This window comes from Arvicanthis niloticus, chromosome 29 (genome assembly GCF_011762505.2).
Source record: "Arvicanthis niloticus isolate mArvNil1 chromosome 29, mArvNil1.pat.X, whole genome shotgun sequence".
Classification (NCBI taxonomy): domain Eukaryota; kingdom Metazoa; phylum Chordata; class Mammalia; order Rodentia; family Muridae; genus Arvicanthis; species Arvicanthis niloticus.
The window spans coordinates 19,703,506-19,767,166 of record NC_133437.1 but is presented as its reverse complement, the minus strand read 5'-3'; the positions used below and the strand labels follow the sequence as shown (position 1 = coordinate 19,767,166).

At 45.2% G+C, this 63,661-nt stretch overlaps 1 protein-coding gene across 1 annotated transcript; it reads left to right on the top strand.

The window, feature by feature from the left end:
* The first annotated feature begins 22,798 nt into the window (after nt 1–22,798).
* Nucleotides 22,799–35,819, top strand: F2rl1 (F2R like trypsin receptor 1). The gene is made up of 2 exons (XM_076927200.1): nt 22,799–23,040; nt 33,335–35,819. The coding sequence occupies exons 1-2, from the start codon at nt 22,950–22,952 to the stop codon at nt 34,438–34,440; spliced, it is 1,197 nt and encodes a 398-aa protein (XP_076783315.1). The 5' UTR covers nt 22,799–22,949; the 3' UTR covers nt 34,441–35,819.
* Nucleotides 35,820–63,661: the final 27,842 nt, after the last annotated feature.

Here is a 63,661-nt window from a genome sequence, read left to right as displayed (position 1 = left end):
CCTGTGATGAATGATGGAGTGGGAAACACGTCCTCATGCCGTTCTCTCAAATACACATGTGGCAAACACAAACATGCCCGAGAAAGATCAGTGATTTTTTTTTGTTTGTTTGTTTTTGTTTTTTTGAGACAGTTTCTCTGTGTAGCCCTGGCTGTCCTGGAACTCACTCTGTAGACCAGGCTGGCCTTGAACTCAGAAATCTGCCTGCCTCTGCCTCCCAAGTGCTGGGATTAAAGGTGTGCGCCACCACTGCCCAGTTTAAGATCAGTAATCTTAACACCCTGAGATGATCACAACTACTGGGTTTTTGCTGTCTGATAACCAAATTGTCCAGTTCTTAGCAATAAATACTACGGTCTCCTTTCAGAGGCCCTTGAAACTGCTGTAGCTCTGAGGCTGGGCTCTGCTGGGCTCTGGGTTGTGGGTTAGGTTAGATTGTGCATGTTTTTTTCCCTTTCCTCAGACTGGAAGCTCCTGAGAGATAGTTTTCCTCACGGAAGATCACAGGAATGTAAAAGGGTGAGCAGAAAACCGGATGTCTCTTCATGGCTTCCCCCGGAATACGTGTACTGTGAATTCCAGCACATTCCATGGGCCTAAGCGAGTCATCCAACCCCACCCAGTGCCCGCTGAGAAGCACATTCCCCGGCCCACGCTATTGAACCGTCAGTTCCCACAGCAGCAAAGAATAGAGTGCAGTCATCTAACCTACCACAGGTGCAGCCACCGTGGTCCAGTCCGTCAGTCCAGTCTTTGTTATGTGGATTGTACATTGCTGCATCATGATCTAAGAGTGAGCTTATGCAAGGTGTGACTCACACCTGTGATCCCATCCCTGAAGAGGAGGAGGTGAGGGTACCAGAAGTTCAAAACCAGCCTCAGCTACAGTGAGTGTAAGATCCTGTCTCAACACGACAGCAACAAGGGTTTGTGTTTTTAAAAATAGAATCATATCCATTGTATTTTTCTATTTTTAACCTTTAGTGTGTGTGTGTGTGTGTGTGTATGCATGTGTGTAGTACAGTATACATGTGGAGATCAGAAGACACTTTGGGGGTGTTTGTCCTCTCTTCTACCACGTGAGCTCTGGGGTTTGAACTCATGTCCTGGAGCTTGACAGTAAGTGCTGTCTCTGCCGCCATCTTTGTGGTCTGACCTTTTCCCACTCTTTCTCTCCTGTTCTCCTTCCTCATTCAGATTCTTTTCCTTCATTCCCACCTTCCTTCTTCCTCTATCCCCTCTGTTCCTTCCTTTCTTTTCCTGAGGTTCTTTTCTCTGCTCACCTGAGTTTTCTCTCCACCCTTTCCCTACTGTGCCCTATAAAGAACAGGAAAAACAAGCAGAAATGCAAATCATTTCTAACATTCATTCTCCACCTTTCAGAAACCCAGAAGAATAAAACGATATGATGCAGAATTAAAAACTTCCCAGTTCCTGGTATATAAAAAGAGCCGGAAGCATCACTTTCTGGAGGTACGCCATATTGGCCTTAAGGATGTAATGACTTGACTAGCAATAGAGTTCTTGATGCTGTCTGAGTCCATACATGGGTTAACAGTGTTTAAGTTCATACATAATTAACACTGTTCAAGACAACAGAGCCTAGACTGAGCAAATCAGAGTGACTCAAAGTTAGATAAAATATTGAGAGGCAATGCTGACTCCACAGATGACATATTTAGCTTCTTGTGGTAGCTATTCTAAGAGACAAGACTACCAAAAAAAAAAAAAAAAAAAAAGGAATATAAAATGGGAGTCTGTGAATAAAATCACCCTCACAAACACCCATTTTGCAAGTGGACTAGTTCTATGTTAGTTTTACAAAATGAAAGCAGACAGTCTACCACTAACCCAGATCTCTCTTCTGGAAGCTGTCATATATGGGTGATGTTTAAAGATATCGTCAGGGAAGACCCAAGAGACTTATACATGGAAGCTGATATTATGTATATATTGGTGTCTGCTAAGTTAGTAATTTGATGATCGATGTCTTCATCTATTAAGTAAAGAACTCATTGATTTATTGAACATATAAAAACAGTATGTCTACCTACACAGAAAATTAACAGGGCATAGTCATGAATCTGGTTCATGTACTCAGTCACTATGTGATACTCCATGGCAGGTTGAGCATACAGCAATAGACATGACAAATATCACCTCTGAGCTGGAGAGCCTTATTGTGATGAGGGACACAAGACAGCCCGGCAGTTATGAAGCTTAGATCCACATGGAGGGAGAAAGAAGCTGAGTGTAGTAGAGAAAGAAGATACCTAATAACACTGGCGTCTATGAATCTGAAATTCTCCTCTACACAGACATGTTTGAAAAGCTTATAACCAAGCTGACTGTCAAATATTTACGAGGTGGGGCCTGGCTGGCAGAAGTCAGTCAACAGGAGTGGGTTTTGAAGGTTATACCTGGTCCCCGTTCTAGTCTCACTGTTTCCTGGTCGGTAATGACGTGAACAGCCACAGCCATGCACCTCTAGCATCATGAGTGGCAGTGCCTTCCCTGCCATAATGGACCACTGCAAGCCTCTGACACCATAACCCAAATAGATCTTTCCTCACAAGAGTAGCTTCCAGCAGGCATTCTCTTAAGTGACACAAAAGTAACCATACCCCCGTTTCACCCCCTAACACTAGAGAGAAGAGAAACATGACACAAAAGTAACCATACCCCTGTTTCACCTCCTAACACTAGAGAGAAGAGAAACAAGAACAAAGGGCAAAGAGATCCCTGGATCTAGTTTCTTTCCTTTTCTTTCTTCTTTGACCATGGCAAACTTCAACCAACCTCCCTAAACAACCAACAACCGCCTCGTCTTCCAGGACCATCACGTTTATGTACTCTGAAAAATTCCCTGCCAGGCAGTGGTGGCGCACACCTTTAATCCCAGCACTTGGGAGGCAGAGGCAGGTGGATTTCTGAGTTCCAGGCCAGTCTGATCTACAGAGTGAGTTCCAGGACAGCTAAGGCTATACAGAGAAACCCTGTCTCAAAAAAACAAAACAAAACAAAACAAAAAATTCCCAGATATCCAAACATCACACAATCATAGAAACTATGTACAGCTGCCAAACCCACGCTTCTGCTAGAGCACGAGACAAATCACCGTCAGCTGATGGACATTCTAAAACAGCTCCACATCCCTACACCTGGGATTAAAAGAGAAGCACATTCTTATTTCTGTGGGGTTTGTGTGTTTTTGTTTGTTTGTTTTTTTTTGTTGTTTTTATTGTTGGTTTTTGGTTTTTTTTTTTTTTTTTTTCCGAAACATGGTTTCTCTGTATAGCCGGAATTGTCCTGGAACTTACTCTGTAGATCAGGCTGGCCTCAAACTCAGAAATCCACCTGCCTCTGCCTCCCATTTCTGTGTTTTCTAAAGAAACCAAAACTTCAGAATTCTCGAAAGTGTCACTCCATAGACCCTCTACTGGGTGTGATGCTAAGGTTATCCTTTCCTGTTTTATTTCACTCTGTAGACTAGAAGGTTGCCGGTAGCTTTTCAAAGCATGTGACTCACTCATAGATTGTTATTCCCATCTGATTTTTTAGGTGTGGGGAAGGCTGTAGAATATGCCTATCTCACAAACCCCCACATGGAACAAGGTTCTAGGGTGTGATAGAGAGTTCTGGTCATTTCCACATTGGTAACAGTACCAGGTTTCCCACCAACCTTCAGTCTGACTCAAATGTCTCCATCAGATATTTTATCATCGATTAGTGATCCAGACCCAGGATCTCTTACAACTCTAAAATTCTGGTGGGGAGTAATTTGAGAATTGTAAATAAAATGGCTATACTACAAAATAATAGGAAGAAAGTCTAGTGCTGGGAGCTTCTGCTTCATCTGGAAAGCGCAGTCTGCTTTCTACTGCTGTGATAAGACCAAAAGCATCACGGGGAGAAAAAAGTTTGTTTCACTTACACTTCCACATCACAGCACAGTCCATCAAAGAAGTCAGGGCAGGAACTGAAGGCAGGAATGGGAGCAGATACCGTTGAGGGCTGCTGCTTACGGCGGCTCGCTCTTTATGGCTTGATCAATCCCTAGAATCACCTGCCCAGGACTGGCCCCACCCACTGAGTACTGGATCCTCCAGCATCAATCACTAATCAAGGAAATGGCCCACAGACTTGATTACAGGCAATCAGATGGTGGCATTTTCTCAACCGAGGCGGCCTCTTCCTAGCTGTCCCTAGATTGTGCTAACTTGGCAAACAAACCAACAACAACAAAAAACAACACAAATATAGACAGCCCTCTGGAAACTCTCTTAAGACTATAATTATAAAAGTTCCACATGACACTCATGAGTCTCCAGCATGGCCTGGGAATGTTAAACCCACGGCAGTCCCTCTTCCAAGACCTGCTCTGAAGTGAGGACAAATAACAAGGACTTCCCTCTAAAATAACAGTCATCAGGCATAAGGAGCCCCTGTCAGTTCTAAGTGCTCATTTAATGTTCACAACAGCCCTCAGTGGAGTAGCTATTACCATCCTTCACACTCTGCCACTAATTACCCAAGGAAATCCAGAAAGAGAATCAGCACTAATGGCAGCCGTCAAGGCTCTGTGTAGAGCCTGCTCTAGAGAACTCCACTTCCAAGTCACGCCTTCAGTGCCTAGGAGGGAGATTGGGAGATCTGCACTAAAGGGTTCTGATCCTGTCTACACAACACACTTTCCCACACCTGCCAGCCCTGCTGCCTACAGACATGGGATCCTGTATCAAATATCTGTCGCTCCCTCCTAATCTTCCTCTGATAAAAGGCTCAAAATATCTGCCAAATAGCAAAATAGTAAACAAACAAACAATAGAGCCAGTGTTACCCAGGAATTAATACTTACATGTCTGGAAATCTCCATCCCTCCCTCCACATTCTAGCCTGCAGTGACCCACACCTTTTAGTTGACCTGTACCATAATTTAGGGGATAATGTACAGATCTAACAGATTTAGGCGATACAACACACTCCATAAGGTGGGGTACACCATCAGAGGCATGGCCTGAGATGGCGACTCCAATGGTAACTGTGATTTATGGACATGCTCTGTGCCAGAGATGTGCTGTCTCCATTAATCTTCCTGAAAACCATCAGAGAGAAATTATCTTCAGTCTCACTGCCTATGTAAGAAGGAAAATGTTCAACCCAAGAAGGTCACTTGGCCAGGTCACTGGTAAGTGAGAAAACCTGCATTTGAGCCCAGCAGTCAGCCTACCACTCACATAACCATGTTTAGTACTTTTCTGCCTCTCTCAGAACAACCCTCCAGGCTGTGCCTCCAAACACAAAGAAAGATGTACAGCTCGTGAAGTTATAAAGTTATAAAGAGAGGTCTAGTGAAGAAGATGGTGTTTGGTGGACTTTGAATTGTGAACCAACTCCGACTCATCTCTGTCAACCTCTGGGTGTCACAGTATCAGGACACTGTAAGTTGACAATCAATGTTTATTGAGCTGGAATATTTTGCTTATCTCTGTGTGCGTCTATACTGTAGTGTGTATATGTGTGTATGCTATGTGTATGATTGTATGTGTGTAATATGTGTATGATATGTGTGTGAGTGAGTGTGTGTGTGTGTGTGTGTGTGTGTGCAAATTAAGGGTAATAGTTTAGCCGGGTTTCTTTGGGTGGATCATAAAGTTGGAAGGCGTGGCATGAGCAAAGATTTGCCAAAAACAACCTTCGGTGAGCCTCGGGGAATTATGAGAAACTCAGCCTGTCAGCAATAGAGCATCCAGTCAGTCAAACACCAAATGTGTTTTGAGCATCTGAAGTATATGAGGCATTGGAGGCCGAGGACAGACAGATGAGCAAGTCACTGCTTTCAAGTGCTTCCCAGTCCTAATGCGAGCCTCCGTGAGGTAGCAGCAGGGACACAGGTGTATGCCACACCAGTTCATTGATGACCTAAGAAGAGTGCAGAGCTGGCAATTCTGGCAAATGCCCACTCAGGAGCATTAGGCAGGAGGACTGAGAGCTCAAGGCCAGCTTAAACTGCGCAGCAAAACCTGAGGAGAGGTGGCTGCCGGGTTAAAGAGTGCTAGTGCCCTTGCAGAGAACCCGGATTTAGTTCCCAGCACATGCATATCAGGTGCCTCACTGCCATATGCAATTTCAGTTCAGGGGATCTGATATCTCCATGGGAACCTGCATACATGGGGTGCACATGTACCCATCCAGGTGCACACACATGCACCTAAGTAAAACTAATAAATAAAAAAGATGAAGAAAGGGGGCTGGAGGGATGGCTCAGTGGTTAAGAACACTGACTGCTCTTCCAGAGGTCCTGAGTTCAATTCCCAGCAACCACATAGTGGCTCACAACCATCCGTAATGGAATCTGATGCCCTCTTCTGGTGTGTCTGAAGACAGCTACAGTGTACTCACATACATAAAATAAATAAATCTTAGAAGAAGGAGGAGGAGGAGGAGGAGGAGGAGGAGGAGGAGGAGGAGGAGGAGGAGGAAGAGGAAGAGGAAGAGGAAGAGGAGGAAAAAGAAGAAGAGGAGGAGGAAGAAGCCAATCTTGAAGGTAGAAAAAGATTGGTCTCCGCTTTAAAAAGAAGGAAGAAAGGAAGGAAGAAGAAGCCAGTTAGGAGGCTACTGTACTAGTCTGGGTAAGAGTGAACAGTGCTTTGGACGAAGGTAGGAGCAAGAAGAAATTGTTAGAAGATATTTCTTTCTGGGCCATGGGTGAAAGTCAACGGTGAAAGGCAATTTGAGTTCCCTGGGTTTTTTTTAGCCAACTCTACCTGGAAAAACAGAGAGAACTTCTTACTTTTCCTTTGGGGGAGATCAGAGCTGAGGACAATAGTTGCTGAAGTTAGGAAAAGTAACTCACTTTATGAATTGGGAGATGGCCTCTTTGGCAAGCGGAGATGCGGACTGGTCCTTGAGGCATCTCTGTGTACTGTAAAGAGCCAGTGAAAGCTGCTGAGAAGGAATCCAGCTACTGACCAGAAGCTGATGGAGACCTGGATGGAGCCTGTTTAGGCAGAGTAGTGGGCATAAAGGACTGGCAGGCAGTGAAATGAGAAAAGGAAGAGATGGCAAGAGCAGACAGCCCAGTGTGAAGTAAAGAAATGGAACTGGCAGCTGAGTGTGCTGGCTTGCAGCTAGAACACCGGTACTTTGAAAGCTGAGGCAGCATCCGGTCCAGCTTGTTTCCAGGCAGCCGCCATTTTCCCGCTGCTTCAGCTCTGGACCTCAGCTCTGGCTATCTAGAAATAGTGGCCCTGGCACCCAAGAGACACCAATGTGGTGCCTGGCTCTGCCAATCCACCACGCTGCCCCCACAATGCTTGGCTGAGCCCAGACTATTCCCGCTATGCCTGCAGTACCTGGTAGAATGAAGACTCTTAATGCTTAAAGATTATCCAATGGATTTATATATTTGGAAATGTACAATTAACAAGATGCACACACAATTAGAGTTGCTATCTAATTATCTAACCTAGGTATTGTAACTACCTTAGACTGCTAGAGACACTCAGACATCCGCAGCCATCATCTCTCCTCCTCCCCTCTCTCCTCCTCTTCCTTCTCCCTCCCACTCTTCACTCCTCCCACATTAGCTCCTCCCCCAATTACTGAGCTTTATTGCAAATATCATGTAGCAGTAGCAGGAAATTATCCTGCTACAGCAGGAGGATTCTGGAATAGAAAGGGATGCAGAGGAAGGACAATCTTAACATCATGTCATAGGAGCAGGCAACAGAAATGAGCCTGCAGAAGATAACCATGGACCAGAGAGGAGGGAAGCTTACAGAATGATGCCCTTGAGAGGTCATGGCTAGGCTAGGTGAGATACAGAGAGAGGATGAGGATGAACATTGCTAGGACAAGTGGACCTTCCCTTCCGGATGCTGTTTGTGTTGCTCCAATTGAATGTGGTCCTAGTGGCTTTCTTCTACATACAAATGCACATTGCTGTTGTTCCTTTTTATTTTTCTTTAACATCTGTGGATTAGGAGGAAATCTTAAAAATCAGTAGAGTGTCAGTTGTTAGTATTCTCCCCCGGGGCTAAGTACTGTGGAGAAAACTTCCTGTCTCAGACTACCCCAGTCAGTGAGTAACAGGACATCACCAGTGTAAAACATGGGGCCTGGACACTCTGCTCACCTTGTTAGAGGGACAGGGGCAGGGATGTCAGCACGTCCAGTAAAAAAAGCCCTGGGCCAGAGAAGGCACTGTGGAGAATAGACATCCAGCCCGGCCTGTGCTGCACCAGGTTCGGGAAAGGATAGAAGGGAGGCAGATGGAGCAACGTGAACTGTTGCAGAGTTCTTCCTTTCAATGGCTGCTCTTCCTCCCAGGCACATCAGATCGAAGCCACACTTGACTCACATCTGAGGCAGGGCCACAGACTGGCCTCAGAGACTAGCACTTCCTCCCAGCAATCAGGCGTGGGCTCCATATCCTATTTGGTTTAAAAAATAAAAACAAAACAGACAAACAGACAAAACCTCCAGAAGTCCAAGGGCCTGTGGGCAGGCCTGTGTCACGGCACAGCACCCGTTAGGGCATGGTTTTGTACACAGTCTATTCAGTGTCTATTCAGTGATTTCTGTGCCCAGAGATCTGGTTGTAGTCCAGATGTTGGCATTGGCGAGCATCTCCTGACTCTATGCTGTGTAAAAATTATTCTCCTCCACCTCTGATTGGTTAATAAACAGCTGATCAGCCTATAGCTGGGCCAAGAGTTAAGGCAGGACTTAACTCCCAGTGAGAGGGTCCTCATGGGAGAGTCTGGAGGAGAGTTGTCATGAGGGAGTTGCCAGGAGGACACGGACGGAGCAGCAGTAGCCAGCGGGGAGACTAAGACGGTGGGTAAGGGGGCACTTGGCGAGGAAGGAGCCAGCATAGTCGGGTTAGAAGAGATGAGCAATGCCCAGATAGTGCTTGAAGCTTATTAATAAACATAAAGGTCTCTGTGTCATTTCTTGGGAACAAGGGAGGCATAGAAAAGTCCCAAATAATACTTTCACAAGCTCCTTTGATCCTTATGCAGTCTGGCTTCCCCTTCTTCTCAGTGGATAGAGGTAGGGCCCCTTCCTGTTTCTGCAGCCCAAGTGTAGGGTCGACTTGGGAGGTTCCTTCTGTCTGTCTATTCCTATGAAAATAGTTGAGGGTTGGAGATGTATCCCATTGGTAGAGTGTTTCCTGCCACATAGGAAACCCCACGCTCAGTCCCCATGCCTGTGTAAACCAGATGTGCTGAAATCCCAGCACCCAGTATATAGAGGCAGAAAGATAAGAAGTCTAAGGCCAACCTCAGCTACATACCAAGTCAGAGGCCAGCCTGGGCTAAATGAGACCAGTCTCAAAAGCAAAACAAAAGTAGTACTGACCCACAGTTAGGGATAAATGCAGACAGAGCCCCTTTTCTGGGGTTTATACCGATTCACAAACATCCGTTAATAAAGTAATACATGTGCTTAAATTTTTGCTTGGTTTCAGAACCAAGGACAAGGGAGTGAGGTGCATATTTTACATGCCAAAGCAAACCTGGCCTCCGGGTTTTCCCAGCATCCCCCAGTCCCTACCTGGCATATCCTGTCCCCAACCCTGAACTTTCCAGCCCAGGGGCCAGGCTGCCCTTTCCTTTCCCCCAGGCTCTTCCCCTAGGCTCCTATATAATCCAGACATTCTGCTCTTTCTCTCTCTCCCTCTCCCTCTCCCTCTTCTTCTCCCTTTCCCCCTCTCCCTCTCTTCCTCCACTCTCCTTCTTTCTCTGCTAATGTGCCTTTTCTCTCTTTCTCCTCCACCCCTGACCACACCCCCCCCCCAACCTTCCCTGGCCTTAGTCCTTGGGGCCAGTGAATCCAACAAGCAGCTTCCCAATCAGCCTGCATTTACTATAACCTAATCTGGTTTGAACTGGCTCATTTCACTGGCAGAGAAATAACCTATCAATTTTCACTCCAATGAAGATTTTGTGCCAAACTCTATCCTAACCACTCTACAGGTATCGGCTCTCGTCATCTGCGCAGTGATCTCAGAACTAAGTACCACTGAGAGACTAGGGGTTAGGGTCCTTTGTAGGCAGACAGGCAGGGAGAGGCCATGGGTAGGTAATAAAGGTGTTGAACTTCCAAGATGGCTGTCTTCTTCCTCAGCCCCTGAGTTGAGACAAAAGCCTGGTAGTTTATAACAAAGGCCTTGTAGGTTTTTATCTCCCACTAGCAGGCTAACCAAGTTCAAGGCCAGATCCCTACACGACACCAACCTTCGTGGGCCAGGTCTTCAAACTGACCAGCTTTGAGTTAGGGAAGGAAAACTCTTCAGAGAGCTTCCCCCCTCCCCCTCCCCCTTCCCCTCTCCAGCCCTCGAGAAGAAACTGGATTTCTTGGCTTTCCAAGTCCTAGTCTCCTATTCGGTGTGCCCACTGGTGGTGTGTGTTTCCTTATCCGACAAGCACCTTTCTTTAGCTGCTGATTCTTTCTGAGGTGTTTGAGATATCTGGGGCGCTTTTGTTGTGGTTGGTTTTTTTTTTTTTTTTTTTTTTTTTTCCAGCCTTTTAGATCCCTAATTGGGAGAGAAAAAACGAACGCTATCAAGGTCCTTAGATTCTGTTGCTATGGTGACGATCTTTCCGAATCGGTTAAATGCAAACAATTTTCCTCAGTAATTCCAGTTTTAACTAGTGTAGCTCCACTGCCTGTGTTATTCTGCCCCATCACAGCTGCCCTAAAATAAAGCTGGTTTTGGAGGCCTGTGACTCATCGAGGAGGGAGGAGGGACTTTAGCACCTGCCAGGCCAGCAGCAGCTTTAAAGATTATTTGGAGAGCCCGCTGGGCATTGAGTAAGCACTTCAATCCTGTAGAGTCCTGACCTCATCCCAAGCTCCCCACATGGCTCCCCAGGCTTCTCCTGACCTCATTCACGGTTTCTGGTGCGGTTCCTTCTGGCTTCCCGTGCTGACCCCTTGGAGTATATATGCTAATTTTCTTAGGCTCTGCAACTGTGGGCGCACACCCCTCCCTCAGCTAAACTCAAACTAGCAGGAGATTGCTCCCAGGAAAGACGCCAGAAATATGTCCAGGTGAAGGAGAGATGGTGAGAGAGTTTGAAAATGATGGCGGCCCCATGTGCTCGTGCATCTCTGGCACACTCTGATCTTTTCCATGGGCTTCTCTAAGGGCCCTGAGCTACTCAGGACTGGACACCGTCACTATAACAGCAGATGTCGCCAGCTCCCTTCCACTTGGTGTAACCCATTTATGGTTCAGACCTTGGCTCCAACAGCAAAGTAGGAGGTATCCTGGGAGGACAAAGGCTTCCTAAATGATCTTCAAAGCTACCTGTCCTAGTGTTAGATACTAACATTCCTCACACCGGGGCCAGTGGAGGGGAGTCATATGCACTTCGCTAAGGAGACACTTAGGAGACAATGGGCTGGAACGTAAGAAACTGGACACTAGTGCTGAGAATTCCAGACACTTTCCAGCTCTCAGAGGAGCTGGGTAAGTCAGGTAGACAGGTTCTTAGCCAGTGCTTGGCTATTTTTTTCCAGAACTCAAACCTGAACATGGAACATAGCTATTTGCTCTTAGGGGGCCCATAGGGGGAAAAATAACTGTATTGTCCACCCAGTGAAATAAAAATCAATCACTTTTCTTTCTTTCTTTTTTTTTTTTTTGTTTTTTTGTTTTGTTTTTTTTTTTTTGTTTTTGTTTTGTTTTGTTTTGTTTTGTTTTTCGAGACAGGGTTTCTCTGTGTAGCCCTGGCTGTCCTGGAACTCACTCTGTAGACCAGGCTGGCCTCGAACTCAGAAATCCACCTGCCTCTGCCTCCCAAGTGCTGGGATTAAAGGCGTGCACCACTACTGCCCAGCTTCAATCACTTTTCTTAATGTGCAGAAAGAAGGAAAGAAGGAAAGAAAGAAGGAAAGAAAGAAAGAAAGAAAGAAGTAAAAGAAAAAAGAAAGAAAAAGAAAAGAAAGCATGGTATCTTCTGTTAACACAAACATTTTGTGTTGCATACAGGAAATGCCTATTAAGATATGGCATCTATTTTTTCAGCCACTTCTGAATCCTGTTATTTCTAACAAGGAGCCAATACACCCTTCATTTCCTAAAATGTACGGAGATTAACGTAACACCTAGTTGCCTTTGTTTATTGTATTCATTCTTTTTATTCCAAAATTGTTACATTTTCTGAGTTGGACAAGCCCGGGGCCCTTGGGCTTTCCTTTGGGTTCAGCCAAAGAAGAACAGTCCTCGATTGGTAGTTGATCTAGACTCTAAAAAAAAAAAAAACAGGCTGACGTCAAAGCGATTTCACTTCCTGCCTTCCGCAGCCCCTCCCTTTCCCCTTGAATGCACAGCAGGGCTCCAAAGTCTCAAAACTCCCCTTCAGACTCTTCTTTCAAATGCTAATGAGCAGCGCACAAAAGCAAAACAGGACCAAACTGGTTTGTGCTACTTGGAGCAGCTGGGAACTAACCCCTCTCCACTTCTTCCCAGAGTTTCCCAGACTCCCCTTCCAGTGTGTCTTCGACAGTTGTCTTCACCCGAGCCCCCGCTGTCTCCCCGAAGTCACTCTGCCACTTGGTGTGTGGTGCCTTTCACATCAAATCCAGACACTCCTTGGGACATTGTCATGTCTTTCTCTGTAGTCACAGCAGGGATTCCAGGCAAACCCCAGTTGCTCCCACCTCCTAGTCCCAGTGGGAATGCCTGTGGGTCCTCAGAATACTCACAACAGGTAGATGGTACTGCCTCATCTTAGAGGTGTCAAACGGGTACTCAGGATGACAAAATTACTCTACATAACCAGAAAAGTAGTGACAGAGAAAGATTCAATCCAGAACTGTGGAATCCCATGTCTAGGTCCTGACTCCTTACTACGTGGTCCTCTCTGGAGGGAGGCGGCATTTCTGATTGCAAGAGGCAGGGGAACTGGTCTGAAAAGAGAATATCTCAGATCTCACCCTGAGGACTAGTGTGTGCATGTTTATGTGTGAGTGTGTGTTGTGCTATGTGTGTATGTGTCTATGTGAGAGTGTATGTGTGTATATGATGTGTGTCTGTGCATGTGTGTATGTTGTGCCTGCATGTGGTGTGTGTGTGTGTTGATTAACCTGCACAAAGCAATTGCGTTTACATCCCCAGCACCGTGTAATCCAGGTGTGATGGGGTCTGTTTGTAATCCTAACACTTGGGAAGTGAAGTCATGAGGATCAGGAATCAAGGTTGTCCTTAGCTACATTACAAGTTAGAGGCCAGCCTGGGCTACATAAGACCCTGTCAAAAGAAAGAAAAAAAAAGAAAGAGAGCGAGGGGGGAGGGAGAGAGAAAGATAGAGATAGATAGAGAGAGAGAGGGAGGGAGGGAGGGAGGGGGGAGAACAAACACAGAGTAGGCAGTGCTTTTAGTCACTAAGCCCTTTATCAGATCTTAAAGATGAAGGTGCAACCCGAGGGCTGCAGAGGTTGACTAGGAATTACAGTGGAGTTTATTTAAAACCAGTATAATATTTAAGATCTCTCTCTCTCTCTTTCTCTCTTTCTCTTTCTTTCTTTCTTTCTTTCTTTCTTTCTTTCTTTCTTTCTTTCTTTCTTTCTGACAGGGTCTCACATAGCCCAGGGTAGCCTTTAGCTTGCCATGGAGCTAAGGATGACCTCACAGTTCTAATTCTCCTGCCTCTATCTCCCAAGTGTTAGAATTACTGTACTGGGTGGGTGTGCTACCCTCACCCAATGTATGTGATACTGAGGATTAAACTCAGGGCTTAGTGTATACTAGGTAAGCACAGACCCAACTGAGCTACAGCCCCAGTCCCTTTATTTGTTTCTTTGAAACTGGGTCACATGATGGAGGTCAGGTTGGCCTGGAACTTACAGCGATCCTGCCTCTGCCTCCCAGGTACAGCGATTACAGCCATGTCCCATCATGCCTAAGTTTTTACCGTTAGCTTTAGAATGACCTTTTGCAATGGCTAGTAAGAGTGACAATGCCAGTACCTTGCATTTTGGTAGTGTTCTCTCATGGTTTCCAAAGAAGTTCGTGCTGTTATCACTACCCCAGAACATGTTAGAATGCATGGTGCTAATGTTGTGTTAGAAAGGCGGCTCATATCCGGACAGATCACACCAGGCCAGTACAGCTCCACAAGAAGAGGGTTTATTGGGGGAAGAGAGGAAGAGAAGAGGAAGAAGAGAGTGAAGAAGGAGAAGAAGAGGAGGAGGAGGAAGAGGAAGAAAAAGAAGGATCGAGGAGTCAGGAGTCTCTGCCTTTTATTTGGTCTGTGACATAATCACATGCACTACTGCACACAGGGTAAATGCAAGTGAGGAGAATGCTGGGAATGTATGGTGGTTGCCATGGCAACAGACACACAGATCTTTGCCTAGGGATGATGCCATCACTGGATTCAGAGGCAACCAGCGACTGTAAAGGTGGTCTCTGATGCCAACAGTTAATGTCACAGCATCAGTGAAAGAGAAGGACAGAGACAAGGGGTGACACAGGGTGGGTTGTTGAGGTGACAGCTTTCAGGATCTGCTCCCTGTGGTATGACTGATAAGCTGTAGGACTGAGGGATGCCTGTCTCCACTCTAGCTTCAGAGGTACCATGCACCATAGGAAGTTAATCACGGATTCATATGCCACTACTGCAAATACTAACACATTATGATCTTAGTTCATCTCTTTAGAAAAGATTTCTAGCCAGTGTGCTTCATGTCTGTAATCCCAGCACTCCAAAGGATTTAGGAAAATCACTTAGCTACACATGAAGCTCTAGGCCACTCTGGCTAAGAAACAAAACAAAATGCTGTTGTCCACATGAGAGGAACACTCCTAACCATTGTTCATAGTCTTATATATGAATCCACTGTTTCTTAAGGACCACACACAAGAAAAGGCAACATTTCTCCTATCTATGAGAATTGGAGAAAGGGGCTAGCCAGGAACTACTGTAGTAGGGGTTACTGCCAGGACTGTAAACAGGGAAATTGCATGCTAAGTAAATATTCTGATATTAAAAAAAAAAAAAAACCCTTTTCCTCCCCCCCTTATCCAAAGAGACTATTATGAATGATTTTACAAAAAACAACAATAGGGTTTTTCTGAAATGAAGCGGGTGCTGTCTCCCCTGAGTGTTAAGCCACGTGAACCTGATTTAGCACTTCTAGAACCTAGTACAGGAGCAAAGTTCATCCTTGGTCTCACCCTGCCTTCCCACAGTGAGCCAGGCTCTGCCCTCATGCCTGCTAAAATGCTCACAGAAGGGTTTGTGTAGAAGAGGGGCAGGCTCTGAAAGGAGGCTGAACAACCCAACAGTGTCCATCTGCATGCTGGAGGCAGAGAACCCGGTAGTGGCCTCAACAGTTCCAGTCTGACAGTGGAGGTTGGGAAGGTCACTGGCACCGAGTTCCTGTTAAAAGACTGAAGAAGATGGGGTCAGAGGTCAGTGGAAGATGGCAGCAGGCCTGCACTCTGTTCCTGCTCTACCCTGAGCGTTGATCTAGGCAGCTGGGCGGAAGTTTCTGCCTACATCTCTCCCAGTCACCGTACTCTGTAGAAACAAACCACCTCACAACACATAGGAGCACATCACCAATCCTAGACACCTCTCAATATGGTCAAGTGAGTAACGAAGACTAACTATCAACACATGCGCGCGCGCGCGCGCGCGCGCGCACACACACACACACACACACACACACACACACACACACACACACACACACGGGCTGCCTAAATGAACAGCTGAGCCCAGCAGTTTCTCCACTCCCCACTTTACGGTCATCAGGTGGTATAATGACTACCCTTTGCTCAACACACCATGCACTTATTTCAATAAATAATCATTGGTCCAGATGTTGCCAGCTGGCTACCTGAGGTCAGTGCCAGTTCTGTTCTGCATGGCATGCTCATTTTCCAGGAGGGTGAGCCCATTGCAGCTGCATCTCCCAAGATGTCATGCCTGACTCTGTTACCACACGTCTCCTGTCAAAAGTCCCAGCCCAAGCTTGAAACTCTCCCTAAACTGTTTCCTTTAAAACAGCCGGTTTTAAAGGAAAGACGGTTGGTGAGATAGCTCGGCAGGTAAAGGCTTGCTTCCAAGGTTGGCCACCTGAGTTCTATATCTGGGACCCACACAAGAGGAAGAAAGAAACAACTTCCCCGAGTTTTATTTTGACCTCTAAATGCCTGTTACGGCTCATTCAGTACCACACATGCACACACAAAAACATATATGTGTACATATTCAATAAGTATAAGAAAAATTAAAATATACATTCCTCTTGGTTTGTGTGGCAGAAAAAAAAATCTAACTAAAAACCAAGAAAGTTAGGGCTGGAGAGAGATGGCTCAGCAGTTAAGCACACTTGTCGCTCTTGAAGAAAACCTGGTATTGGTTCTCTGTCCTCTCCTGACCTCCGTGGGTACCCGGCAAGCATGTGGTCCATACACATACATGCAAGAAAAACATGTGCACACGTTAAATGAATAAATAAATAAATAAATATAATTTAAAAAAACTCCATAGATAATATACTTGACCACTAATGCCTAAAATCTACCCTGGGAGATTTATAGTTACTAGTTCCTGGCTAGTGGCCCCTGTCTCAAATTCTCAATAGGAATAGGTTTTAAGCATTAGTGGCTAACTAGTGAGATTATTCCTTTGGGTCTTGATGTCGTATCAGTTTGGTCTTTGGCTGTCGACCAGACCTCTCAGCCCCACCCAGTACAAGCTGAGAGATGTTGGTGAGGAAGGAGCCTTCAGCTTCAAAGTACCTCTCTAGCTCAGATGATCTGTAAGTCTAAGAAAGCCAGCACCCAGGGAGATGCCTGGTACTCTGTGCAGGATATAGCAAGTGCAGAGGAATGGCGGGAGGCATACTTGACCTGGAAACGGGTGAGCAAAGAAATAATAGAAGGCAAAGCCTTTGTAAGGAGCAGGCCCTGAACAGGACCAACTTCATATTTGTAATAGGAAAGAAGACAAGTTTGAAGTGAAGTTGTTTTGAAGTGCTGTGATAACCAGAAGTTGTTTTGAAACCTTATGAATCAAAATATTTGTGCACAAAAACAAGTTGTTTTGAATAAGTGTGATAACCAGCTGTAATAAAGTCATAGCCCCACAGGTAACCAGGTAATCTGGTTATCTGCTGTGTACGTCAAAAGTAACCCTAATTCAAGCATAAAAGGAGCCCTTGGCCAGAGCACTTCATCACACTGGTAGCCATGGTTACCTAGCATGATCCTCCATCCAGGCCTCCTCTGCAGCCGAGAGACCAAGCATTCTGCAGCATGGATCATCAAAGCAACAGCCGAGAGACCAAGCACTCTGTACCCGATCATGACGGAGACAGCCGAGAGACTGAAGCCTCTAACTTCGTGGTCAAGCACTCTCCAGACCTGAGCTGCTGGAAACTGCAGTCATAAGGACTCAGGTCGTATAACTCATGAATAGTAATGTACTTACTGCTATGTTTATTTCTTTGGTAATTAGCAACTTACTATTTGTGTTTATTGTATTGATATTGATAGAGGCAATGTATAGGAAATATGGCAATACCTTGTTGTTATAATAACTTTAGCATTGGTGATAATATATTGTTTGCTGTGCATTATTAAAGAGCAATTAAATACCAAACCTCTGTCTTTGGCGTACTCTTTCCCCTCTAGGGGAACTGACCATCTCACAGTCAATCCTATATATGATTCCTGAGTGGAGAGGACCTGTCGCTCCTCTTCCCACGGGGACCCTAAAACTTTATTACAACCTGCTCACGACAGATAACATACTGGGCTCACGACAGCCTTCTATTATTTTATTTATTTATATTATTATGTATTTATGTATTATTATTTATTTATATTATATTTATATTATTATATTTGTTTATATTATTATATTATTTATTTATTTATATTAGTGTGTGTGTGTGTGTGTGTGTGTGTGTGTGTGTGTGTGTGTGCAAATCAGTGATGGGATAGCAGGAGTCTACCTGTGGAAATGTTGTGTTTTACAAAGAGGGAAGTGGTACACTTTAATTCTACCAGGAAGTGAACTGTTTCGGTGGCCATTTTGACAGATTTACTCTTACTGCTATGCAGAGGAAAGACTGGGGCCAGGGCTGGGGGTGGAGGTGCGGTGGGGTGGGGGTCGGACAGTTAGAAGGTGATAGATGAAAGGACGGAGTCCGGTCACAGGCTATTATAATAACATATGCAGAAGGTAGCCAGCACTTGAGCCAGGGTGGGATTTGGGATACAATTTCAAGTGGAATTGCTGATAGGTCAGATATAGAACATAAGTAGTCAGGAGTAAATAAAAAAAAATTTTTTTTTTAATCTGAAGAACTGGAGGGAAAGAGGTGTAATCTGAAGTGATGGGAGGATGGTACAAAGGAGGGTGAGGTGCTGGTTGAGTCCCTCAGTCATCTAGTGTGAGACTTATACGTCACAGGCCTGTAGGCATACCAAAAGGAAAATGCTAGGTGAATATTTTATTCTATTTTTTAAAATGTATGTGTGCTTTGTCTGCATGTACACTTGCTTGCCAGAAGAGGGCATCAGCTCCCTCTATAAATGATCCTGAGCCACCATGTGGTTGCTGGGAATTGAACTCAGGTCCTCTGGAAGAGCAGTCAGTGAGTGCTCTTAACGGCTGAGCCATCTCCCCAGCCTCTAGATGATTATGTTATGTCTGTTGTGGAGAAATCTAAGGTAGGAAAAAAAAACGTGGAGTTGTTAATATATAGACAGTACTTCAAACCACAGGAGTGGATCAACCAACCAGTGAACAAATACACATTTTGGAAAGAAATTCAAAGATTAACCCAGGGTCACTCCACTGTAGAGAGGCCAGCAGTGTGGTCCCACCAGCAGAGGACCAACTGCCCGTGAGGAGACTCAAAGGCAGAGGGGTCCTGGGGAGGTCAACTCTATCATTTCTACAGTTAGGATGGGTATTAGGAGCCGGTAAAGTGACTGTAGGGTTATCACAAGAAGAAGTTCATTGCTAGCCTTGTCCAGAGTGTCTGCTCAATGGGTGGGTGAATCAAACAAGCAGCATGTCCCCAGCTATAGCTGACCAGGTCCCACAAGTTCAGTGACTTCATCGTCCCAGGAAGAGTCACATGGTTTCGAAAAAAAAAAAGAAAAAGAAAAGAAAAGAAAAAAAAAATGCAGAACTCTGTTTCTTTTCCTGCCTTTTCTCTCACAGTCTAAATGTCCTCTTCAAATTATAGTGAGTGGGAAAAACACAGGAAGTCCCCTGTCTCTGGCACCCAAGCAGTCAGTGGTTAGCTATTCCTGAATGTTTCACAGATTCATACAATAAATACCTCAAGGCCATTCAGGCAAATGAATCATCAGATCAAAAAAAAAAAAAAAAAAAAAAACCGAAAGATTTGAGAAAAACACCTGCAAACTGACTTCTATGGGCATACTTCATTTGTTCATTTTGACTGCTCAGGAGACAGTGGCAGGCAGATCTCTGTGAGTTCGAGGCCAGCCTGACCTATAGAGTTCCAGGACAGCTAACAACATTACACCGAGAAACCCTGTCTCAAAATTCTCCTCCCCCATCACATTAATTAATTAATTAATGTGGTGGTGCTGGGGATGAAATCCAGGGTGTCGAGTATGCCAGACAAGCTCTTTACCCCGAACTACATCTCCTGACCAATAAATCACGATCTTGAGATTATTAACTAACAGCAGTGTTCACTAAAACCATTTCTCAGAAATTTTGGCAACTCAGACTCAGTTCCTATATATGGTGTCAGTGGAGCTTGGAAGTGTCAGGAGGCCTACGTGTGGTTCTCTGAAGAGAGGGACTTTTCACCGAAGGCAATCACCAAACATCGGTCCTCTCTTCTGTGCCAGGCATGGCGCTCACAAACACTGCATGGGCATTTAACGGACTGAATCCTTGGAGACACTCCGTGAGACAGGAGCCATTATCATGGCCAGATAACAGATTCGATCATGGTAATTACACGAGGTAGGAAAGACTGGAGGGACATCAGAGATGAATTGGTATCTCTCTTCAGGAGTGGCCTAGCCCTTTTCAGAAGGGGACTTGGTTAAGTATGCTCAACTTTGTCCACACTGAGGTGTTTTAGGGCAGGGAAGGGGTGTTGTAAATGCACAGAGACAACAGCATACGTTAGGACAGTTAACAGACAACCCAGGACATGGCTTTCTTTGAGCAAAGAGGTTAGTTTCCGTGTTCCATCCCAGGATCAGTGACTCAACCCTCCAGAGAAGGGACTTGGACCCTACCCTAGAAAAAGAACCCCAGAGGACCTTACTGCTGCACAGTGGTCCCTGGAGTCACAGTTAGCTACTTTAGAATTGTGCAGAGTCATGTATGTATGCATGTAGGTACACACACACACACACACACACACACACACACTACATAAATACATAAACATATGTAGAAAGAACACATTAAAATACTAACTTGTGGCTTCGCTCTCTCGGGTCCTCCCCCCTCCCCTCCCCGCTACCAGCATTTCTTTGAGTAGATCTGCCTCCTAGAACTCACTCTCTAGACCAGGCTGGTCTCAACGGCCTGTGCCTCCCAAATTCGGGGACTAAAGTGGTATGCCACACCCGCCTGGCCACTTTCACCTATTGATTGATATAAGAAATGTTTAGGTTAGATTACACTCTGCTGCTTTCAGAAGTCAATTTTCTGAAGGGTGAGTCCTGGAGCCACACCCTGAAAGCTGTGGTACAGGGGGTGAGGCAGATACTCCTGAGAGAAAAAAGAAAGACATTTTTGAGAGAAAGACACTTTTGTTCTACTTCACATCAGACCCACTGTTTTATTCCTAGGTGTCTTTAAACAGACAAAATGCTAATCCCATTTTTGAAAGCGAGGGATCAAAACATAGAGTGAATAGTTTATCCAAGGTCCTAGAGGTGCAGAGAGGGAGAGAAGCCAGACCCCACCCAAGGTCTACATGAATGAAGCTAAGGTCCACTCACATTCCCAAAAAAGCTTAAGAGACTCAGTCGAGAGACCCTCTCAGAGATGCTCCATTAAAGAGAATTGTCTCACCTTGGACTGCTTTCTCTGACCAGTCCGTGTGTGTGTGTGTGTGTGTGTGTGTGTGTGTGTGTGTGTGTGTGTTGGGAAATGTTTTACCTGTCCATTTCTGTCATCCAGAAAGGAAGCATCCTATTTTCATGGTCTATTCAGGGACATTTGCTTCTCTTCCTTTGATTTCTAGGTGTGTGTGAGCCCCTGTGGGGGTGAATGAAGAGGCAGAAGACTGCCATCTGTCAGGTATGTTGAGGTGTGACCCAGACCTTTCATCAGATGGAGACTGCATTCTGCACACTTACAGGACTAGTTCACACTTGAGCCACTGGACTATGGCGGTGCCACTTGGCTCAAGGCTGTGCAGATATTAATAACTGTCATTAGTGACTGCCTCGCTGAAGGCTCCTGAGAGCATGAGTCAGTCTGATCCTTCCTTCTGGAGTGGAACCCCTCTGCAACATGCCAGGTGGATGTCCTCAAACTCGGGAGAAATGGCCAACTCTGGTCTTTCTGCTAACCCTGTGGTCATCTCAGAGAGCTGTCCAGGACTGCAGCCAGCTCTTTCTACATTGAAGTCCTCCTCCCAGTGGAGACACCTGCCCTTCTGTGCTCTATCTGAGCCTCTTCTGCTCATGAATCCTTCCAATATCTTTTCTGTAATTTAAACCACAGTTTTATTGAACAACAGTAAACGCGGATTTCTTATTCTCTTAGTTTTAATTTCAAGATAGGGTTTCATTATGTCGTCCAATTGGCCTCCAACTCTTTCCGCTCCTGCCTCTATCTCTGTTAAGCCCTGGTCCTTGGACATGCTAAGCACACGCTCTATGACTGAGCTCACACCCCAACCCATGCTTATATATTTCTTTATATATATTTATATATAGTACATACCCGAGTGGAATCAGGTATAGAGCAACAAATTGTGAACAAATTTCAGTCACAGACCTGAGCTTGGATATGAGGGACATTTACACATTCTAAATTCCATCTCCTATTCTGTAAAATGAGAAGACAGATGGATCGGGCACATACAGCCCTGGGGGCATTAGACAAGCCAAGAGTGCTGAACCATTGGCGGTTAGTACTTTCCACACATCCAGGTTTGTTTAACGACGCTGGCAAACAGATGAGTTTAAAACCTAATCCCAAAACGCCGAGTCCTTCCTACCCTCTTTGATGGTGTTCACAGAAGTCTGCCTTGCCTCTACTTGACCAAAAACCCCACCAGCTGTGCCGATGGCACAATCCTAGCACCCCAGCATTTAGAGGGGGTCGAGGCTGGAGAATTGCCACAAGTTTGAAGTCAGGTATGGATAGGGGAGTTAGGAAGCTTTCGCCAAAAGGCGAACAATCAACAAAACAACAACCAACAAAAATCCCTTTCATGTCGGTCCACTACACCACAAAGCCTTCCACACCAATTACTGAAGACAAAGGCTTAGACTTTCTAATATTCACAAGAGGATGACCTCACTGGTTCTCCGAAGTAATTAAGGGTTAAAGATAGTTCTGAACGTCGCCCAGGCTCTAAGAACCCTAGGTCCCAACCTTCCTGTCATTTGCATTCCAATGTAGCCACCTCACCGGTCCAGCCCCACCCGCAGGCGACTCTAGCAGCCAAGTGGACGCTAGCCAGCTCACCGGAGCTACGGGCAGGCTATGCAGAGCCAGGTGGCCCGGGGTGGAGCCTGCGTAAAACGTTCGGAGGGGGCGTGGCTGAGGCGTGGCCTCCTGGGGGCGTGGCCTCCCGCAGGTGCGTCCCGGGGCTCCGGTTTCACTGAAACGGGTCCCGCCCTAGGAAGGCTCAGTGAGGCTCGTGTTAAGGGAAGGGGACCGGGAGCTCCGAGTGGGGCTCCGAGTTTCGAACCACCGGTGGCGGATTCCCCGCCCGCCCCACGTCCGGGGATGCGAAGTCTCAGCCTGGCGTGGCTGCTGGGAGGTATCGCCCTTCTGGCGGCCTCGGTCTCCTGCAACCGGACCGAGAACTTTGCACGGGGTGAGCTCGAGAGGCGGAGGAAGGCGCTGGGCTGGTGGGGTAATTGGGGGCAGGCGCGCACTTCCTCGCGCATCTCGGGGCTTTCTCGGTACTTTTAATGGGTGTCCCTAACCAGGGCCAGTCAGCCGGGACACCCGAGAAGTGTCCCCAAAGACATGCTAGAGACCATCCTGTCTGGGCATTTGAAATCTCTACTGGTCGACGTGGTTCGGGGAGATAAGGAAGGAGCGCAGGCAGGACTCAGCCTCCCCTGCCTTTTAAAGGCCCTTCCTTTACAAACACTGAGTCGTTAATTGCTTTTCGCGGACCCTGTGAACTACGTCCGACCGGGTCCTACTAGACCCCTGGATTGTAGCAATTTGATGGCTCACGGCTGGGTGGAGTGAGTGGGAGCCCGAGTCCTGGGTAGTGCCCACCTCGCGTTTTGCAGTCGCACTTACCCACTGAACCCTTTCTTTGGAGGGTTGAACTACAGTGTACTAGACCCACTCGGGGCTACCGCAGTGGGTACGCTGGGCATGGAACTCAGGCGATTTGGATGTCACGTGGTGGTAGAAGGGGACCTTTCCGACACTTACATTTGGACCAGGTGACGTTCTAGCTTAGAGATTTCGAGACCTTCCCGCCGCCCGGAGCGCACCCTGGCAGCCACCCAGCTCTGACTCTGAGGCTGCCAAGCCCAAAGAACAGAACTGCAAGAAAGCGGTTCGGGGCGGTGCTTCAGTGGCTGGTTGCCGGTTTGAGCTGGTGAGCTCGAACTGGCGCTTCTAGAAGACCTCTGCAGGCTGTAGGGTGGAGTAGGGGTATTTACTGCCAGCGATTGCGCTACTGTGATGAAAAAACCCGGCTGGCGTTTTCCATTTCCCGACTAAACTTGCCGGAGTCTTGAAAGCCTTTTTTCACCTTTACTTTGTCCTTAAGTTGTAGAAGAGCGTCTAACCCCTTTCCGTTTGCCTGTCATTTAAAGTTAGAAATTTAGAAGTTCAGAAGCAAAGGTTAGTGTGTGCAAACTTAAAAAAAAAAGTGATTGGAAGTGATTACTTTCATGATTCACCTAGTATAGGAAGCGTACCCTGATTATTCAGCTTCCTTTGTTTACAGAGTGAGGAGGGAGGGAGGGGTTCCTAGCTTACACGGAGAGCTTGGTTTTAACAATAAAAAAGAACCAGGTTACTTGTTAACCCGAGCTACTTAATATCCCGCCTTGCTTCGTCTCTCTGCATAATTATGCGCCATTGCGGGTAACTTTCCTAAAGAGTTAGTCTAGTAACAGAGAGTTTAGATACAGGGGGGTCAATTGAAATTAAATTAATTTTGGTTAGGACACGGGGCACCTTGACGTCTTTGCTCACGCCGCCCAGGTCTGGTCTTTCTGTGTGCTCCTTAACTTGTTAAACAGCAGATTGGGCTTGGTTTTCTCCACCCCCAAAAGATTGCTTCTCAGAAAGGGTCCCGACCTAAGATAAACCTCATTTTTGCAGGTGTGTGTGGGGGGTTTGCACTGAATTGCGAATGTGGCATTTAAGCCGGCTTCTCTCCTACACAATCACTACTACTCTCTCCCTCTCTTGCTCACCCCCCTCCATCTCCATATTTATTTGTTTCTTGATTTCTTGCCATGATGGGCATCTAACCCAGGGCTTTGCACAGGCTGGGCAAGTGCTGGACCATTGGTATTTCCCTAGTCACACAGTCAGTCCATTTCAGTTTTAAGACTGCATCTTCTCTAGTCTTTGTTGTACTCTTTCTTTTTCTTCCTTTGAAACAGTATCCCTGTGTATCCGTGGTTGGCCTGGAATTTTCTATGTTGACCACTGGCCTTGAACTTGGAACAATTCTGTCTCCTGAATGATGGGACTACAGGAATGCACCACCATGCCTAGACAACATTTTAAAATTTAATTTAAAAAATTATGCGCACTGGTGTTTTTGCCTACACTCATGTCTGTGTGAGGGTGTCGGATCCCCTAGAACCATTACAGACAATTATGAGCTCCCATGTGGGTACTGGGAACTGAACCCAGATTCTCTGGGAGAGCCACCAGTGTTGAGCTGTCTCTCCAGCATTTTCTTTCTTTCTTTCCTTTTTTTTTTTTTTTTTTAAAATTATAAAAGTAATATGTGGTCACTGTAAAGAAAAAACAACAACAACAACAAAAAAATCAAAAAAAGGAGGAATTTAATGAAATCATCCTAAACACTGGTACTTAAAATAACCCCTACTAACATTTTGATTTATATCTTTCCCATGTTTTTGTACATGGGAAATACATAAAATACACATTCTCAAGTTAGAAAGCCTGTACAGGTATGGAATTTTAACACATAAAGGTCAATAACGCAATGTTAACAGCTTTAAAATAATGGGTGTATATACATGTACACACACACTCACACACCACGTGGGTCCCAGGTATTAGGTACTAAACCTAGGGCCGCCTGTGTAGTAACCACTTTGTCACTGAGCTAGAGCCTCAACCCTAAGTTTGCATTTTATTTTGTTATATTTATTCTCCTTAAGTTGCCCAAACTCTCCTTGAATCCTCTAGGTGACCCAGGCAGGCCTTGAACCTGAGGTTCTACTTCCTCATCCTGGCTAGCTATGATTATAGACCAGTGCTGGCAAGCCAGGCTTCGGCTTTTTAAATTAGTGTTTTGTGAACAGGCACACAGAATGTTTCCAAAGTCTTGTAGTGTTAAAGAACTCTAATGAGTGTGGAGATGGGACTTGAGGTTGGGCTTGGTCCCCTTTGCCTTCCTCCTGTTACTAATTAACCTCGATCACTCAGGCCTCATGAAATCTGTATTTGACTTTCTTACGGTTTTATTATCTAGACAAATGTTGAGGAAAACAGTTCCTCTTGGGGAAAAAAAAGTTTACAAAGTTTGCTAAAAGTGTACCTAGGGAAGGATGAATAGCAACTGAAACCTTCCCCCCCCCACCCCCTCCCAACCTGTGCTCCCAAGAGTTGATAGCAAAAGAACTCTGGGAAAGGCCAAAGCATTGAGACCAAGTCCATTCCCATCTGACGGCCTTTAAGCCACAGAAGGACCATCCTGCAACAGCTGTTCTATGCTTTTATTTGCATTTTGATAATAAATCTATACCCAGTCAGAAGACAGACTTTTGTCCATGTTTTGTAGGGGTGTTATAGCTCTTATAAACTACTGACGAAGTCCCTTTTTGGTACAGAAATGATTGTTTTGTACGATAGTTAAACAACAGTTCAACAAAAGTTCTCCACAATGGGGTCAAGTATGAAACAGATTCCTGCAAGTAAATTACAGGTCACAAACTAGTACATTTTAACTTTTGATATATTTGCCAAATGACTTTTAAAAAGATCGTATCAGCTTGCACTCTGGGTGGCCGAAAACCTAAGACACAAAGAGTAAGGTTTGCTCCTCTCCCGTTGTTCTGCTTCAAGGAAACACACTTTTTATAGCTTGGTGAGAGATTCCTAGATTTAAGGGTTTTTTTTTTTTTTTTTTTTTTTTTTTTTTGAATAATGTACATTAGAGCCTTATGCAGATGAGAGCATATTATTTTATTGGTTTCTTGTTTACAGTTGACTGTATATTTCCTGTAGGGAGGTGAGTGTCTACTCTCAGGACTAAGGGTTTGGTAACTTAGGAACCAGGCTGATACACAGGCCTGTTTCCTGTTTGGCAGTCGTGGGGGCTGGATGTTGCCTTGAGCAAGAGTGGGTGTATGTTTTTGTGTGCTTGGCAGGAACTGTTGATTGTAGCCCTAGAATTAAGATGTGCTCAGAGCCAGGTACTCTACGTGTGTCCCCACTTCGTAGTCACCCATAGTCTCTGCTTAGCTTTGAAACACTGCCTGTTTGACAGCTAGAATCAAGGATACCAGCGGTTTGGTATGCAATACAGAAGGATAGCCCATGCCCCAAGGACTTTTGAACAGGGTCACGGAATGGTGTAACGGTTTAATGTGAACGGCTGTTACTGTTTTGTTTTGTTTGTTTGTTGTTTTCTTTTTTTATTCAAGATCCTGCTGTAGAGCTCAGACTTGCCTGGAACTCCCGATCTACTTCCTGTCTCAGACTCAGTATTTAATTAATTAATTAATTTAATTAATAGAGGATTCCCACCTCTATTTTGTGTATGGGGTTTGGGGAGGCAGCCTGGAAATCAAGCCTCGTCCATGCTGGACAAACACTTGACCGATGAGGTACATCCCCAGCCGTGATAGTGCTATATCTGGGCGGGGTTTGGGGAATCTTAAGGACGCTGCCTTCTCCTCCTCCTGTTCTTTCTTCCTCTTCCTTTTTAAAAGTTGTTCTTACTTTCAACCCAAGCCATACTTCTTTTGTTATAATGTTGTTCTTTGTTCCTCTTTTCTCTTTATTTTAACATTCTTATTTAATGTTGTTTCGGTACCCACCACAACGGCAGTGATTAGTAATCCTTGGCAAGATGTGTTTCATCTCTACCCTCAGCTCATCTCTCTCTGTGTTACTTTTAATAGCTTTATTAGGGTCTCCATGTCAAATAATTTTCACAATACACAGTTAGCCCCTTTAAAGAGCCTTTTGGTATACTTAAAGAATTGTGACCATCCCGGTGGTCAATTTGAGCACATTTTGATTGCCCATAGGAATCACCTTTGCTGTTTGTTGTATGACAGTCTTCCCGTAGCCAGCCCTGGCCACCAATTGTCAACTTTCTACCTGTAGGCTTGTCTGTTCTAGATATTTGATATGTATAAATTCACATAATGTATGGGCCTCTGTGACTGGCTTCTTATTTAATTTTTTTTTCAAGGCTTACCCATGCTACAGCGTGCGTCAACAACCTATTTTCTTACTTTCTTTCTTTTTCGAACACAAATTTGCTATCACTATCACGCCCAGCATGTTTGATTGCTTTGTGTGCTTGTTTGAGTCTCTTGAGTCTCAGATGGCTGGTGATGGCCTTGAACTCACACTCAAGTTAGCCGAGTAGTTTCCATCCTCCTCATGGAGTGTTGTGATCAGTGCAGGCTTACCATACCTAGTTTTGTGGGGTGCTAGCGATCAGACTCCTGGCTTCTGGTAGAAGCCTTCCAGGCACGCAGCACTGAACTATTATAACCCAGCCTGTTTGTTTTGGGGATGAGTTCTAACTCTGCTGGGGCAGGCTGCTATCACATTCCTAGGTTTAAGCAATCCCCATGCCTCGGCTTGCCATGCTGGGACAAGCATGCACTGCTGTGTCTGGCTTCAATACTTCATCTTTCTTTACATGGGTAGGTGCCATTCCATTGTGGACACTTCTCCTTTTGTTTATTTCTTCTTCTGTTGATGGATTTTTGGGTAGTTTCCATCTAGGGCTATTAGGAACAGTGCTGCTTTGAATAATGCGCTCTCTCTCTCTCTCTCTCTCCATATATATACATATATGTATATATGTGTATATATAGATGTGTGTATATGTATATATACACACACACACACAATGTATGGGTCTTTGAGTGTTAATATACAGGTTGTTTTATGGATATGTTTTCCTTTTTCTTGGGTATTGTGGTTGGTCTTAGCTGTCAACTGGACGGGATTGGAATCATCACAAAAGCGTACCTGTGGATGCTTTCAGAACAGTTTTTTAATGTTCTGTTCTTTTGTTTTTCTAGACAGGGTTTCTCCGTATAGCTCTGGCTGCCCTACAGCTCACTCTGTAGACCAGGCTAGCCTGGAACTCAGAGATTCACCTTTCTCTGCCTCCCAAGTGCTAGGATTAAAGGTGTGCGCCACCACCGCCCTGCCAGAACAGTTTTAATTGAGGAGGGAAGACCTATTCTGAATGTGGACTGGGCACCGCTCCATAGGCTGGGGTCCCACGCTGCATAAAAGGAGACCGCTGGCCCAGCCAAGCAGCAGCACCTATGTCTACCACCCCTCTCCTACAGATGAAGTGTGACTGCCTGTGTGGTATTCCTGCTGTGAGCCGAAGGAGACACTTCCTCCTTAGTTATGCGCTGAATCCTAACCTAAGGCTTGTGAGGATGCAGGCGGAGCTGGGAGAGGGGCCTCACCAGATCCTAACCATGCTGGGGCTTCCCCCCGCTGAATTCTGCCCACCACAACTGTGAGGAACGTGTATGCTGTGTATAAACCACTTTTTAAATTGCCCCCTCTGTGTGTGTGTGTGTGTGTGTGTGTGTGTGTGTGTGTGTGTGAACATGCCATTTTGTACATGGGGAGATAAGCAGACAACTTGTGGGACTTGTTTCTCTCAGGTGTGCCAGCTTGGCACCAAGCACCTTTACTCCCTGAGCCATCTTGCCTGCCCCTAGCTGCTCACTTTTTTTATCTCCTTGTTACATCTGCGCAGTTGTACTCTGATCACGATGAGGTCAGAGTCCATTCCAGCAGGATTTCTTCAGAGTGTCTAATCACCTCCTACTTCGACCTTAGTGGCTATAAAAAGGCAGTGTATAAGCCTAGAGCCCTTCCTTTATAGAGAACATTATGTAACTTTCTTTGGGAACAGAAGAAAATGGATTGACTTTGCGAGAACTCTAAAATCTCAGCCACCGCCCACAATTCAGGGTTACTCACTGGCGCTTGCTTTGAATGAGAACGGCCCCCATAGGCTCGAATATTTAAATACCTTTACCCCAGTGAGTGAACGCGTCTGGGGAGGTGTGGTCTTGTTGGGGAAGCAAGTCCCATGGGGCAGGCTTTGAAGCTCCCTGACTTTTGATTTTAGCCCCCTCTGCTTCCTGATTGTTTGAAGGTGTGAGTTTTTCAGTTCCTGCTGCCATGCCTGCAGCTTGCGGCCGCGTCTCCCCACCATGACACACTCTTAGCGATCCAGAACTGTAGGTAGCCCCAAATAACAGTTTCCTTCTGAAAATTTCCTTGCTCATAATGTTTTGTCATAGCAACGGAAAATTAACCATCAATACACCTAGTGGGCTGTTTCAGGCCTGGATGCCTTTGTGGGTGAGTGGGGTCCCCAGAGTGTTGATCCACTGCTCACAGGATCCAGCTGTGTTGTACACCACCCTCTGGGCAGCTGTGGAGGCTTTTGTTTATCCCTCTAAAGGGCTGGCAGAACCTGTTGACGTTAATACTGGTGACTATGTAAATTATTGAAGGAGGGGCTGCTTAAAGAAAGTGACTTTTAGTGTGTTAAATTTAAACTTTTAGCTATTCTGCTTGAGAAAATTTGTGTAGCCCACGCAGATTGAGCCGATCTCTATGGGTTCTAACATGTAGTTTCAGTTAGGTGTGGTGGGGGATAGCGAGAAAAACCATGGCTTCTGGTAATGAACTAAGGCTAAAGCCCAATCTTCCCACATAACAACTGTTTAACTGCGGGACACGTATGCAGTTACTGATCTGTGCCTTAGTTTCTTCATCTATAAAATGAGACGTAATGGCATTAGCTGCCTTGTCGGGTTTGTGGTGATACAGGTGCCCTGCACGCAGTGCGGACGGTAGTACCAGACCCACAGTGAGTCAGGGCTAGTCTCCGTGATGGCAGCCACGGTCCTGTACTTCATTGTGGTTCTCTGTGTGGCCTTTGGCATTCAGTGTTCTGGATCACCCTCAGTTCTTCCATAGATGTGGGGAGCTGAGCATTGAAATCCAGAGGTTTGTCAGGGCTGGGCCGGGGCTGGGACACTAAAGCAGCTGTGGCATTATGCTAGATTCCTTACAGTTGTTGTGTCTGTAAGCACATCTTTACTGCTTCCTTGAGATGCTTCAAACTTAGTTGCTCCTGTTTGTGGCTTGAAAAAAACACTCCGGGGAATCAACATGCATTCTGTGTAGAAGGGTATTTTGTGAAACGGTATTCCATTATGGATCTATGTACTAAGTACTGGGTTTCCGTGCAGAACGTATTCTTCATGGAGTTATCTAATGCAGTATCTGAAGAACACTGTAATATTCAGGAATAATCTTTCTTGAGACACATATCCCAGGCTGGCCTCAAACTCACTATGCAGCTGATGGTGCCCTTGGATTTACGATTATCCTGCCTCTGCCTCCTGAATCCTGGGGTTACAGTATCTGGTACACAATAGGCAGACACTCTACCAATTGAGCTGCATTCCCACCTCCTTATGAATATTCATTTTAGTTTTAATTTTATTAATTAATTAGTTAGTTAGAGACGGGATCTCTATATAGCCCTGGCTGCCCTGGAATTCTATGTAGACCAAGCTGGCCTCAAAATCATAGAGGTCTACCTGCCTCTGTCTCCAGAGTCCCATGTTAAAGGCAGATGCCACTACACCTGGCTTTGTTTTTTTATTTATTTATTTATTTATTTATTTATTTTTAATGATTTATCGATTTTGAGTATTCTATCTGCACGTACACCTGCATGCCAGAAGAGGGCATCAGAACTCATTACAGATGGCTGTGAGCCACCATGTAGTTTCTGGCAATTGAACTCAGAACCTCTGAAGGAGCCAGTGCTCTTAACCACTGAGCCATCTCTCCAGTCCCTGCCCCCATTTTAATTTTTAAAAAGTGCTCTTTTGGACAGTTATAGAAGAAATGGAAACAATAGGCATATTTACGTTAAATGCATTTATTTTTCTAAGGCCACCGTGATGAGCAGAGCTATAAAACAGCAGATATTACTCCCTTGATTCTGAGGTGAAGGGTCTGGAATGAAAGTGATGGGGGAGAGAGAATCTGTCCACGTCCAGCATCCGGGTGGGTGCTGCCATCTTTGGTGCCCCTTGGCTTGTTCCTAAACAGTATTCTAGCCTTTTTTTCCCATTGTCCGTCACGTTGCTTTCTCTGCTGTTTTCTCCTTTTCTGTCCTCAACTTCCCTCTGTCTTCTTAAAAGACCACTATCATTGGATTGAGGGCCTGAGTGGATAGCCAGGATAGTGTTCTTATGATTGTGCGTTAGGGTTGCCGAGACTGTTGTCTACTGGGGATTAGGACGTGAACGCCTTCCTTATTGGATAGGGGACACCTTCATTTTTCTACAGTGGGTGGAAAGCGAACTGCTGATGTCTGTAACCTCCAATGCTCCTCCCACTCCTCCTACGCCAACAGCTCTACGTGGTGAAACCTCCAGAAGCGAACGGTCCTGTAGAACCTGAGTCTGGAGCCAGAAGCAAATCAGATAACTGAGCACACAGTAAATTTTAAACAGTCGGGAGCAGTATACTGTCTTCCTTGGTACATGAACAATGTCCAGGTGTTTCCAGGTAGTAGAGGCCTCAGGCTCAGCATTAAAGGAAAATTCTTTCATACCCTCCCTTCCTCCTTCAGGTCTATGAGGGGATGCAGGATTGGGCAGGGTGAAGAAGCATGGGCTTGCCGGTCACTGGTTGGTAGGTTTGTTCTGTTTCGCTTTGTTTTTGATGGAATCTCACTATGTCACCCAAGCTGGTCCCAGACTCCTTAAGCTAAAACAATCCATTCGCCTCAGCTTTCTAAATAGCTGAAACTATAGGCATGCTCTACCACACCTAGGGCTATTCGTGGTTTTGAATGTTCAATTCATAGCATGGAGGAAGTACCCTAAGCTAAAGCTTGCTGTTACATGCTCCAAAGTCAGAGTACATTTGGTGTCGTCAGTACCATGGCCTCGATGCTAAAAGGCTTGCCTGCCGACTGAGCTCTGTGGGAGGATGCTGATGAAGCCAGCGGAGAGGTGGGAAATGCCTACCCATTATAGTATTTCTCGTGGGTGGATAAGGGGATGCCCCCTGGTTCTGGAATCTCCCTAGGCTGGCCCCTGCGACAGGGAGTGGTTGACATCTAGGCTGGATCTTGGCTTAAGGTCAGAGAAGACTAGGTGTACACTGGAAAATGATTCTAGACTGACCTATCTATCTATTCTATCTATCCTATCTGTCTGTCTATCCTATCTGTCTGTCTGTCTATCTATCTATCCATCTATCATTTGTCTTTATTAACTGGCTCATTCATCAAAGACTGCTGATGGTTGTGTGATTAAATAAAAGAACTAATGAATGTAGCTATTTAAAGAAAAGAAAATGGAATCCTGTCAGTCTTAAGATTCCTAGAAGTCACTATCCTACACAGAATCCAAAACTCTCAGCGTTAACGAAATACCATTGCTGGGGCTGAGGATGTAGCTGAGTGGTAAAATACTTGCCCAGCACACACAAGAATTAGACTTCAACCACCACCAACCGCCCTGCCCAGTCCCGCCACTCAAAGAGAATATTAATGTTCTCCATAATGCTCTAATAGCTTCTGTCAGTGCTCATCTGAAGTGTTCATGTAAGCACAGTGGTCATTGTTGGACCATTTATCTCAGTAATGACTCTGCTCTGCCTTCTTTGTACAGGACCCAACAGTAAAGGAAGAAGTCTTATTGGCAGATTGGAAACCCCGCCTCCAATCACTGGGAAAGGAGTCTCAGTAGAACCAGGCTTTTCCGTGGACGAATTCTCTGCATCCATCCTCACTGGGAAGCTGACCACTGTCTTCCTTCCGGTCATCTACATTATTGTGTTTGTGATTGGTTTGCCCAGTAATGGCATGGCCCTCTGGATCTTCCTTTTCCGAACGAAGAAGAAACACCCTGCTGTGATTTACATGGCCAACCTGGCCTTGGCGGACCTCCTCTCTGTCATCTGGTTCCCGCTGAAGATCGCCTACCACCTACATGGCAACAACTGGGTCTACGGGGAGGCACTTTGCAAGGTGCTTATTGGCTTTTTCTATGGCAACATGTACTGCTCCATCCTTTTCATGACCTGCCTCAGCGTGCAGAGGTACTGGGTGATAGTGAACCCCATGGGACACCCCAGGAAGAAGGCAAACATCGCTGTCGGTGTCTCCCTGGCGATCTGGCTCCTGATTTTTCTGGTCACCATCCCTCTGTATGTCATGAAGCAGACTATTTACATTCCAGCCTTGAACATCACCACCTGTCACGATGTGCTGCCTGAGGCGGTATTGGTGGGGGACATGTTCAATTACTTCCTCTCCCTGGCCATTGGAGTCTTCCTGTTCCCGGCCCTCCTAACTGCGTCTGCCTATGTGCTCATGATCAAGACGCTCCGATCCTCCGCCATGGATGAGCACTCGGAGAAGAAAAGGCGGAGGGCTATCAGACTCATCATCACAGTGCTCGCCATGTATTTCATCTGCTTTGCCCCTAGCAACCTTCTGCTCGTAGCGCATTATTTCCTAATCAAAAGCCAGAGGCAGAGCCACGTCTACGCCCTCTACCTCGTCGCCCTCTGCCTGTCGACCCTCAACAGCTGCATAGACCCCTTTGTCTATTACTTTGTCTCGCAAGATTTCAGGGATCACGCCAGAAACGCGCTCCTCTGCCGAAGTGTCCGCACCGTGAACCGCATGCAGGTATCGCTCACCTCCAACAAGTTCTCCAGGAAATCCAGCTCTTACTCTTCGAGCTCAACCAGTGTTAAAACCTCCTATTGAGCTGTACCCGAGGATATCAAGCCTGCTTGATGATGATGATGATGACGACGACGACGACGACGACGACGACGACGACGATGATGGGGGGGTGAGGTGCCTGTGTGGGTGTGGGGTAGGGATGCACCAACACGCATGGGGCAGTCATTTCCTATCTAAGCTGCCAGTCTATGCACCAATCTCAAGCATGCAGCTCTACCCAGGATTGCCAGAAGCCTCCTTGTTTGCAGAACAGTCTTCCACTATAATGAAAATGGACATCAGTATCAGAAACTGAGCGAACCGAGAGGAACATGTTTTGTCAAAGTAAAGATGGAAATCCAGTGACTTGCAAAAAATAATTATACCTGGCAAGAAGGCTAAGACTCCCTGAAATGCTTTCTTTTTTGTCTGGAGTCCGTCACAGCGCTTCAGTCCAGTAGGTTGACTCTACAGAATTGGGGGAGGAGTCTGTGAATGAGCTTCCTGGCCGGCATTCTAACCGGTCAACAGTGAGCTTGCTGGACAGAGGATCCAGATGGCCAGTGGTTACATTCTCGCATGCACCGTTTCATCAGAGCTACTGGGGATCTTGTTCTATGTGCAGGTCTCTTAGCTTCAGTGCCCCGGGGAGCTCAGATACGAGGGGGACACTCTACAACGCTCGGTGATGGCTCCATACGCAGCACCATGGAGCTGAGTCCTGCTTCTGCTTGCCAGAGCACCACAGTAATGTCGGCAAAGAAAAACCAACAGCAGTGTTTTGAACCTCTTTTTGGTCGGTTTATGATGGATTTGCCTATTGGTTTATTGGGATTTTTGGTTCCTTTATTACTCCGTTGTAGTTTTGTATGTCTAGAAGTCAAGAGAAAGAAAATGGGGCTCTTAAACATGTAAATAAAAATTTATTATTATTATTATTTTTTTTTTTACTTAAGTCAGTGTGGGTAATAGAGTATTTGGCCAATTGCAAATACTGCTTAGTTCTTTTTAAATTAAGTTTTAACTACATTGTGTGAACTTAAGACATTTTCATGATAAAGCATTATTATAGTGTCAGTTCTTTTCTCCCTAATCATATTTCTTCCTGAGATACAGGCTCTGCCCCTCCTCCCCCTTGCCACTTTCCTCCCTCCTCCCTCCTCCCCTGTCTGCTTTCACGTACCATTTAGTAGTTTATTAAAAAAATCGTTGGAATAATTATTATCAGTTTTGTTCACCTGTTACCAATGATGGAATTAACATCTCATCTGTTTGGGAAAACGCAGAAACAAGACGCTATGGCTATTGCATGGTTCTTTATACACTGCCTATATTTGCAGCTTTAAAACATGACCTTGTTGTATGAATGCTTTATAAATAATATGTGAACACTTTTTAAAAAAAAACTTCTTTCAAACTGTGTTTGTTTGTTTGAAAGAGGGGAGAAGAGAATCCTCCTGTTGTAGTGACCTGATGCTCACCCCACCCTGTTCTGTTCTTTCTGACCAGACCAGCTCAGTCAGTTAACGCGTTCTCCAGAGAAGGAGTGAGGATTAAAAAGAAAAAGACAATTAGAGAAAACTATAACATGACTCCAGCCAGTGCTGAGACTGAAGCGGGTTTGTATCTTTCTAGGTCCATACAGAGAACATGGCCAGTTCTAAGGCATAAACAACGTAGTTAAGGAACAAGGCAATAGACTGGAAGGTCCCATGATTACTGTATTCAGGGTCTTAACAAGACCCATCAAGACACAGAGAACTCATTCTTCAGATGCATTCATCTTGAGAGTACTTCCGAGTTCTAGCCAAAGTCCAATTCCTGCCTGAGGCCTATTCCAAGTCCTGGCCCAATGTCAAATTCCTGCCAAGTTTCTAGAAGTGGCCCCAAAAGCTCTTCACATCTTTCTTTTCTTTCTTTTTTCACAGTGTGATGGTCACTCCACCCCTTTCCTTCCTTCCTTCCTTCCTTCCTTCCTTCCTTCCTCCCTCCCTCCCTCCCTCCCTTCTTTCTTTCCTTCTTTCCTTTCTTCCTTCCCCTCCCTTTCTCCCTCCCTCTTTCTCTCCCTTTCTCCCTCCCTTCTTCCTTCCTTCCCTCCCTCCCTCCTCCCTACATCCTCCCTTCCTTCCTTCCTCCCTTCCCTCCCTCCTCCCTCCCTCCCTCCCTCCCTCCCTTCCTTCTTCCTTCCCTCCCTTCCTTCCTTCCTTCCTTCCTTCCTTCCTTCCTTCCTTCCTTCCAACACTAGAGATCTAAACCTGGCCTGGTGAATTTACACTTTTTTTCTCACTAGTTTTTCAAATAAACAAAATGTAGTTTACACTGCTCTGCAATGACTACCTTTCATTAATTGTTAGGTTTAAAATTTTTTCCATGTATTTCTACAACTTGGACATCCATTTTTAAAGGCTATAGACCCTTTAAGGGTCTGGCTGTATATATTTATATTTCCTCCTGGATGGCACCTTGACTTACACTAGCTCAGGTGATATTTTTTTTTTTTTTTTGCTATTTCAACATTATTGCACTGTGCATTTGTGTGTAGACATTATTGACATTTACTTTACTTTTATTGAGACTATATTGCTCTGAAACTTGCTCTGTACACTCAGGGGTCTGCTTGCCTCTGCCTCCCGACTGCTGGTTTTAAATGTCTGCACCATCACACCTGGATCCTTGAGAGAGTTTGTGAAGGCCGTACTTCTGGATGAGCAGATAGAATGGGCAGCTGAAAAGTTGTTGTATGTCCAGAGAGCTGGGGAAATGGCTCCCTTGTTAGGAGCATTTGTTCCTTTTCCAGATGACCTTGGTTCAGCTCCAAGTGCCATTGCAGTGATGGCTCACACACCATCCTTAACTCCAGTTCCAGGGCATGTGATGGCCCCTCTGACCTCTGAAGGCATTCGGCATGCATGTGGCGCGTGCGCATGCACGCACACACACACACCAACTAAATCTTAAAAGGAAAAGTTGCATATCACTTGTGGGGTGTGCTTAGATGCCTATTTTAAAGATTGATGATCTTTTGCCAACTGCTTCAGTACCTAAATCAAAAACACCTGTACCTGTTTCCCAGCATGCTTGTCCACATTTCCTGCCACCAACCTTTCGAAATTGTGCTAGTCAGATTTGATAAATCTGTTTGTACTCCAGAAGCTTCACTGTGTCGCAGCTGCAGTACAGGCCTGGTCTCTGCTGAAACTTCACTCGGCCTCTTAGCTTAGCTCTTTGAGAGCGTTACTTGTGAGGATAATTAGATTTTTTTTTCCACATGAGGCCTCAGGGAAGAGCTACTGGGCACAATGCTGTGCTCCCAAGTTGCATGTAGCTAACAACACTAATCCCCTCATTCCCAAGGCTTGGTCTTCTGTAGACCAGTTACCCAAAGTCAAAGTTCACTGAAAATACTAAATACTGGTCCATTTTAAAATGTGTGTGTTCTGAGTAAAGGATTGAGGCGAGGCTGGTGCTGTGGTGAATCTTTGCCCAGATTGTTGGGCAACACAGCTGTTGGCCACTATCCAGCTGTGTTTTGGTTATCGTATCTGTTGGCTATCAGAGTGGGCTTCTCAGGCCTGGTGTTCAGGTAGCGTATTCTTGAGCCCAAGGAGAGAGTATCTGGTAACTGAAAAGGGAGACAAGAAACCACTATGGGAAGTGCCGAGACCACATTTATGTAACTCCTTTTTTGGGACTTGGTGATTGTTTTGTATTTAGTTTTTGTTACTCTCTGTGTTTTATAAATTGAATTTTATCACAGGTATGTGCTTGGGCATGCATATGTAGGTTTCAGTGAGTCCACGGTTGTTTGCTAGGGATCTTAGAATGTAGCCCCTAGAGGTAAGGGTCTTGTGAGATTGGATCTATGTTACTAGTAAGAAATGAAGACAAAGACCGGATAAAAAGGCCCAGAGAGCCTCCACATATAAACTTGTCCAATGGTAAAGCCTTTCTGGTATTTGCCATTTATTAGTCATTTTTTATAATATATACTGATGTGGGCTGGCTCAGTGGTTAAGAGCAATGGCTGCTCTACCAGAGGTCATGAGTTCAATTCCCAGCACCGACATGGTGGTTCACAACCATCTATAACGGGATCTGATGCCCTCTTCTGGCATGTGGGTGTACATGCAGCATAGAACTCATACATAAGATAAATAAATGAAATAAACAACAACAAACAAATAAGTAAATTGAACTGGTGGCCAAGTGTGGTGGTGCACACTTCTAATTCCATTACTAAGGAGGCAGAGGCAGGCAGATCTCTGAGTGCAAGGCTAGCCTGGTCTGCATAGCAAATTTCAGGCCAGCTAGGGCTACATAGTGAGAACCTTTCTCAAATACAGGCTGGAGAGGCGGTTTAGCAGATGGGAACACTGCTCCTATTGTAGAGAACCTGGATCCAATCCCAGCACACACGTGGCCACTCATAAGAAACTCCATTCCCAAGGGATCTGACACTTGTTTCCATGGGTACCAAGCACCCATGTGCACACACAGACACAGCATCCATATATGTAAAATAAAAATAAAATCGAACAAATATAACAGTTACTTTCCTTGCTTTCTCAGAGTCTTTGGAGATCTATTAAAATGTAAAAGACAGTCCAGGTATGTTGCCTACTAATAGAGTACAGGGCTTGGGCTGACCCCTAGTGCTGTTGAAAAGTGAAAACTAAATACAATAAGTGATTCAAAAAAGAATATTTTTAGATACAAAAGCTTTTTGGTGAGTTTTACTTTTTTTCCTTTCTTTGCTTTCTTTTCTTTTTTTTGTTTTTTGTTTTTTGTTTTTTGTTTTTTTTGAGACAGGGTTTCTCTGTGTAGCCCTGGCTGACCTGGAACTCACTCTGTAGACCAGGCTGGCCTCGAACTCAGAAATCCGCCTGCCTCTGCCTCCCAAGTGCTGGGATTAAAGGTGTGTGCCACCACTGCCCGGCTTTCCTTCCTTCCTTCCTTCCCTCCCTCCCTCCCTCCCTCCCTCCCTCCCTCCCTCTCTCTCTCTCTCTCTCTCTCTCTCTCTTTCTTTCTTTCTTTCTTTCTTTCTTTCCTATTCTGGAACTCACTGTAGACCAGGCTGGCCTCGAACTCACAAAGGTCATCCTGCCTCTGCCACCCGAGTGCACTACCACTGCTAGGCAGTTCCTTGAGGGGTAGCTTGGAAGCCTCTGGTCTTGAGTTACCCCCTTGGTTGGAGACAGAAGGAGCCATGCCCCGGGCAGGCAGAGACACATTGGATATGATCATCTTTGCTTTTGTGTTGATACTGAGTCGCCTGATTTGTCTGAAGGACCTGAGTCTTAAGTAAGAATGAACATTTTGTACTCCGCTGGGTCATTTACTAAGAGAGCTCCTTAATCTGAAGTCAGTGTAGACTTGTCTTTCTGTTCAGGCCAAAGTTCAAAGCTGACTTCACTGAAATGAATTTCCTGAGCATTTCCTTGTAGTAAGAGTTTCAAAGTTGTAATTTCCTGGTTATCAGGATTTCATAAACCCTGCGGTTATAATCTTATCCGTATGCACACTTCATTGATTACAACTTTATTTCTGAAACTTTAACACTTTGAGAGGCTCTGGGAAGAGCTAGAATATTTTAGAATCAAGGATAGTTAGTTGCTTGTTGGAGTTTTACTGGAGAGCTTGTCTCTTAGAAGTGAAATTCTAGAGTCATATATGTATATGTATGTGTGTGTGTATATGCATGTATATATGTATATATACATGTGTGTGTGTGCGTGCGTGTGTGTGTGTTTGTGTGTGTGTGTGTGTGTGTGTGTGTATGTGTGTGTGTGTGTGTAAGACAGCTGTCCAGTCCTCCTTTGAGCCCCAGGTCTAAAAGAGAAAAAACTCCCTTAAGTCAGAAATCAAGACCCTCCACATTACCTGAGCCTTGAATAACAGAGGTGGATGTTATATATTCCTATATAAAGTGGGGTCACGGGGTGCACACCAAAGAAATGCTATTATTGAGGGAAGTGTGAGGCTTCTGTGGCTTGGGTATAAACTACTCTTGTCTCTCCCTGTTAGTAAATCTCCAGTATTTCCAGGACCACAGACAGCTTGTGGGCTTCCTTCCTCCAGAACTCCAGGCAGACCATCCTCACCCAGCCAGCAGCAGTGTGAGCAGCTCATGCATCATCATGTTACTAACTGCAGATGACTAAGTCAGGACTCCTACCTGGACATCGGCCTAGTCAATGATTGATGTTGACGTTCTCAGCGAATACGGGAACACCAAGAAGAACGGCTAGAGAAATAGCTCGTGGGTTAAAATGCAAAGCGCTTATTGCTTTTGGAGAGGATCAGGTCTTGGTTTTCAAAACCTGGGCGACTCAAAACCACTGGCAAGTCCAGTTCCTGGAGATCTAATGACCTCTTTTGCACTTGCGCGCACACACACACACACACACACACACACACACGCGCGCGCGCGCACGCGCACGCACACGCACACACGGCACATAAAACTCATGAAGAGACAAACAAGCACATAATTAAAAGAAATTCAGTTTCGAGACTTTAGGCTACTCAAAAAAGCATTTAAAATATCCTGCTCCAAAGGTGGATTTCGAGGGTGGTCAATCAAGAAAACAAAGAACTGAGCATGGTGGCATGCACCTTTTATTTCAGCACTTAGAAGGCAGAGGCAGGGGGAGCTGTCTGAGTGCAGGGCTAGCCTGGGCTACATAGACCCTATCTCAAAACGACAACAACAAAAACCAAAAAGACAGGTTGGGGCAGAGGCTTAGAGAGCTAGCAAGAACACTTCTGCTTTTATGGAGGACCTGGCTTAGGCTCCCAGCACCTACATTAGGTGGCTCACAATTACATATAACTCCAACCATGGGTGATCCAGTGTTCTGACCTCCATGGGTATTGCACAAATATGGTACACCCTCAGACAAGCAGACATACACATGATATAACAAAACAACAAAAAACCCAAAACACAACAAAAACAGTTAGGGTGAGATACCATACCATGAGGGTAATTACACATTTCTCACGGCTTGCATATTTTTTGGTTTTGGTTTTATTTTTTTTTTTTCTTTTTTAAATCCATCTCCATGTGGTTATGACTTGCCAAGAATCCTTCATTGAGGCCAGGCTAGGCTCAAATTCACAGGGATCTGCCTGCTTCTGTCTCCCAAGTGCTGGGATTATACTACATTGTTTTATTTTGAGAAAACGTTTCACACTGTGGCTCAGGCTGACCTGAAAGTTACTACATAGCCCAAGTTGGTCTAGAACTCACGGCAGCCCCCTTCTTTCAGCCTTCTATATTCTGGGACCATAGGAGGGAGCCACCATGTCTGGTTCATGCTCATACCCTGTCTTAGTCGCTGTTCAATTGCTGTGATGACCACATCAACTTTTATGAAAGTATTTAACTGGGGCTAGCTTACAGTTCAGAGGGTCAGTCCATTATCATCATGGCAGAGAGCATATCGGGGCACATGTTGCTGGGACAGCAGTTGAGAGTTACATCCTGATCCTCAAGCAGAGGGAGGAGAGAGAGACTGGGCCTGGCATGGGCTTTTGAAACCTCGAGGCCTGATTCCAGTAAGACTATGTGTCCAATAGCCCCCAATAGCCCACACCAGCTAATCCTTTTCAAATAGTGCCACAACCTGGTGACTATTCAAATAAAGGAGCCTGTAAGGCCACTCTTATTCAAACTATCACACACTTTAAAAACATAGCTTAAAAATTACAAATCCAATAGCCATCATATACCTCACAGACCCAAAGAAATTAGGCAAGAAGGAAGGCCCAAGGTTAGATGCTTGAATCCCACCTAGAAGTGGTAACAACGTAGTCCTGGGAGGCAGAGGGAGGGAGAAACCTAGGTGGGAGAGAGGAGGGTGAGGGGAATAGGGGGGCAGGATCAGGCATGGAGAAAGACAGGAAAGAGTCCCAGGGGCCAGGAGAATGAATGGAAATATGTAGCTCTGTGTGTGTGTGTGTGTGTGTGTGTGTGTGTGTGTGTGTGTTGGAGGGATTTTCTAGGAGGTTCCAGAGACCTGGGATGAGGGACGTTCCTAGGAGTCAATACAGGTAACCTTAGCCGAAATGCTCAAAAGTGGAGATAGGGAACCTGAAGAGACCATCTCCTGTAGCCACACAGGGCCCCCAGTGGAAGGATGGGGATGCCAACCCTCTTACAAAACTTTTGACCCCAAATTTATCCTGCCTAAAAGGAATTCAGGGACAAAAATGGAGCAGAGACTAATGGAATGGCAGACCAGTGACCAACCAGCCCATTTTGAGAGCCATCCCATGGGCAGGCACCAATTCCTCACACTAATAATGATGCTATGTCATGCTTACAGACAGGAGCCTGCCATAGCAGCCTCTGAGAGACTTTACCTAGCAGCTGACTTAGGCTGATGCAGAGATCCACAGACAAACATTGGACGGAGGTTGGGGACCCCTATAGAAGAGTTACAGAAAGGAGATGGCAAGCCCACAGAAAACCAACAGTGTCAACTAACCCAGACCCCTGGAAGCTCCCAGAGACTGAACCACTAACCAAAGAGCATACACGGGCTGGTCTGAGGCCCCTATCTGGCTTCAGTGGGAGAGGATGCACCTAATCCTGTAAAGACTTGGTACCCCAGGGTAGGGGGATATGGGGAGGGGGGCACCCTCTCAGAAGCAAAAGGCAGTGGGGGGAGGAACTCTGTGAGGGGGGACCAGGAGAGGGCAGCAACTGGGATGTAAAGAAAGGAAGGAAAGGAGGGAAGGAGGGAGGGAGGGAGGAAGGAAGGGAGGGAGGGAGGGAAGAGAGGAGGGAGAAAGGGAGGGACGGAGGGACAGAGGGAGGGAGAAAATAGACAAATCAAGTGGTTTATATTAAAAACAAAAATGTGATAGCATAAAAGCGCATAGAGAAAAATAAACAAGCCTTCTCAACCACCTACATCAGAACCCAGTAACCCTCTTTGTGTATACTTTGAAGTGTTCTTCACATGGACAAGCATGTGTTTTGTACCCATGTTTATATCTAAATTGCATTACCTACTAGTAATATTTACACATAAATTGCCTCAGAATTCAGTGGCTTACCCAACTTTTTTTTTTTTTTTTTTTTTTTTTTTTTTTTTTTTTTTTTTGGTTTTTCAAGACAGGGTTTCTCTGTGTAGCCCTGGCTGTCCTGGAGCTCACTCTGTAGACCAGGCTGGCCTCAAACTCAGAAATCCACCTGCCTCTGCCTCCCAAGTGCTGGGATTAAAGACGTGTGCCACCACCGGCCGGCTACCCAACCACTTATTAACATGCAGTTTCTTGGGTCATGAATTCAAGAGCAGTCCATCTTCACGAGTCTACCTTGGGGTCTTGTGTGGTGGCCGCTGAGATCTTGGATGGTGCCGGCCTGGAGACACAGTGCCAATGTGGCTCACTCACAGGGCTGGCAAGAGCTGCTGTTGGCAGCAAGCTTCCATTCCTCCTCATGAGGGCCTCTCCACAGGGCTGCTTGAGTGATCTCGCAGCATAAAGGCAGGCTTCCCCCAAACAAGTGACCCAGAATGAAGTGACCAGAGTGAAGCTGTAAAGTCTTGCTTCAGAGGACACATGCTGTCCTTTCCACACCATAGCTGACCTGCCACACAGACTGGCTACGACTCAGCTCGGGCAAAGACTTTCGAGGAGTGTAGGTAGGCAGGGACGGTCACTGAGCAATTTGGAGTCTGGCTTGCACACTGTGCAGGAACATATCTCAGGCAGTATTACTACATCAGCATATGCAGACTTGCCCCATTGTTTTAAATAACGGTGTCTATTGTACACACACATACATACAATGTAATATACAAAATACTATATAAACAATACCTGCATGCCTTTATCTTGAGTACTTGCTCACTTAATATTCTCCTATTCTTTTTTTTTTTTTTTTTTTTTTTTTTTTTTTTTCTGTTTGTTATTTCAAGACAGGGTTTCTCTGTGTAACCCTGGCTGTCCTGGAACTCACTCTGCAGACCAGGCTGGCCTCGAACTCAGAAATCTGCCTGCCTCTGCCTTCTGAGTGCTGGGATCAAAGGTGTGTGCTACCACCAACCAGCTTATTCTCCTTCTTTTATGTGCCAGGCATGTTTTAGGTTCTAAAGGGTATTGCAAAGAACAAACTAGAGCAAGAATCTTGGTCTTGTGGAATTTACTTTCTGATTGGGGAAGAAAGAAACCCAGAGGTATATTCAATGTCAGTTCATTCGAGGTAAGTGCTATGGGTGTTCTGTATTGAGGAATGGTCTTATCTGAGGGTAAACTTGAGTACCATATACTGGTTGGAATATGTTCAATACCAAAGATGGAGAGAAAGGTGGCCAGCTACACTCCATTTTGGAGACAATACCAACTGATACTAGGAAAGGAAGATTAAAGAGAATACTATTTTTTGCTTGAAGATGATGGTAAAGTGTTTCCCATATCTGCTATTAGCACACTGCACCAGGCAGGACTGGAGGGAGAGAGGCTTAGCTGGGGCCTGGGTGGGTGTAGAAAGGATTGTGGTTGGTGGTGAGTGTGTGGACAAAGAACACATACACCCAGGAACAGCCTTGGAGAAGTGACTCAGCTTAATTGAGGGTGAGGGAGGCAGGAGGAAGGGGTATTTGTGCCCCTTGGGAGGTAGCCAGGGTCTCTGGGGCAGGGTTTGTGTGTTCAGGACGAGGGTGGTGGAAAATGTTCCATCTACATACTCAGGGCTATGGGGTAGGGGCGCCTTATAAGGGCAACAAGCAGTGAAGGCTGGTGACCGTCAGGTAATCAGTTCTTACCAGGGTGGATGGTGGGGCAGCCGGCTTTATGGTGCCAGGTTAGGAGGGGGAGGAGGGAGCCAATTCCCGCCATCCTGATCTGAGGTATCCCGGGTTGAAACTCCCCTTGAACTTCCCCTACCAGTCCTTCAAAACCCTGGGCCACTGTGGTCCCATGGTAAAGTACTTGGGTGTGAGCAAGTTTGGAAGCTGAAAATTAGGTGTTCTATTTGATCATGGCATAGCCTTAAATGTCTTGATCAGTTTTCTGTTACTCACATTAAAAAACATGCGAGCTTCTGTGCTCTATAAAGAAAAGAAGTTTACTTAAACCAAGTTTAAGTAAGTCCAGAGAAGGGAAATCCCGTCCTTGGGTACCACTCCACTCTGGGACATCTAGTCCCTGCAGGACTAGGCATATCCTCTCCCACTGAGACCCAAGTAGGCAGTTCAAGTAGAGAAAGGGGATCCAGTGGCAGCCAACAGAGGCAGAGGCAGCCCCTCCCCACTCCAATTGTTCGGTGACCCACTTGAAGACCAAGCTGCACGTCTGCTACAAATTTAAACAACAGTTTTGGAGGCCGGATATCTAAGATCGGCCAGCTCAACTGATTCAGCCTCTAGTAAGGACCTTATGGTGGATGGTGTCACAACACAGACAAAAGACAGAGATTCAAGGACCAGACTCCTTCTTTTTCTTATAACAACTTACTCTAGCAGGCACTAACCAGGGGGGACTGTATTAATCCTTTCTGAAGATGGCATCCTCAATTACCTAATCACCTTCCACTTGGGCTCCCCCCTCTCCGTGTGTGTGTGTGTGTGTGTGTGTGTGTGTGTGTGTGTGTTCATGTTTTGAGACAAGGTTTCTCTTCGTAGTATGGTTGTCCTGGGACTCACTCTGTAGACCAGGTTGTTCTTGCACTCACAGACATCTGCCTGCCTCTGCCTCCCAGGTTCTGGGATTAAAGGTGTGTGCAACCACCCGCCGGCTTCTTTTTTGAGGGGTTGGGGGGGACTCTCATCTCTTAAAGGTTCCACTAATTTTCAGCACATTGCTACACTAAGGGGCACCCCCCCACACACACACAGACCTCCAAAGGAGGAACAGAACCATGCTCAACCGTGTCCTAACCATAGCACTGAGTTTGAGCTGTCTGCAGATATCCAAGTCTGAGACATTTGGAATCAGTCTAGATTTTTTTTTTTTTTTAAATCTAAGAAAAGATTTTTGTATTTAATTTTTTTGTGTGCATGAGTGTTTTTCCCACATGTCTCACCATGCACCACATGTGCACAATGCCCACAGAGGCCAGAAATATGCCGAGATTACATGTGGTTGTGAATGGCCATGCCGAACGGGAATGGAGCGACAGCTTTGCTGTTTTGCTAGCGCTTAACCAAAGCTTCTAGACCTTACTTAAGGAGGGTACACAGGCGGAGAGCAGGATGCTTGGGGAGGACAGCGGCCTTTAACACACCATTGTGGACAGAAGAAGGGCCAATAAAACAGAAAAGGAGTGACACTGGACTAGGAGGAACTCCACGGATTGTGCTCTTATGAAAATCAAAGGCATAAAGCACAGTGTGCCCATATTTTCTGGATGTTTCTAAGGGATCAAGTAAGATAAGAGCAAAGAAGGCAATGTGGGTCATGATGGTGCACACACAGAGGTGGAGCCATTCACCTGAGGGAGCGGGGCTTTGGATGTTCTGCATTCTAGAAATGGAATGTCTGGGTCAAACAAAGTGTGATTTTTGATCATAGTAAATTGTCTTTCTGGACTGTTGCATAGATGTATACACCTGCCAATAATATGTGACTATTTAAAATTTTTTTTACATTTGACTTTAATTTTATGTGTATGTATGTATGTTTTGCCTGCCTGCATGTCTGCGTACCACGTGTGAGCCTGGTATCATCGGAGGCCAGGAGCGGAGCTACAGCCTGGAGTTACAGATACAGATGGTCGTGAGCAGCCATGTTCACACTAGAAACTGAACCCAGATTCTCCGGGAGTGTAGCCAGTGCTCTTGGCTCTCAGAACCAGCTTTTTAGCCCCAAATATGTCTGTATTTCCATACACACCATAGAAAACACCAAGCTTCCATCCATCGATCTCGGCATTTACCAACATGAAACTAAAGTCTGACTGCAATGATTATTCAGAGTGTGGGCAACTGGGAGACAGGAAGTTGTTCTACTTTGTATTTTACAAACACTTTTATCTGTCACTCCTCCCTCTAAGGGATGAGGGATGGTGCTGCAGCGACAGAGGAGACCGTAAGACAAGAAGTCAGAGATTCATGGGAAATCTGATTCCACTTTTTCTATGTGCTATTGAAATAAAACTTAAGTTCTTCTGGGTAGGCCCTTCAGGGATGGTTCATTTGATACTTGTGCTTTAGAAGGATCCGTGCTGTTCTTCTGTGGAGGACATGAGGGCATGGCTAGCACAACTGGCCTGAGAAGCTTATCCCTGGACCCTGGCCAGCTTACCTTAGTCTTCACCATTAGGCCAACTCTCTCACCCCAGCTTTACCAGGTAGTCTGGGGTGAGTGACTTAAATCTGTGGAAAGCTTAATTAGAGCTTCTGGGTAGCCTTAGGCAGACTAATTAACTAATCCTGGGAATGCAGTTTTGGCCTAGTCTTAGTGCAGAGAGCTCTTTCAGATGCCACCTGGGAACCTGGAGAGGACTTTGTCTAGATCCTTCTGTTGTGGGGTATCCATCAGAAAGACTGCTTGGACGTGGGGGTTAAGACAATACAAAGTCTTTATTAGCTGGTTGGTGACCCCAATGTAGCACTTAGTCTTTCTTAGGGTGAGCTTCTAAGCACAAAATCTATGAGTTGGGTTGGCATACTTCAGTTAACAAGAACACTTAGCCAGAAGCAGAGCTCCAGAAGTCAAAGAGCAAGGTCAGTGCATTTAGAGACATGGTCGGAACTGGACTTTGTTGGTCTTAGTTTTCATTTTTGGCAGGCGGTGCTGTCTGTGTGCTGAGTCACAGAATGAATGGTCCTTCCATCATGGAGACAGCTGTGCTAAGATCTGGGGGTCTACTAAAGTCTGGGGCCCTGCTGCATTCTCACTGGTCTTAGTGAATGAGTCAAATCATGGACTCATCCTGTTTTAGTTCGAGATGCAGGGCCTCACTGTTAATCCATTCAGAATGAGAATTTAAGGCCCAGGCGGTGTGGATAGCAGAGTCATTAGCCAAAGGGACCAGGAGAACAGAGGCTGGTACTAATTATTTCTCCATTCATGACAAGACTTTCTCTAATTACTCTTGATCAGGTAGCACAGAACAACAGGTTTCTCCCCAGACCACGCCGTACCCTTGATTTCACGAGAAGTCTAAGCCTCTCCATTTTTGTTGGACTACTTCTAACTTCTAGGGAACCTAACTTGTCATAATTCTGAAATGGGAACTTTTAATACCTCTAGGTCCTGATCAACTTAGTTTGAAAGGCAACAGAAGAGGCGCGTCTAGCCAAACCATTTATTAATTCATGCCCATCAAGTGGTTTCAGAGGCCCAGTAATATTGCTGTCTATCCAAATGAGTTAAACCAGTAGGCAGGATAGCAACCGTCTGAATAAGGGGAAGTGCCTGGGTTAAAAGTTTTGGATATTAGACATGTTTAAGCCCCTCATAAGTCCTCTAACATTAGTTTGGGCTGTCCCCAGTCACAGTGAGTTTCGTCAGTTAATGGGCTGGCCATCTGCTTTGTTCCTACCCCATGTGTAGTACAGGGGCTGGGTGTCTAAGCCTACCCAGCAATCCTGGCTGACTTCATCTGGGAATGATTACCTCTATCCCCAAGGACCCTCCTTGTGGCATAGAGTCTGCTTCCCCGGGTTTTTTCTGTTTCCCAAAAGTCAGAATCTTTTAAAGGATTTTTTTTTTTTTTTTTCAGGAAGCACCATCAGGCAAAAGCGGGAGCTAGACTGATGGTGGCAGGTTTCTTATACTGAACTCAGTGGTGACCAGGAGGAGGGCGTGGCACTGGGTCAGGGGTGACCAGGAGGAGGGCCTGGTACTAGGTCACACAGTTGGTGACCAGGAGGAGGGTCTGGTAGTGGGTCACACCATTGTTAGACAAGCCAGTGTTCTGATGCTCCTCCTCCTCCATTAGACAAGCCAGTGTTCTGGTGCTCCTCCTCCTCCTCCATTAGACAAGCCAGTGTTCTGATGCTCCTCCTCCTCCATTAGACAAGCCAGTGTTCCGGTGCTCCTCCTCCTCCTTCGAGGGCCTCAAAGGTGTTGTGGGGGCTGTGAGTGTAAGGTCTTCTTGCCCCAGAGTTGACTTATTTGCTTTCTTTCATCAAACTAGCAGTGACCACCCCCGCTTTCAGGCAGGGAAAGACCCATATTCCCTCTAGCCGGAGGCGTGTGGACGGGGTAACCTTGTCTAAAATTCAGTACAGGGAGGGAGACGGTGGTGTTTATTCCTGGGATGTTTCTGCTTGCTAAAACTGGAATTCTTTTATTACTTTCTAAGAAAAACAAGACTAAAAACCTGTGTGGTAGAGAATTTCGATGCCACGCAGAAAGAACTGCAAGGGAACCTCCACACCTCCATCCGTCACCTGGCAACCCCCACAACCCAAGTTCCTCAGTAGCCACGCCTGCCCGTGTCTAGATTCCACCTCCCCCCTCCCCCATCACGGGTGCTGTAAGTGATATTTACTTTTCTCTGTTCAAACCAGACCCCAAAGGTCAGGTGTCACTGGTCAATCCTCCCACAGCTGAAGGCATTGCTTTCTTCTCCTCTCGAAATTTACTTGCTGACGAAACCAGGTTGTTTGTGTGTGGGTTTCCCACAGTCTGAAACTTGCTGATTGCATCTAGGACTGGAAAACGTTAAAGGCATCCCTCGGGACATGCAGGCCTGACTGACTGACCAGGAATTCCAGCCATACAGCCTGCTCTCCATTTACCGAATGTGGAATGCTGTAATTCTTATCTCTTGCTGTCCTCTGTGCTGGTGGTCAATGCGCGGCGATTGCAGCATGGCACCTGGGGACAGGGACAAATAGGGCCTCGGGCTGACTGTGAGCTGGCACTGCTGGCTCTCCTCTACCCAGGCCCTCATCCTTAGACAGGATCTTGATGTGAAGCTGAAACTCACTGTGTAGCCCAGATCTCCCGCCCCAGCCTTCCACAAGCCAGGTCTGCAGGTCTATATCGCTCTGGGCTGGGCACCAATGCCTCTCTTTAAAATCTGTTAATTCACATACACACGTATGTGCACACACGCACGCACACCACACACACACACACATAGATAGATAGAGAGAGAGAGAGAGATAGATAGAGAGAGAGAGCATAGTTATCATTCTATAGTTTGGAGTCTATACTTTTAGACACCAAACATCAACTTATAGGCTCTTTGAGTCCTTTGACCCAGACAGAAAATTGATTTTCTCTGGTGAAATGAATGCCAAGGAAGCTGAGATGCCATCAGGAAAGTGAACTATAGAGGTGGAGACACAATAGGACCTCTTGCTCTGGGCTGTTCCCCATTTTCTCTCAGTCTCTCTCTCTCTCTCTCTGTCTCTTTGTCTCTCTCTGTCTCTGTTTGTCTCTGTCTGTGCCTCTCTCTGTGTCTCTCTGTGTCTTCTATGCCTCTGCTTCTCCCCACACCCCCCTCTCTCTCCTCCCCTTTCTATTTCCCAGGTAAGGCCACCTGCAGAAAGAGAGCCTTTAGCCCTTCTCCTCTGACCTTGTGGGTCATCCCCACTCCTACCATCTCCTCCTCTCTCCACAGTCTCTCCAACAAGTTTAAACCACTATAAGAAACAGAAATCTTCCACAAAAGAACTTTCCCTGAAAGCTGGTTGGAGGCAAGGGCAGGCTCTTATCTTGGTCCCTGGGGGCAGCCATTAGCTAGCCTTTTTCCTGCAGGTAGCTGGAGAGAGCCCGGAGGCAGCAGCGATCACCCTCAGGGAAGGCAAGCATGCTTGTTTCTTACCGGGAGCAAAAGCCGGAAGTGCTCTACTTTACGGCCTATAAATCCCTAACTAAACTGCACAGGAGGATGTTGAGAATCAAGTCTTCCAGGAAACCAGGCTCCTCTGGCACCTGGAACCTTGGCACCAGAATTCTTGGCACCAAGGTTCTTGGGTTCAAATCTTCACTTTACTGTACAACTGGAGAAAGCCATGTGTGGGCTCTGTGGTCCTGTGGCCTTCGAAACAGACACATTGTTCTTCCTTAAGATTTCTGAGGGAGAAATGAAGAAATGGTATTTGAAGCGTCTACAGTAGAGTGAGGCCCTTTTGTGTACATTCGGAGCTGGTTTTCTTTAGCCCGGTACTGTGTGAGGCGAGGAGGCAAGGGTAGGGTACACTGGAACTGGAGGATCCTTTGGACTGACTTGGACATGTGCTTTGAACGGACTGTTCTGGAGCAGGGCCTCGGGAATGAGGAAATAAAAGCGGCAGAGTTGGGCAGAGGTGCTGGGTGGAGCTAGGGTCCGCTGGAATGGAGCCGCCCTGGGTGAAGGTGGGGCAGAGAAGATAGCTTCCTGCAGCGAGGCAGAAGGTGCTAATGAGGGTGAAGCCAAGGAGGTCCAGGGCTGAGCTCAGAGCTCCTACCATATACAGTTCAGTCCAAAGCACTGAGGCCCGGCCTTAAGGACTGGGCTTGGAGAGACCCCAGAAGTAAAAAAGAGGGGCCAGAGACTGGGAATGGTAAGTCTGGGCTGATGCAGTTTGGGGGTGTGAGATGCTGAGGGGCTAAGTTGGAGATGCGCGCCCTCCCCCCCCCCCCCCCCGTTCTGTCCCAGATAGGATACAAGAACGTACAAAGTAAGATATGATCATGTAATTTACCTAGGAGAGGAAGGAGAAGGAAGGAGAAAGGAAACCAAGGATGGCATCTAAAGGTAAGGAGAAGTTAGTATAAATAAGCTTCAAGAAACCCCTGGGGCTGGAGCAATGGACAGCTCAGTGGTTACAAGCCCTTGCTGACCAGAGTTCGGTTCCCAGCACCCACCCCAGGAGGCTGACGCACAGTTGTAACTCCAGCTACAAAGGCCCTATGCCCTCTTCTGGTTTCTGCAGGTACCCACATGCATGAACGTATACACAGACACATAGATCCATACCAAAAACAAATCTTTGCAATGTATTATTTCTTCACGTGTATGAGTGCTTTGTCATGTGTATTTGTCTATGTATCTTGTGCATGCAGTTCCCGTGGAGGCTGTAAGAGGGCATGGGCTCTGTTGGAACTGGAGTTACAGACGGTTGTGAGCTGCCATGTCGATGCTGGGAATCGAACCTGGGTCCTCTCTACCAGAGCGGCAAGTATGGCAAGTGTCATCTCTCCAGTCCCCACCCCACCCCCACCTAGATAGGGTTTCTCTGTGTAGTCCCTGGCTACCCTGGAACTTGCTCTGTAGACCAGGCTGGCCTCAAATGAAGATCCACTTGCCTCTGCCTCCAAGTGCTGGGATCAAAGGAATGCACCACAACTGCCACCACTGCTGCCACCACTATCCCCAGTTACCCCTTTTAAGGAAACAGTCACAAGCTGGCAAGGTTTGACTCAGCTCTACTGTTTGGTTGAATTGCTCCTGTGTTTCTGCTATGTTCTTTCTCTCTCTCCCTCCCTCCCTCTGTCTTTTGTCTGTCTCTCTGTCATTCTATATCACTGTCTCCTCTGTCTCTGTCTCCCTCTCTCTCTGTCTTTTCTCTGTCTCTGTGTGTGTGTGTGTGTGTGTTTGTGTGTGTGTGTGAATTTCTTAAACGTTACAGTTTTTGGTCTTCTCTAATCTAGAAGTTTTCGGAGCTTTGAATCATATTCCAATGTGGCAACAATAACCTAGATCTTACCCCTCAGAAGTTCAGGAAGAGAAGTTCTCCTCGCCACAGTCCCTGCTATGTGTGTTGTCTCTCCAACCCTAAAACAGTGTCAGATGCCAGTCCCTTATCCTCATAGACTGCTGTCTGGGTTCACACCGATATCAAGTGTAATCAAATAAACATAATCAGAGAGGGATTGTTTCCCTGTGCTCCACCTGTGTACAGGAGCAGCCTGCAGTGCCTGTGAATGGTGTGAACGGTGCCTGTGCTTCTGTGTCTGGACAGGACGCTGCGGTGAGTGTTTGAGTTGTCCAGGCCGTGGGATGACTACATCCAGCAACTTGGGACTCTTCCCAGTACAAAGATCTGAAATACCTTCCCCCCCCCCCCCCGACCCTGACACCACAGCAAGGGAATAACTTGGTCTAGCATCTATTCCCAGAGTAGCTGCCTATCAGACAGTAGTCAGCGTCTCCCCCAGCCCCACCCCCTCGAAGTACAGCTGTGTCAGGATCCATAGCCACCTCTAAGATTAAAAAAAAAGAAAAAAAAAAAAGTCCAGACAAAGCATTATGAAACAAAAAGCCTCCAAGAGAACCACCGAGCTTCTTTTCCTTGCATTATGATTTCTGATTTTGTGTCTTTATGGGATTTCTGTGTCTTGAATGTATGTGTCTCTGTGTCTACATGTGTTTCTTGTGCTTTTCTTTCTTTTTTTTTTTTTTTTTTAAAGATTTATTTATTTTTATTTATATGAGCACACTGTAGCTGTCTTCAGACACACCAGAAGAGGGCATCAGATCCCATTACTGATGGTGGTGAGCCACCATGTGGTTGCTGGGAATTGAACTCAGGACCTCTGGAAGAGCAGTCAGTGCTCTTAACCACTGAGCCATCTCACCAGCCTCTTGTGCTTTTTCTTTGGCTTGTTTTTATTAAATGTTTTGTCTTATTCTGTTTTTTTTAATTTTATCTTATTTTACTTCATTATTATTATTTTTATTTATTTTATATATATGAGTACACTGTCACTGTCTTCAGACACACCAGAAGAAGGTATCAGATCCCATTACAGATGGTTGTGAGTCACCATGTGGTTACTGGGAATTGAACTCAGAACCTCTGGAAGAGCAGTGAGTGCTCTTAACCACTGAGCCATCTCTCCAGCCCTTACTTCATTATTATAATAATTTTTTTAGAAACCTGTTTGTTTTCTAAAAAGAGAAAAAAACGAGTGTGGATTTGGGTGGGTATATGGATGGGTAGGATCTGGGAGGAGTTCAGGAAGGTGAAACTATAATTAGAATATTTTGTATAGAAAATTTTATTTTCAACACCTCCCCCCATCCCTAAAAAAGAATTTAGAGCAAAGATGGAGAGATGGCACCGCAGTTATGAGCTCTTGGTGTTCTTGTAGAGGTCTGGGCTTTGTTTCCCAGCATCTGCATGGTAGCTGTCTGAGACTCTAGTTTCAGGGGATCCAATACCCTACTTCCAAAGTTATCAAGCACACAAATAGTGCACATATGCAAGAAACATTCATGCATCACAGTTTTTAAATAATTAGAAATAAACCTTTAAAAAATCATAGGGACAGTGTGATATCATCCAGGAACAAATTTTGTGATGATCTGGCCTGGCCAAACTGAATGACTTTTTAGAACATTTACAAGAAACTTGAGAACTACTTGGAATTCTCAGAAGAGTTCCCTAGAAACACACAGAGGTGGCCCAAGTACGTGATGACCAGACTTGTGGCAGCCACTCTGTAACCGTCAATTATGTAAAAAATGTGATGTGTATGAGTGTTTGAGAAAAGGCTCAGTGGCCAAGAGTATGAGGAACTCTGGTCCTTTGCAGAAACAACGAGTGCTCTTGGCCACTGAGCCGTTTCTCCAGCCCCTTTATTTATTTGTTTGCATACAACCATGTGTGTATATAGAGAGTAAGTGTGTCACAATATGTGTGTGGAAGTCAGAGGACAACACACAGGAGCTGACTCTTTCCTTCTACCATGCTGGTCCTCAGAATTGAATTCATCTTGTCAGCCTTGGAGGCCAGCCATCTCACCAGCCCCTGCATTCATCTGTGAATAACCAAAAACTCAGGTCTTCTTCAGGAATGGCCTTACCCAATATCTTCAGGAACAACCCAAACAACTTATAACAAAATATAACTTTGTGCAGTCCTGGGAATTTCTCCCTTTTTTGGTTTTGCCTGTTCTTTGCCTAGTCAGTTTAAAAACTGCTGTCTTCGGAAGTTTTTAATCTAACAGAAGTTGGAGTGTTCACGCCAGGTCTCATTAGAAAATGGAGCTGCTGGGACCAGTTCCAACTTGCCAACTATCTGATGATAGGAACAAGGGATAGAGTCTCTCTCTCTCTCTCTCTCTCTCTCTCTCTCTCTCTCTCTCTCTCTCTCTCTCTCCAATCAAAATGGAAGTTGAGTGGTATATACAAGTCCAGAGGATTCTTGACACACGTTACAGGATTCGGTCTCTATTGTGTCCTAAAGGCTTTGTCCCCAAACTTGGAGGTGGTGGGAATTTTAGGCAGTAGTTCCAGCTGGAGAAAGCACCATGCTGGGGTTATGACTGTGAAGTGTTCATTGGGACCTGGCTTTATAATTTCTTCCCCCTCTCTTTCTCCTTCCCCTTTTCCCCCCATCTCCCTCTCTCCTCAGACCATGGGTCAACCATGACAATAACAGATTAGTTCAGACTACCTTCTCCACCATTCTACCTGACTACATCCAGAAACAACGGAGCCCAGTGATTATGGACTAAAACCATGAGCCAAAATACATTTTCCCCTTCTACTTTCTTAAGTATTTTGTCATAGCCGGGAGGTGGTGGCGCACGCCTTTAATCCCAGCACTTGGGAGGCAGAGGCAGGTGGATTTCTGAGTTCGAGGCCAGCCTGGTCTACAGAGTGAGTTCCAGGACAGTCAGGGCTACACAGAGAAACCCTGTCTCGAAAAAAACAAACAAACAAAAAAGTATTTTGTCATAATGGTGGGAGACTAACCCAACACATTCCGAGGATCCTTCATTCCTTCCCAGTGCTGCAGGCTACACACTTGGCTCCAGTCACTGGCACAAATTGATACATGGAGTATCTAGTTAAGAATAGGATGAGAAGAAATGAAGTCCCATGGTTCCATCGGACAAAGACATTAGAGACAGTGTCAGGGTTGATTGAAACAAAGTTCCTTTTGGTTTTTCATTGTTGTTGGTTTGTTTGGTTCTTCCAATGGGACCCGGGCTTGCTTGGAATTTTCAATACAGACCAGGCTGACCTCATGACTTACAGCAATCCTCCTGCCTCTACCTCTCAAGTATTGGGAGAGGCATGCAGCATATGTCTGCTTCTGGTTTTGTTTTTGGATCTAAGGTCTTACTATGTAGACTAGGCTGACCTCAAACTCTGTGTAGTTCCACCTGGCCTGGAACTCATGATGCTCCTGCCTCAGTTTCCCAAGTACTGAGAGTATAGATGTACACCACCATGCCTGGCTATTGTTACAAAATTCAAAACGTGGAGTCTTCAGACCTAGCATATGAATGTTTATACCACTCTATGAATTATGTGTATAAGCTAGCCACAGGTTCCTTATAATTCCAGCACTTAAGAGGCTAAGGTATGAAGATTCTTGCAAGTGTAATGACAGTAGTGTCTACATAGTGAGTTCTAGAGCAGCGCGGGCTACAGAGTGAGACCCTGCTTCAAGAAACAAAAAGCAACTACATAAGGTCTGCTTATAAATGAGTGGGGTGACAGTCTTTCCATTAACCCCTTAGGGGTGATGGTGTAAGGAACAGTCCTAGCAGCCACGCTGTAACCTCACAGAGAAATGCCCAACTGTGGCCACACAACGTCCCCAAGAGATCACTAAGCTATAACCAGACAGTTTGATTTAGCAGGAGAAAGTAGGTCAGCCATCCGATACCCATTCAGTGGGAGTGAAATCAACACAAGAGGACTATCTCTTTATCACATGAACTTCAAACTAAGGTAAGGCCATGTTTCGCCAACATCTGTCTACTTCTGAGCTGTCAAAGAAATGAGTGGTGCACTGAAGAGGAGAGGATACCTCTTCTGGAATCTGAGTTAGGCGCTGAAGTCCAGAGGAGCAGGTGAGGTGAGATCATGGATCTGGACCCTAAGCCACAGCTACCTGGAAGGAAGAATCCTTCCTTAAGTCACAAACTCCAAAGTCCCAGCACTATCTCTGCCTCTGCAACTGGGTGAACTGGGTTTGTAACCTGCATGTCCAGTCTTGCAAGATGAGTTCTTCACGGAGAAAGTGGGCCTGTTTTCTGGAGCAAGGGCAGGCAGGGCTCCCTGGAGAGTCACTCTGCTAATTGGAACTCACCAGGCAGAACTCTTGACTCTGAGTCCTGCGCAAAGGTGAGAAGGCTTCCAGAAGCTGGATCCAAAACCGCACATCAGAGCTTATGAGACGAGAACCACACCGGATGTGGCCTCCACGTTTTACTGGCCTCCATTTGTGCCTCTGGATCTTACAGCCATTGTCCAGGGTCTTCATTATAGACATGATGTAAACCCTCATGTATGTCAGAAAATAGAGGAAATGGGTTTACATTGCAAAGCAGGATCCTTCTCGGGTTACCATTTATTAAAACCTAGATCTCTTTGCTGTAGACTCTAAAATGGCTCCCCCACTGATATATATATATATATATATATATATATATATATATATATATATATATATATATCACACACACACACACACACACACACACACACACACACACACACACACACCAGTCCTGGAGAGGGGCTGCAGGCAGATTTTGGACTTCTGGGTTGAATGCATGAAAGTACACTTCAGAAGAGTCATTAGGAAACCCAAGGGACCTTGACACCAGCCAGAGGCATTCTGACAGGGCAGACCTTGCCCACGTGATGTTGAGCTCTGACAGAGCAGGGCTTTGCAGCATGAGGTGACACTTTCAGAACCAGAACGATGGTCTGTGGCAAAGATGAAGCCTTGATAGGCTGATATTAATGAATTCTATTAAGATGTGAGGAGGGAGCTGGAAAGCCAGCTCGGCAGTCAAGAGCACTAGCTGTTCTTGCAGAGGACTGGGTTTAGTTTCCAGCGACCACGTGGTGGCTCATGACCATCCATAACTCCAGTTGTAGAGGACCCAGAATCCTTTCCTGTGCCTGCACCGGGCATGCACACGATGCACTTACGTATGCACAGGCAAACCGTTCATACACGTAAAATAAAATAGATGTTAAGGGGTGACTTGCTGAAAACTCATTGTTTATTCAGATTTTCATTTCTCAAGCTGGGCATCGTGCATGCCTTAATCCCAGCACTTGGGAGGCTGAAGCAGGTGGATCTCTGTGAGTACAAGGTCAGCCTGGTCTACAAAGTGAGTTCCAGAGCAGCCAGGGCTACACAGAGAAACCATGCCTCAGAAAAAAGAACACAAACAAACAAAAGAAAAACCATACTGTTTTTCATTTCCGTTGTTTAGGGCACAGTGTCCCCTCCTGCAGGGCTTTCTGAAGCCACTTGAAAATTCCATCCGTCACTGTTTAGTTCCAAACAAAATTCTCTTAAGAAAGCATGTCTATTTACATTGTAGCATTTCTCAAAGAATCGTTTTTAAAAGGACTCTAAAGATCTAACGGGTAGCACTAGTTCTGGATTGTCACAGAACAGGAGAACAAGGATTCGCGAGTTGTTTAGTTAGGATCCTGGTTTCTGGTTTCTTGAAAGGCTGTGTTGAGGCCCTAAAGCTCTGACTGCAGCTGGGCATCTCCTTCTACCTCAGCTCTTCACAGACCTGAGGTCTTTGCCTCAGAGACCTCTCCATGAAACCCCACGAGCAGCCGACTGCATCCAGATGAAGAGATCCAAGCAGAAGCAAAGCAGGATATGCTTCCTATGCCTGTCAGAGTTGGGGAACACGGTCTATGTGTGAGGGTTTATGTGTGGGCTGCTGGCTGGAGCTGCCTGTGGCAACCCGGGGAGTTCTCTTCACTGATCTCCTCTCAGGTGCAGCTGGATTCTTGACTTCATCCAGAAAGAATTTCAGGGCGAGATGGCATGAAGGAGCTGAAATTTATTCAAGAGTTTTAAGAAGCTCTCAGGGAAAGGATAAGATACACCCAAGACCCAGGGTGTGAGCCTCTCAAGAGGGACTTCTGTAACAGTAGCATTCACATATTAAATAGTAGAATGTTTATGTAGTAATATATATGAAGTATATGTAGCATATATGTAGTAATATATATGAAGTATATGTAGCATATATGTAGTAATATATATGAAGTATATGTAGCATATATGTAGTAATATATATGAAGTATATGTAGCATATGTATAGTAATATATATGAAGTATATGTAGCATATATGTAGTAATATTTTTGAAGTATATGTAGCATATGTATAGTAATATATATGAAGTATATGTAGCATATATGTAATAATATATATGAAGTATATGTAGCATATGTATAGTAATATATATAAAGTATATGTAGCATATATGTAGTAATATATATGAAGTATATGTAGCATATGTATAGTAATATATATAAAGTATATGTAGCATATATGTAGTAATATATATGAAGTATATGTAGCATATATGTAGTAATATATATGAAGTATATGTAGCATATGTATAGTAATATATATGAAGTATATGTAGCATATATGTAGTAATATTTTTGAAGTATATGTAGCATATGTATAGTAATATATATGAAGTATATGTAGCATATATGTAGTAATATATATGAAGTATATGTAGCATATGTATAGTAATATATATGAAGTATATGTAGCATATATGTAGTAATATATATGAAGTATATGTAGCATATGTATAGTAATATATATGAAGTATATGTAGCATATATGTAGTAATATATATGAAGTATATGTAGCATATATGTAGTAATATATATGAAGTATATGTAGCATATATGTAGTAATATATATGAAGTATATGTAGCATATGTATAGTAATATATATGAAGTATATGTAGCATATATGTACTAATATATATGAAGTATATGTAACATATGTATAGTAATATATATGAAGTATATGTAGCATATATGTAGTAATATGTATAAAGTATATGTAGCATATATGTAGTAACTGTGGCATGTATGGTTTGGTGGCTCTCAAGTCACATCTCATGGCTCCTAAGAAACTTTCTTCCCCCTCTTTCCCTCCTTTTCCGGTAAGAGTATAGGTTGCCCTGAGGGCACTGTGGATTGTAATCTGATAAGATAAAACTATGAGCCCAAGGGAGATGAAAGGAGTGTTTTACTCTAAATGAGGTTTCTTGTGAGATTCCTTGAAAATTGTAGGCTTACAGCTGGGAAAGGAGAGCAAACCACATACGCCCAGGTTGTAAGTATGCTTTGTTGTTATCTTAAAATTCTTACTTGAAATTTCTGCTCACCAAGGAATACTGTCTCTGTAGGCAACTTTCACAGGTGCTGTTGATGTGCTGGGATTCATGCATCTCTTCCTCCCTTCATTCTAACATGGCATCCAGGGATCGAATCCTGGGTCCTTATGCTCACAAAGCAAGCACTTTACTGACTGAGGCATCTTCCCAGGTTTGTGCCAGAATTCTTGACTCCCAGGTGATGAGAGACTTGAGCCAGACTTTGGGGGTGAAGGCTTTTCTTCCTGCCTTTGTCTCTTTAACTTTCCCTCTTTAACCTACTTCGAGGAGACCACGCGAAGTCAGAACACCAGGAGGGCAAGGCTCACAGGGCATCTTTTTGAAGGTTAGCTGCCACTGGACCTTGCTTCAAATTCTGGACAAAAGAGGGTTGTGCCTTCAGTTGGTGACAGTCCTGACAATGGACATGAGCTGAGGTTGGGATCTGCAGCACGGGTGACTGCCACTCGCCCGTATACATTTTCCGCTTGTTTTCCACATGCCCAATGTGACTGATTGAGGTTCAGATCAAGATTAGTTTACTCCCTGCAGCCAAAGACTACACTAGGCCAGTTAGTAGGCTTCTGTGTTCCATTTGCTAGGCATTTGTAGAAAAGACTTTTACTATTTTCAGATAAATTTCTAAAACACTTTCACAATGTTTAGGGAATTTTTAATTTTTTAAAAAATGTGTATATCGACTTTTAAAGACAGTTCACTCGTTTTTATTTTATGTGTGGGAACGTTTTGCCTCTATGTGTACTTGAGTACATGTGTGCCTGATGCCTTTGGGGACCAGAAGGAGTCTGATCCCCCGGAAACTCGAGTTACAGACAGCATGAGGCACCATGTGGGTTCTAGGACCCAAACTTGGTCCTCTGCAAGAGCAGCCAGTGCTCTTAACTGTTGAGCTATCTCTCCAGCCCTTCTTTTAATATTTGAAAAATTATTTGTCTGATTGTACCAGTGTCAGCACACCAGTGGCCAGTCTCTAGTAATAATCCCCTATGTACTCGGTGCCCTTAAAGTAGTTCTCTTTCTTAGGTAAAATAATTCAATACTTTGTTAGCTTTTTCTCATGCTGACAAGAATTTGTGGTGTGTGTGTTTGTGTGTGTGTTTATGTGTTTGTATGTATGTGTATGTTTGTGTGTATGTGTGTGTTTGTGTGTATTTATGTATATATGTATGTGTATGTTTATGTGTATATTTATGTGTATGTTTATGTGTGTATTTGTGTGTTTATGTGTGTATGTATGTGTGTGTGTTTATGTGTTTGTATGTATGTGTATGTTTGTGTGTATGTGTGTGTTTGTATGTGTGTATTTATGTATATATGTATGTGTATGTTTATGTGTATATTTATGTGTATGTTTATGTGTGTATTTGTGTGTTTATGTGTGTATGTATGTGTGTGTGTTTATGTGTTTGTATGTATGTGTATGTTTGTGTGTATGTGTGTGTTTGTATGTGTGTATTTATGTATATATGTATGTATATGTTTATGTGTATATTTATGTGTATGTTTATGTGTGTATTTGTGTGTTTATGTGTGTATGTATGTGTGTGTGTTTGTGTGTGTATGTTTATGTGTGTGTTTGTGTGTATGTGTGTGTGCTTATGTGTGTGTTTGTGTGTGTGTGTGTTTGTATATGTGTATTTATGTATATATATGTGTGTATGTATGTGTATGTTTATGTGTATATGTTTATGTGTGTGTTTGTTTGTGTGTGTGTTTGTGTGTAAATGTGTGTGTATGTATGTGTGTGTGTATGTGTGTATGTGTCTACTTTTGAGCATGAAAGCCAGAAGAGGGCATCGGATGCTTCAGAGCTGGAGTTACAGATGTGTGGGGATATTTATTCACTTGGTGATGTGTGGGGAGCCGACAGAAGGCGACTATCATCCTTGCAGACATCTTGAGCCATATACCCTGACAAGAGACTTGATTACATTAGCCTACAACAGCTGAGCACACTCTGATAACATCTTGTTTTAGATACCCAGGATCTTCCCTTGGGTATATGAGACTTAAAGCTGTGATTTAGAGCTGAGACTTAAGGGCGTGACTTAAGGTGTGATTTAGAGACAAGGCCTAAGGGCATGACTTAAAGGCATGACTTAAGGACGTGGCTTAGAAGTGAGACATATAAAAGGCGAGAGGCAGACAGAACAGTTCAGTACAACTTGGAGTAAGAATTAGGCATTGAGGAAGAAGACACTTGGACTAGAGAACTCGGAAGAAGATTATTAGGTATTAGGTACTTGGCACTTGGAGGAAGAACTTGGAACTGAGAAAGAGACTAGCAACTGGAACTTGGAGGCACTAGGGACTAGGAACTAGGAACTCAAGACTTGGGACTTGGACTAGGAAAAGAGACTGAAGAATAAACGGGATTGAATCACACTCTCTGGTCTCCATTCTTCGAGTCTGTCCTCACTCTCTCTCTTGCTGAACCCTGACACTCTGACCGGAGCAGGTTGGGGCAGTGCGGCCTCTAACAATTTAGCCCCCAAGGCTTTGGCAGTGCGGGGTTTCAACACTGACAGAGCGGCCCGTGACATTTTGGCCCTCAAATGTGGGGCAGCTCGGGCCGCGACAGTTGTGATGGACTGGAAGCCCAGCTCTAGTTCTGACAACTGAGCAACCAGCACTCATCTCTCCAGCCCTCTCCTTCTCTTGTGTGGTTCACTTTCAAGTGTCCTACTCAAAGAAGAATTCTCTAGGCGGGACAGTTTGGCTCAGCTGTTAAGAGCACTCACTGGTTGCTTCAGGTCCCAGCACCCACATGGTGGCTCACAACTGTCAGTAACTCCCAGTTCCAGGGGATCTAATTCCCCTTTGGCCTCCTAGCCACACCAGACACCATACACATTAAATAAACAAACACTCATACAAATTCAATAAACAACTCATACACATTAAATAAACAAAGTATACAGAGTTAAAAAAAATTATAGTTTGTAGATTTCATCTGCCTCCACCCCCCACCCCCAAACACCTAGTCGTCTTTCTTTTAAACTTCTTCACTCCCTCCCACTTCCCCCATCTTTGGACACTGACTCGGATGCAGACTTGGGCGTTTTAGCTCTGAGAGTCCAGAGTCATGCTTAGATGAAAAGAGGACACACTGGATAACAAGCAAAGGGCCCAGGACTGGTGAGCGTTTGTCACCAGTGTGTCTGTGTCCACAGGGTGACAGAGCCTTGCTACACCCTTGGTGTTACCTTTGTTT

Bases quoted from the DNA above. Each gene is read 5' to 3' on its own strand.
- F2rl1 (XM_076927200.1), top strand. From the start codon at position 22,950: ATGCGAAGTCTCAGCCTGGCGTGGCTGCTGGGAGGTATCGCCCTTCTG. The intron at 23,041-33,334 runs GTGAGCTCGAGA...TTCTTTGTACAG, and splicing joins GACCGAGAACTTTGCACGGG to GACCCAACAGTAAAGGAAGA.